The following is a 72,089-nucleotide window of genomic DNA, read 5'->3' on the forward strand; positions in this document are numbered from 1 at the left end:
ACATGCCTTCAGAAGTAGTGAAGTTGAGTTTTCTGACTCAGAGTATGAGAAAAACCCATTTCGAGACAACGGCCTTCAAAGATATAGATTACAAAATCCCACACATTTTGCAAGAGATTACATGTAGATACAGTGTTGTTTTAATGGTGAAGTGTTTACTAATGTAAATGTTACAAGCTGATCTGGGTGTCTCCGTGGCTTGCAGTGAGTGCACACTCGCCAGACAACGGATGATATTTCATAACCACAACAGATAATGTTTGCATGCTGTCTGTCGGGACCAGAATTAATGCTCAGCAACTCGTTTCTATCGTCAAGTTTTAACAAGACACCGACAAATGATTTGAAGTGTAAACTCTATATTTTCATGTATGTGAGTATATACTGTGTGTGTTTCTAGTGGGGTAAAGTCTAAGTCTGTAAAATAAAATGTTATAATTCAGATTACAAAGACAAACTTAAAAAGACTTATAAAGCCGTACACGTGGTGTCTGACGGTCTCAGTAACCCTGATGCTCCTAAAGGTCCGAGGGCCTGTCCAACGCTGCTCGCAGCTTTAATTATGTCTAATTTCCTTAATAACTCGACTTCACTTAAAAAGAGAATTCTTAAGAAGTTCAAGGCACATTTTGTTGCTTTTTTCTGACAGATATTTTTTTTTGTTTTTCTTCTTCTTACTTTACATATTTTTGTATTAATATAAACTCTAATCATTGTAGATTCTCACTGAAGGCATCAAAACTATGAATGAACACATATGGAATTATGTACTTAACAAAAAAGTGTGAAATAACTGAAAACATGTCTTATATTTTAGATTCTTCAAAGTAGCCACCCTTTGCTTTTGTTGATAACTCTGCAAACCCTTGGTGTTCTCTCAATGAGCTTCATGAGGTAGTCACCTGAAATGGTTTTACCTTCACAGGTGTGCTTTGTCAGGGTTAATTAGTGGAAGTTTTTTCCCTTATTAATAAAAAGCAAAGGGTGGCTACTTTAAAGAATCTAAAATATAAGACATGTTTTCAGTTATTCCACACTATTAATTACATAATCCATATATGTTCATTCATAGTCTTGATGCCTTCAGTGAGAATCTACAATGTAAATAGTCATGAAAATAAAAAGGAAACGCATTGAATGAGAAGGTGTGTCCAAACCTTTGGCCTGTACTGTAGGTAAAGTAAGATTATGTTTAAAAGTAAGATTAGATTAAAAAAAGATTGTTTCTAAAACAATGGATTGTACAAATTATATTGTAGTGCAGTATGAGCATAAATAAAGCAGTAAATAAATAACAGATATTCTACATGCTACTTATATTCACACTGTACTTGTTTGTACTGTATTTATGTTGACACTGTACTACAATATAATTTGTACAATCCATTAGATCTTTTTAACCTAATCTTACTTTTACTTAATGTTTTTATTTATTTCTTACTGTAGCTATGTTACTTTTGTACTTTTAATAAATAATACATTTATTGATTTTTCTGATTCTAACTTTACTTTATATCTGGTATTACCTCCCACAACTGGTCACGATTTTTACAGAAACAGTTTGACTTCAAATCTTCCGTAAACAGGAAGAGACAGAGGACTCTCTGTGGTCACGATTTCACAGAAACTGTCTCAGAGACGGAGTACCTTCATAGACTTCTGTTTGTTGAAGATTTTCATGTCACGCGATTTCACAGAAACAGTTTGACTTCAAATCCTCAGTAAAACCAGAGGGGCAGTGATGGAGGAGTTCTCTTTAGGAGCCTTTTATTGATCACCTGAGACGAAGTTCAGGTGTTGCAGCAGCAAATAAAATTAAAATAATTAATAATTCTAAGTGTTGTAGAAATAATAGCATTAAATTCTGACAGTTAATGCTATTACTTCTTAAACTTAAAGCTGCAGATGTCAGATAGTAATGTCAGTTTAAGGGTGTTGTGCTGTGTTTAAAACAAAACTTGTGTCAGGTGATTAGAGAGTCTGTTAGTTTTATAGTTAGTGCGGATTAGTGTTCCTTTTGTCACCTATTTTTAATTTAGTCTTAGTCTTGTGCCAAATGTCCTTGTTAGTTTTAGTCATATTTAGTCATTCACATATCTTTTTTTGTTAGTCAAGTTTTAGTCGGCTAAAAGTCTCGTCATTTTAGTCTAGTCAAAAGAGAACTCAATATATCTTAGTCAAGTCTTAGTCAAAAATTTTAGTCTTTTTTAAATAAATTATTTCTGAGATTATTTCTTATAACCATTTCAGTCAAATAGTTACATAAAAATAAATTATATAAAGTTATATACATATCGAGCCTCCTGTTCAACGACAAAAACAACCACTGAATAGAAAAAGGGTATTTTACATTTTAACATTGAATGCAGCACGAGGCTGGCGAGGCGAGTTTGAAGTGAATGCAACATCTGTGTTGTTTTTCAGTAATTATGTCTAATTTCCTTAATAACTCGACTTCACTTAAAAAGAGAATTCTTAAGAAGTTCAAGGTACATTTTGTTGCTTTTTTCTGACAGTTTTTTTTTTTTTTCTTATTCTTACTTTACATATTTTTGTATTAATATAAACTCCTTTGCAATACTTAAAATGACTCAGAATGCTTTATTAATCCTCTCATGGAAATTGTTCAGTTACTCACAGTGCAGTATGAGCATAAATAAAGCAGTAAATAAATAACAGATATTCTACATGCTACTTATATTCACACTGTACTTGTTTGTACTGTATTTATCTGCTAGATTCCCCCAGTCCACCTCCTCCCTCCTCCCTCCTCCCTCCTCCCTCCTACCAACCCACTTTGTCAACTACTTTGTAAAAAAGATAGATGACATACGCTCTTCATTCTCCACCACACCTCCTAAAATCACCTTACCATCCATCATATCCAGTACTCTTTTATCCCTCTATCTCCAAATCAAATTCTTACTTTGATTACCTCTGACCGTCCAACCACCTGCCCCCTGGATCCTATCCCTTCTCACCTTCTCCAGTCCATTGCTCCTGACCTGCTTCCTTTCCTCACTCATCTCATTAACATCTCCTTGTCAACTGGCTGTTTCCCCGATGCCCTCAAAGAGGCAAGAGTGACCCCACTACTCAAAAAACCAACACTCAACTCCTCTGAGTTAAATAACTATAGACCCGTCTCCCTCCTTCCATTTCTATCTAAAACTCTTGAGCGTGCCATTTATAATCAACTCTCTACCTATCTCCACCAGAACAACCTTCTCGATCCCCACCAGTCTGGCTTCAAGGCTGGTCACTCAACAGAAACTGCCCTCCTTGCTGTCACTGAGCAGCTTCACTTTGCTAGAACAACCTCTCTCTCTTCCATCATCATCTTTCTGGACCTTTCTGCTGCCTTCGACACAGTGAACCACCAGATCCTCATTTCGACACTCCAGAATCTGGGTGTCTCAGGCTCTGCGCTCTCTTTGCTCACATCTTACCTGTCAGACCGAACCTACCGGGTAACTTGGAGAGGATCTAGCTCAGAGCCTTGCCCACTCAAAACTGGGGTTCCTCTGGGATCAGTTCTGGGTCCCCTCCTCTTTTCTCTGTACACCAACTCTCTCGGGTCTTTCAGTCGCACGGCTTTTCTTATCACAGCTACGCGGATGACACCCAACTAATTCTTTCCTTTCCTGAGTCTGAAACTCAAATAGCGGCACGTATCTCGGCCTGTCTGACTGACATTTCTTCGTGGATGTCCGCACACCATCTGAAACTCAACCTTGACAAGACTGAGCTCATTTTCCTTCCAGGGAAGGGCTCGCCTACCCAAGACCTGACTATAACAATTGACAACTCTGTGGTAGTCCCACCCAGACTGCTAAAATCCTGGGTGTGAAACTTGACGATCAACTCTCCTTCACTGCTAACAATGCTGCAACCACCCGATCGTGTAGATACATGCTGCACAATATCAGAAGGATACGTCCCCTTCTAATACAGAAGGCAGCTCAGGTTCTGGTTCAGGCTCTAGTCATCTCACGTCTAGACTACTGCAACTCCCTCCTGATTGGCCTTCCTGCATGTGCCATCCGACCTCTGCAGCTCATTCAGAACGCAGCAGCTCGACTTGTCTTCAACCTCCCCAAGTTCTCTCACACTACACCGCTCCTCCGCTCTTTTCACTGGCTACCAATTGCGGCCCACATCCGCTTCAAGACACTAGTACTTACATACAGGGCCATGAACGGATCAGCCCCAGCTTACATCCAGGACATGGTCAAACCATATACCCCAACCCGCCCACTCTGCTCTGCATCAGCCAAACTGCTTGCTGCCCTCTCACAGCGAGGGAGAACTAATCACTCAACCAGATCCCGACTGTTCACTGTCCTGGCTCCCAAATGGTGGAACGAGCTCCCTATATACATCAGGATGGCTGAAAGCCTACACATCTTCCACCGCAGGCTAAAACACATCTCTTCAAACTACACCTCGGATAAACATCTATGTTCATTCTTTCTATTGTATGACATGTGTTCTGATGTTAAGCACTTTGGATACCTGCTGGTTTTGTAAAGTGCTATATAAATAAATTTTGATTGATTGATTGATTGATTGAAACAAAAAAACTAAAACAATTCTTGAACCTGCACTTTCATGTCTCTTTGTAGCTTTGCTTATTTAAAGCTTGCACTTACTTGCACTTACTACTTATTGTCTCGAGTTTGAACCTTCGCAATTGAAAGCACTTAATTGTCAGTCGCTTTGGATAAAAGCGTCAGCTAAATGACATGTAATGTAATGTAATGTAATTTATGTTGACACTGTACTACAATAGAATTTGTACAATCCATTAGATCTTTTTAACCTAATCTTACTTTTACTTAACGTTTTTATTTATTTATTACTGTAGCTATGTTACTTTTGTACTTTTAATAAATAATAAATGTATTGATTTTTGTTATTCTTACTTTACTTTATATCTGGTATTTCCTCCCACGACTGGTCACGATTTTCACAGAAACAGTTTGACTGCCAGCCAAAAAGCAGACTTCCTGTCCTGAACACGGCCCTCCAGCTCGTCATTTAAAATCAACCACAGTGAGTTTCGTAGCGTGACTTTATACCTGCTAACTAATAACATAACATGAAAGATCTGAGTTTATATTAAAAAACAACTTCACCTTTTACAAATGGAGACGGCAACAAAATATTTTAGATTTAAAATTATTTACAGGATCTGCTGCAGTAACTAATGAAATATTATCTGTCTGTGATAAAAAACACAAATCTAAGAAGATGATTTTAATTTTTTAAATGGATATATAGTCAATTTGCTTTTTTAAATTACAAAAGAAAATTAAAAATGAAAAATCTGAGAAAAATGTTCAGTTTCTCTCATGTTTCAGATTTATTGGATTCTGAGTGAAAATGTAATTGAACAAAACAATTATTATCCTTATTATTATTTTCTTATCAAACCATAAGGGCAGAAAGAATCTCTGTTTATTTATTCACTGTAAACCCCAATGCTCAAATTAACTAATTGGAGTAATACTGACACCTTCAATTTGTTTAGAAATTCTACTTATTTAATAAAAGTATTGGGTGCCAGTAGCATTTACTGTCTTTTGAGTTTATTAAAGTCATATTTTTCTATTAATATAAACTCCTTTGCAATACTTAAAAGAGTCAGAATACTTTATTAATCCTCTCAGGGAAATTGTTCAGTTGCTCACGGTCAGATTCAAGGTAAGATAAGAGTAAGAAAAGAGAGAGTCAATATGTGGATAAAGTAACATAAAGTAACATAAAGTAACATAAAGTAACATAAAGTAACAAAGCTACAGGGCAAGAATAAAAAGGTAAGATACAGTACAGGCCAAAAGTTTGGACAAACTTCTCATTCAATGTGTTTCTTTATTTTCATGACTATTTACATTGTAGATTCTCACTGAAGACATCAAAACTATGAATGAACACATATGGAATTATGTACTTATGTATACTGAAAACATGTCTTATATTTTAGATTATTTAAAGTAGCCACCCTTTGCTTTTTTTGATAACTCTGCAAACCCTTGGTGTTCTCTCAATGAGCTTCATGAGGTAGTCACCTGAAATGGTTTTACCTTCACAGGTGTGCTTTGTCAGGGTTCATTAGTGGAAGTTTTTCCCTTATTAATAAAAAAAGCAAAGGGTGGCTACTTTAAAGAATCTAAAATATAAGACATGTTTTCAGTTATTTCACACTTTTTTGTTAAGTACATAATTCCACATGTGTTCATTCATAGTTTTGATGCCTTCAGTGAGAATCTACAATGTAAATAGTCATGAAAATTAAAAGGAAACGCATTGAATGAGAAGGTGTGTCCAAACCTTTGGCCTGTACTGTAGGTAAAGTAAGATTATGTTTAAAAGTAAGATTAGATTAAAAAAGATTGTTTCTAAAACAATGGATTGTACAAATTCTATTGTAGTGCAGTATGAGCATAAATAAAGCAGTAAATAAATAACAGATATTCTGCATGCTACTTATATTCACACTGTACTTGTTTGTACTTTATTTATGTTGACAGTGTACTACAATAGAATTTGTACAATCCATTAGATCTTTTTAAACTAATCTTACTTTTACTTAATGTTTTTATTTATTTCTTACTGTAGCTATGTTACTTTTGTACTTTTAATAAATAATACATTTATTGATTTTTCTGATTCCAACTTTACTTTATATCTGGTATTACCTCCCACAACTGGTCACGATTTTTACAGAAACAGTTTGACTTCAAATCTTCCGTAAACAGGAAGAGACAGAGGACTCTCTGTGGTCACGATTTCACAGAAACTGTCTCAGAGACGGAGTACCTTCATAGACTTCTGTTTGTTGAAGATTTTCATGTCACGCGATTTCACAGAAACAGTTTGACTTCAAATTCTCAGTAAAACCAGAGGGGCAGTGATGGAGGAGTTCTCTTTAGGAGCCTTTTATTGATCACCTGGGCGACGAAGTTCAGGTGTTGCGGCAGCAAATAAAAATTAAAATAATTAATAATTCTAGTTGTGTAGAAATAATAGCATTAAATTCTGACAGTTAATGCTATTACTTCTTAAACTTAAAGCTGCAGATGTCAGATAGTAATGTCAGTTTAAGGGTGTTGTGCTGTGTTTAAAACAAAACTTGTGTCAGGTGATTAGAGAGTCTGTTAGGTTTATAGTTAGTGCGGATTAGTGTTCCTTTTGTCACCTATTTTTAATTTAGTCTTAGTCTTGTGCCAAATGTCCTTGTTAGTTTTAGTCATATTTAGTCATTCACATATCTTTTTTTGTTAGTCAAGTTTTAGTCGGCTAAAAGTCTCGTCATTTTAGTCTAGTCAAAAGAGAACTCAATATATCTTAGTCAAGTCTTAGTCAAAACATTTTAGTCTTTTTTAAATAAATTATTTCTGAGATTATTTCTTATAACCATTTCAGTCAAATAGTTACATAAAAATAAATTATATAAAGCTATATACATATCGAGCCTCCTGTTCAACGACAAAACAACCACTGAATAGAAAAAGGGTATTTTACATTTTAACATTGAATGCAGCACGAGGCGGGGCAGGCGGAAGTTTGAAGTGAATGCAACATCTGTGTTGTTTTTCAGTAATTATGTCTAATTTCCTTAATAACTTCGACTTCACTTAAAAAGAGAATTCTTAAGAAGTTCAAGGTACATTTTGTTGCTTTTTTCTGACAGTTTTTTTTTTTTTTTTTCTTATTCTTACTTTACATATTTTTGTATTAATATAAACTCCTTTGCAATACTTAAAATGACTCAGAATGCTTTATTAATCCTCTCATGGAAATTGTTCAGTTACTCACAGTGCAGTATGAGCATAAATAAAGCAGTAAATAAATAACAGATATTCTACATGCTACTTATATTCACACTGTACTTGTTTGTACTGTATTTATCTGCTAGATTCCCCCAGTCCACCTCCTCCCTCCTCCCTCCTCCCTCCTCCCTCCTACCAACCCACTTTGTCAACTACTTTGTAAAAAAGATAGATGACATACGCTCTTCATTCTCCACCACACCTCCTAAAATCACCTTACCATCCATCATATCCAGTACTCTTTTATCCCTCTATCTCCAAATCAAATTCTTACTTTGATTACCTCTGACCATCCAACCACCTGCCCCCTGGATCCTATCCCTTCTCACCTTCTCCAGTCCATTGCTCCTGACCTGCTTCCTTTCCTCACTCATCTCATTAACATCTCCTTGTCAACTGGCTGTTTCCCCGATGCCCTCAAAGAGGCAAGAGTGACCCCACTACTCAAAAAACCAACACTCAACTCCTCTGAGTTAAATAACTATAGACCCGTCTCCCTCCTTCCATTTCTATCTAAAACTCTTGAGCGTGCCATTTATAATCAACTCTCTACCTATCTCCACCAGAACAACCTTCTCGATCCCCACCAGTCTGGCTTCAAGGCTGGTCACTCAACAGAAACTGCCCTCCCTGCTGTCACTGAGCAGCTTCACTTTGCTAGAACAACCTCTCTCTCTTCCATCATCATCTTTCTGGACCTTTCTGGGTGTCTCAGGCTCTGCGCTCTCTTTGCTCACATCTTACCTGTCAGACCGAACCTACCGGGTAACTTGGAGAGGATCTAGCTCAGAGCCTTGCCCACTCAAAACTGGGGTTCCTCTGGGATCAGTTCTGGGTCCCCTCCTCTTTTCTCTGTACACCAACTCTCTCGGGTCTTTCAGTCGCACGGCTTTTCTTATCACAGCTACGCGGATGACACCCAACTAATTCTTTCCTTTCCTGAGTCTGAAACTCAAATAGCGGCACGTATCTCGGCCTGTCTGACTGACATTTCTTCGTGGATGTCCGCACACCATCTGAAACTCAACCTTGACAAGACTGAGCTCATTTTCCTTCCAGGGAAGGGCTCGCCTACCCAAGACCTGACTATAACAATTGACAACTCTGTGGTAGTCCCACCCAGACTGCTAAAATCCTGGGTGTGAAACTTGACGATCAACTCTCCTTCACTGCTAACAATGCTGCAACCACCCGATCGTGTAGATACATGCTGCACAATATCAGAAGGATACGTCCCCTTCTAATACAGAAGGCAGCTCAGGTTCTGGTTCAGGCTCTAGTCATCTCACGTCTAGACTACTGCAACTCCCTCCTGATTGGCCTGCCTGCATGTGCCATCCGACCTCTGCAGCTCATTCAGAACGCAGCAGCTCGACTTGTCTTCAACCTCCCCAAGTTCTCTCACACTACACCGCTCCTCCGCTCTTTTCACTGGCTACCAATTGCGGCCCACATCCGCTTCAAGACACTAGTACTTACATACAGGGCCATGAACGGATCAGCCCCAGCTTACATCCAGGACATGGTCAAACCATATACCCCAACCCGCCCACTCTGCTCTGCATCAGCCAAACTGCTTGCTGCCCTCTCACAGCGAGGGAGAACTAATCACTCAACCAGATCCCGACTGTTCACTGTCCTGGCTCCCAAATGGTGGAACGAGCTCCCTATATACATCAGGATGGCTGAAAGCCTACACATCTTCCACCGCAGGCTAAAAACACATCTCTTCAAACTACACCTCGGATAAACATCTATGTTCATTCTTTCTATTGTATGACATGTGTTCTGATGTTAAGCACTTTGGATACCTGCTGGTTTTGTAAAGTGCTATATAAATAAATTTTGATTGATTGATTGATTGATTGAAACAAAAAAACTAAAAAAATTCTTGAACCTGCACTTTCATGTCTCTTTGTAGCTTTGCTTATTTAAAGCTTGCACTTACTTGCACTTACTACTTATTGTCTCGAGTTTGAACCTTCGCAATTGAAAGCACTTAATTGTCAGTCGCTTTGGATAAAAGCGTCAGCTAAATAGTGTAATGTAATGTAATGTAATTTATGTTGACACTGTACTACAATAGAATTTGTACAATCCATTAGATCTTTTTAACCTAATCTTACTTTTACTTAACGTTTTTATTTATTTATTACTGTAGCTATGTTACTTTTGTACTTTTAATAAATAATAAATGTATTGATTTTTGTTATTCTTACTTTACTTTATATCTGGTATTTCCTCCCACGACTGGTCACGATTTTCACAGAAACAGTTTGACTGCCAGCCAAAAAGCAGACTTCCTGTCCTGAACACGGCCCTCCAGCTCGTCATTTAAAATCAACCACAGTGAGTTTCGTAGCGTGACTTTATACCTGCTAACTAATAACATAACATGAAAGATCTGAGTTTATATTAAAAAACAACTTCACCTTTTACAAATGGAGACGGCAACAAAATATTTTAGATTTAAAATTATTTACAGGATCTGCTGCAGTAACTAATGAAATATTATCTGTCTGTGATAAAAAACACAAATCTAAGAAGATGATTTTAATTTTTTAAATGGATATATAGTCAATTTGCTTTTTTAAATTACAAAAGAAAATTAAAAATGAAAAATCTGAGAAAAATGTTCAGTTTCTCTCATGTTTCAGATTTATTGGATTCTCAGTGAAAATGTAATTGAACAAAACAATTATTATCCTTATTATTATTTTCTTATCAAACCATAAGGGCAGAAAGAATCTCTGTTTATTTATTCACTGTAAACCCCAATGCTCAAATTAACTAATTGGAGTAATACTGACACCTTCAATTTGTTTAGAAATTCTACTTATTTAATAAAAGTATTGGGTGCCAGTAGCATTTACTGTCTTTTGAGTTTATTAAAGTCATATTTTTCTATTAATATAAACTCCTTTGCAATACTTAAAAGAGTCAGAATACTTTATTAATCCTCTCAGGGAAATTGTTCAGTTGCTCACGGTCAGATTCAAGGTAAGATAAGAGTAAGAAAAGAGAGAGTCAATATGTGGATAAAGTAACATAAAGTAACATAAAGTAACATAAAGTAACATAAAGTAACAAAGCTACAGGGCAAGAATAAAAAGGTAAGATACAGTACAGGCCAAAAGTTTGGACAAACTTCTCATTCAATGTGTTTCTTTATTTTCATGACTATTTACATTGTAGATTCTCACTGAAGACATCAAAACTATGCATGAACACATATGGAATTATGTACTTATGTATACTGAAAACATGTCTTATATTTTAGATTATTTAAAGTAGCCACCCTTTGCTTTTTTTGATAACTCTGCAAACCCTTGGTGTTCTCTCAATGAGCTTCATGAGGTAGTCACCTGAAATAGTTTTACCTTCACAGGTGTGCTTTGTCAGGGTTAATTAGTGGAATTATTTCCCTTATTAATAAAAAAAGCAAAGGGTGGCTACTTTAAAGAATCTAAAATATAAGACATGTTTTCAGTTATTTCACACTTTTTTGTTAAGTACATAATTCCATATGTGTTCATTCATAGTTTTGATGCCTTCAGTGAGAATCTACAATGTAAATAGTCATGAAAATTAAAAGGAAACGCATTGAATGAGAAGGTGTGTCCAAACCTTTGGCCTGTACTGTAGGTAAAGTAAGATTATGTTTAAAAGTAAGATTAGATTAAAAAAAGATTGTTTCTAAAACAATGGATTGTACAAATTATATTGTAGTGCAGTATGAGCATAAACAAAGCAGTAAATAAATAACAGATATTCTGCATGCTACTTATATTCACACTGTACTTGTTTGTACTTTATTTATGTTGACAGTGTACTACAATAGAATTTGTACAATCCATTAGATCTTTTTAACCTAATCTTACTTTTACTTAATGTTTTTATTTATTTCTTACTGTAGCTGTTACTTTTGTACTTTTAATAAATAATACATTCATTGATTTTTCTGATTCTAACTTTACTTTATATCTGGTATTACCTCCCACGACTGGTCACGATTTTTACAGAAACAGTTTGACTTCAAATCTTCCGTAAACAGGAAGAGACAGAGGACTCTCTGTGGTCACGATTTCACACAAACTGTCTCAGAGACGGAGTACCTTCATAGACTTCTGTTTGTTGAAGATTTTCATGTCACGCGATTTCACAGAAACAGTTTGACTGCAAATCCTCAGTAAAACCAGAGGGGCAGTGATGGAGGAGTTCTCTTTAGGAGCCTTTTATTGATCACCTGAGACGAAGTTCAGGTGTTGCAGCAGCAAATAAAAGTCTTAATGCCAAATGTCCTTGTTAGTTTTAGTCATATTTAGTTATTCACATATCTTTTTTTGTTAGTCAAGTTTTAGTCGACTAAAAGTCTCGTCATTTTAGTCTAGTCAAAAGAGAACTCAATATATCTTAGTCAAGTCTTAGTCAAAACATTTTAGTCTTTTTTTAAATAAATTATTTCTGTGATTATTTCTTATAACCATTTCAGTCAAATAGTTACATAAAAATAAACTATATAAATGTATATACATATCGAGCCTCCTGTTCAACAACAACAACAACCACTGAATAGAAAAAGGACATTTTACATTTTAACATTGAACGCAGCATGAGGCTGGCGAGGCGAGTTTGAAGTGAATGCAATATCTGTGTTGTTTTTCAGACAACGGCAGCAGACTATCGTACGTCCCCCTGTTGGAATCCTACACAGTGAAATACAGACAAACTTTAACACCGTTTAGCTGTCATTATTTTAACCGTGTTTACTTCAGCTGCTAGCTAACGGTAGGCTAACGTTACCTGCTGTCAAGTGTAGTGTTAACTAGCTAACGGTAGGCTAACGTTACCTGCTGTCAGGTGTAGTGTTAACTAGCTAACGGTAGACTAACGTTACCTGTTGCCAAGTATAGTGTTGTTAACTAGCGTCCCGTGCAGCGATGTTTCGGTTGCCTCTAAAGTCTGTTTAGGAGCATCAGAGAGAAGCGTAGGCATTTAAGTGTCCGGTAGATATACGGTCATTAAGGCACCGGTCAGTGCTGTATTAGCACCGGGTCTCGGTACCCAACCCTAGTAACAGCTGAATATTCTTTCTCATGATGGAAAAGTAGAGACGATTGTAGACGAAAATGAAGAGATTTTATCTTAGTTTTTATTTTATGCAAAACATTTTAGTCTCGTCTTTTTTCGTCAACAATAATGCATGTTAATTTAGTCTTGGTCAGCGTTTTTGGACATCCGGTCTTAGTCATGGAAAAAAAGGTCGTTGACGAACATATTTAGTCTCGTCTCGTCTGACAAAATTAACACTAGTGTGGATTATGAGTCCACTAGTTTAGTTAATATGACCAACAAGGGAAACCTTCACAGAACACAGTAATAATCAACATATTACTCAAATATGGAGAATCTCAAACATACTGTCCCCAAAACCAGAGGTGTATAGTCCAGGTGCCAGAAAGTATTGCCATGTTTTTGGATCTGCCTCTACATCTAGAACAGGTGTTTTCACTAACGAGCTCATCTACCTGGTAGAGGAGCTGGTTAGTGATGGTTGGGACAGCTGCTGGACAGGATTTCTACTTTCTGGCACCTGGACTATACACCTCTGCCCAAAACCAAACCTCAAAGGTAATCACAATTGTATCCCCATGCCGTCGTCCAAAGGACATCAATATTTTCTAGTACTAATATAAAGTATCTGGTTCCTATTATTATGTCATCTGTAGATCTACAGTCGACCATGACATATTACTAGACCGATTGGAAAACTGGGTTGGTCTTTCTGGCTCAGTACTAAACTGGTTTGAATCCTATTTAAAGAATAGGGACTACTTTGTGTCTATAGGTAATTATACATCTGAGCATACAAATATGATGTGTGGAGTTCCCCAAGGCTCAGTTCTGGGGCCTCTTCTGTTCAACATCTAGGCTACATGCTTCCACTGGCTCAGATTATGGAAAACAACAAAATAAGTTACCATAGTTATGCGGATGACACACAAATTTACATAACCTTATCGCCAGGGAACTATAGCCCAATACAACAACTGAATATGTGCATTGAACAAATTAATGACTGGATGTCCCAGAACTTTCTTAAATTAAATGAAGAAAAAACTGAGGTGGTTGTTTTTAGACAACCACCTCAGCTTCAGCTTCAAACGACAATGTTAAAAACAACAGACAAAGCCAGAAAGCTTGGTGTAGTCATGGACTCAGACCTGAATTTTAACAGCCACATTAAAACAATAATAAAGTCAGCCTATTATCACCTTAAAATATATATCAAGGGTTAAAAGGACTTATGTCTCAGCAGGATTTGGAAAAACTTGTCCATGCTTTTATGTTCAGTAGACTTGACTACTGTAACGGTGTCTTTACAGGTCTCCCTAAAAAATCAATCAGACAACTGCAGCTGATTCAGAACGCTGCTGCTCGAGTCCTCACTAAAACCAGGAAAGTGGATCACATCACTCCAGTACTGAAGTCTCTACACTGGCTTCCTGTGCCTCAAAGAATTGATTTCAAAATACTTTTAGTAGTTTATAAATCACTAAACGGTTTATGTCCAAAATACATTTCTGATCTGCTACTACACTATGACCCACCCAGACCTCTCAGGTGGTCTGGGACAGGTCTGCTACACTATGACCCACCCAGACCTCTCAGGTGGTCTGGGACAGGTCTACTACACTATGACCCACCCAGACCTCTCAGGTGGTCTGGGACAGGTCTACTACACTATGACCCACCCAGACCTCTCAGGTGGTCTGGGACAGGTCTGCTACACTACGACCCACCAAGACCTCTCAGGTGGTCTGGGACAGGTCTGCTACACTACGACCCACCCAGGTGGTCTGGGACAGGTCTGCTACACTACGACCCACCCAGACCTCTCAGGTCGTCTGGGACAGGTCTACTTGTTGTCCCCAGAGTCAGAACTAAACAGGGGGAAGCAGCGTTCAGTTTTTATGCTCCACATATCTGGAACAAACTTCCAGATAACTGCAGATCCGCTGCAACTCTCAGTTTATTTAAATCAAGGCTGAAGACTTTTCTTTTTGATGTTGCCTTTCTTGAAATAATTATTCATTTCTATTAAGTTGCATTGTTGATATAAGCATATAAATTGATATAAGCATAAAAAGAGAAGACCGGTGGAACCAGCCCGTTCTGGGAATGGCAAGGATTCTTGTATTTTATCTGCTTTTATATGTTTAACTGTTTTTAACTGCTCTTTGATGTCTCATTTCTTGTACTGCACTGTAACTTTTATTCTTGTATTTTAATCGTTTTTATGTAAAGCACTTTGAATTGCCCTGTTGCTGAAATGTGCTATACAAATAAAGCTGCCTTGCCTTACAGCAGAGCTGCAAAGATGAATTGATTAATGGATTAGTTGTCAAGTAATTCATTTCCAACTATTCTGATAATCAGTGAAACCGCTTGAGTCATTATTTATGATAAAACGGTGAAACTTGTGTGATGTCAGCTTGTTAGAAATGAATATTTTCTAGTTTCTTCTATCCTCTGGGACAGGAAACTGAAGACCTTTGTCTTATAGGAAACAAACCACAAAACAATCGTATCGTTTTATAACAGTATAAAGAGAAAGGACGGATTTGAAGATTTAACATTTTTCATCACATAAACATATTCAGAACTTAAATTCTATTTCAAGTGTAAACTCTATCTTTTTATGTATGTGAGTATATACGTATGTGTGTTTCTAGTGAGGTAAAGTCTAAGTCTGTAAAATAAAATGGTATAATTCACATTACAAAGACAAACAGACGTTTATGAAGGAAGTTCAGCAGACTCAAAAAGCTGTACACGTGGTGCTTGCGGCTTTAATTATATCTAATTTCTAGTATTCTTAAGAAGTTCAAGGCACATTTCTGGCGCTTTTATCTGACAGATTTTAATATCCAGCTGGCAGCCAAAAAGCAGACTTCCTGTCCTGAACACGGCCCTCCAGCTCGTCATTTGAAATCAACCACAGTGAGTTTCATAGCGTGACTTTATACCTGCTAACTAAAAACATAACATGAAAGATCTGAGTTTTTATTAAAAAACATCTTCACCTTTTACAAATGGAGACGTCAACAAAATGTTTTAGATATAAAATTATTTACAGGATCTGCTGCAGCAACTGCTGAAATATTATCTGTCTGTGATAAAAAACACAAATCTAAAAACTAAAAAGATGAATTTTTTTCAAATGGATTTATAGTCAATGTGCTTTTTTAAATTACAAAGAAAACAAATATGGTCCTTAAAAAATGGAATTTCTCTCATGTTCAGAATTATTGGATTCTGAGTGAAAATGTAATTGAACAAAACAATTACTATCCTTATTATTATTTTCTTATTAAACCATAAGGGATGAAAGAATCTCTGTTTATTCACTGTAAACCCCAATGCTCAAATTAACTAATTGGAGTAATACTGACACCTTCAATTTGTTTAGAAACTCTACTTATTTACTAAAAGTATCGGGTGCCAGTAGCATTTACTGTCTTTGAGTTTATTAAAGTCATATTTTTGTATTAATTTAAACTCCTTAGCAATATAAAATGAGTCAGAATACTTTATTAATGCTCTCAGGGAAATTGTTCAGTTGCTCACAGTGCAGTATGAGCATAAATATAGCAGTAAATAAATAACAGATATTCTACATGCTACTTAAATTCACACTGTACTTTTTTGTACTGTATTTATGTTGACACTGTACTACAATAGAATTTGTACAATCCATTAGATCTTTTTAACCTAATCTTACTTTTACTTAACGTTTTTATTTATTTCTTACTTTAGCTATGTTACTTTTGTACTTTTAATAAATAATAAATGTATTGATTTTTGTTATTCTTACTTTACTTTATATCTGGTATTACCTCCCATTTTTACAGAAACAGTTTGACTTCAAATCTTCCGTAAACAGGAAGAGACAGAGGACACTCTGTGGTCACGATTTCACACAAACTGTCTCAGAGACGGAGTAACTTCATAAACTTCTGTTTTTTGAAGATTTTCATGTCACGCGATTTCACAGAAACAGTTTGACTTCAAATCCTCAGTAAAACCAGAGGGGCAGTGATGGAGGAGTTCTCTTTAGAAGACTTTTATTGATCACCTGAGACAAAGTTCAGGTGTTGCAGCAAATAAAAGTAAAATAATTAATAATTATAAGTGTTGTAGAAATAATAGCATTAAATTCTGACAGTTAATGCTTTTATTTCTTAAACTTAAAGCTGCAGATGTCAGATAGTAATGTCAGTTTAAGGGTGTTGTGCTGTGTATAAAACAGAACTTGTCACAGGTGATTAGAGAGCCCATTAGGTTTACACACACACACACACACACACACACACACACACACACACACACACACACACACACACACAGACTCAGCCTTAGTTTGTGCCTCTCATGCAGAAGTTGTAGTTCATTTTCGGCTTCCTCTCTGAGAGTGAGATGTTCAGATGGATAAGAGAGTCATGTCTGTGTGTTGGTACAGAGCAGGATGTGGTTAGCCTAGCTTAGCTTTAGTACTAGAAGCGGGTTTGTTCAGTGTCACTGTGTGTGTGTGCGCGTGTCTGTGTGCGCGTCTGTGTGTGTGTGTGTGTGTGTGTCTCTGTGTCCGTGTGTCCGTGTGTGAGTGTGTCTGGTGTGTGTGTGTGTGTGTGTGTGTGTGTGTGTGTGTGTGTGTCTCTGTGTCCGTGTGTGAGTGTGTCTGTGTCTGTGTGTCTGTCTCTGTCCCCAAACCCTGTGTGTGTCTGTGTGTGAGTGTGTAATGTAATATAGAGAAATTATGCTGATTTCTTGTAGTTTTCCTCACAGTTATAGTTGACATAATGTTGAAAATCAGAAGGCAGAAAACAGCAACTTTTTATTTCTATCAAAAGCCAACTTTGACAGGCAACACAAAGGTGAGATTTATGTTTTATCAGAAATGTTTTTTAAACTGTTTCTTCCAGTTTTCTAAGAGAAAAGATTTCAGTGATGAAGACTATGATGATAGTTTAGTTAAATGAACGTCTGGTATCTTCCTCACCTCCAATAAAGAGCTTTTCTGTGTCAACATTCAGGACTGTCTACCATGCCCTGAATGAGACTCAACCAAACATTTCCCCAAATTTACATTTACATTTCAGAAGAAGAAGACACACACACACACACACACACACACACACACACACACACACACACACAAACACACACACACACATAAAATACACACACACATATAACCACTCACATACACACACACACACACAACACACACACACATACAGACATACGCACATACGCGCCACACACACCAATACAACACACACACGCGGGGCACACACACATCACACGCCACACACATACAGACACACACGTGCAACACAAAACACACACACAACCACAGCTGACACAAAACACAAACACAAAACTCACACACTTACACACAAAAACACACACAACACACAAACACACACACACACACACACACACACAACACAACAACACACAACACACACACACCAATCAACAAACCTTTGTCATTGTTGCCAGGCGACCACGGTGATGCTGTCCCGGTCCGTCTGGCGAGCAGCAGCTGTCGATCACAGAGAGAAACGATTAAATCACCATGACAACTGAAGACAACGCTTTCAAAATGAAATGGCGTTAAAGCAACAACAAAAAAATTAGTTAAAAGTGTCAAAAAACTAAAAATGATTAGTTATATAATAGAGGATCTTCCCTTGGTTTTTTAAACAGAGTTTGGTTAAACTGACCGTGACCCAAGTTCTTGTTGAAGTGCTCGTAGATGGTGGAGAAGATTAACATCTGATCACCATGGAAACAAGCCAGGAATACAACTACAGACTACTCTCACTGTGGATTAATAGGTGGATGATAGCAGAGATGATGTAAAGAGAAGAAAGTACAGGAAGAATAAATAAAGACGGACGTAAAAAAGAACAAAATCTTTGCAGCTCTATGCGTTATGTAAGTTTTTAAGTATTTAAGTCCACAGCCTGTTTTGTTGTTACTATTTTGAGTATAGTTATATTTTGTTGACATCTTTTAAAAGGCCCAGATATTAAGTTCTTGGTTTATATTGTTTAGCATTTTTTTTATGTTAAAAAAAAATACCTTTTTCAATGAAAACTGCTGTTCTCCTCATTGCTTTGTCCCTGACATAAAGATATAAATATAACTATATATATTAAACAACATCAACAATGGACTTGTTAAGAGTAAGACAATAGTGCCGAGTGCAAACGCTGCTGGAATAAATCTGGGATGATTAATGTCAGTGGTTTCTTTATGAGGTAGATGATATGACAGTTTATTAACAGCGTGCTTAGATTGATGTTTGACAGTGATTATATGTTATTAAACTATGTAAATTATAAAGGATGTATAATTTCCAGCTCCAGAGGGTGTTTCAGCTTCAGTTAGTTTCTTTCACCACCTGCTGGTCAAAAGGAAACATCACTGCTGCTTTATCTTCTCCCTTCAAATCAAAACTTTATTGACTTTAGGAAACTTTTTAATGACAACCCAGTTTAAAACTATGAAACATAATCAGCATAACAACCAAGAAAATACTAAAGGTTGATGGCGCAGTGGCTAGTGACGCATACTTTTGGTGTGAGACACCCCAGGTTCAATTCCCAATGTGTCCTTGAGCAAGGCACTTAACCCATAGTTGCTCCAGAGGCGTGTTACCTCTAATATATACAGTATATTAATTGTAAGTCGCTTTGACATGTGATGTAAATAGAAACAGAGAAACGCACTGAGACAAAAGGAGTGTCCGAATAAAAAATATTTCAAATCCTCTTTCTGATTGGATAATAATCTTTGTTTCATATCGTCAGTTATCAGACTCTCAAACTGATTATCTTCTGTATGTATATAATAATAATAGGAGTGTTTTCTGATTGGCTGATCATGTCTCGAGGTACAACTGAAACATGAAAGGAAACATTACCAAAAGGTGGAGAGTTTCTGTCTCTACATCCTCCAATTATTTTTTATCCAACAATGTTTGACATCAAAAACTAAACATCACAAGTTATATTGTGTTTGACCTGAACTTTATTAGACTGATTCATATTCAACATGTTTCAACACATATTTAAAACTTTAATTCTATTTCAAAGGTAAACTATCTTTTGATGAATGTATGTGAATATATATGAGTGTTTCTAGTGAGGCAAGGTCTAAGTCTATGAAATCAAATGGTATAAGAAAGACAAATTGTCATTTATTGAAGAAAGTTGAGCAGAAAGTTCAACAGACTCAAACAGCTGCTGATGATCCAGTGAAGACACTCTGAGCAAACTCATTTCAAGCAGAAACTGTATTAATATTTGACAGAAAACTGCATCAGACAGGATGATTTCATGATGAACAACAGAATATAATGAGGAAGTTATAAGTCCTTTTTTTTTTTTACATTGTTGTTATTTTGCTTCATTTCCACACAAAAAGAAACATATAGACATGCATTGATATGGATTAACATGAACAGCACAGCGATCAGTTAGGTAGTTTCCAGGAGGGTGACTGGTACCTCTCCAGCTACCAGTCACCACTCACACTACCCTCTGGTCCCAATATATACTGTAAATACATTGAATCACTCAAAATAAAAAAAAATTAAAGTACAACATAAAATGATCAACATGTTTCCACATGGCCAGAGTCTTCTGAAATATTATAACTAGTCATGAGGTATGACTACACATGAAGACACAAGGGTATATAATATATGATCACATATATTGATTATATTTCATGGCTGAAGTGTGAAGTGCCTCACTGCATTTAAAACCAGAGTTGTTGTCTAATCTGTTCAGTGAAGTAACCTTTGCTGATTAAACATGAAACTATAAAAACAAACAGAAAAAGTCATTACACAATAAAGAGCGCTGTTTCCAGGAATTACACATTTAACATATAAAAGGTGATTACATTTTTATTTTGTTATAAACATCACACTAAATACTTAATAAAGCTGTAATGAAACACATTTGATCATCAGTGTAGACCTTGTTTTCTCACAGTGATTCTAGTTCATCACTACTTCTTTGCTTTACCAGCTGCTTAGTTTACCAAACCCGTAGCGCACAGCTGCCATGATTCCTTTATCTTTATCCATTCGACTTTTTATCTCTTCCAGTTTCCTCTTCCTCTCTGTGTCTCCTTTCTCCTTCATCTTCTCAATCACGAAGTCCAAGTTGTCATAAATAGACACTGAATTAACATTCAGGGCGATCTTCTCCAGTTTGACAACATGCTGAAAGGACTCTTCCAACAACTGATCTTTGTCTTTCTGAAGTTCTGCTATCTCCTTCTCAAGAGTTTCCAGAAGGTTCTCACTTCCTGCCTTTTTCCTTTCATACTTCTCCTTCACATCTTGCAGGGTCTTTTTAACTTTTCTTGTCTTGTTCACATACTTCCACTCTTCTTTGACATGATCTGACACAGAACAACCACATACAGTGCAGCGGCCACCACTCATGACCACGCAGTCTCTTGGATACCAGGCCACTGTGCACTCGGGATAGTGACAGTTCCTCTGACACGTTTTGCAGCAGACAGCTCCTTCATAGAACCATAACCCCCACGTCCCACCCCTGATAGGTTCTGTATCTGTGTAGACCTCATCAACTTCTATAGTGAAGTTCTCATCGTTCTTCATCTCTTCTTCATGGTTCTTCAGAGCTTCCTGGGTCTGTTGGATTTCTTTCTGTTTTTCATCAATAAACTTAATTCTGTTTTGTGCATCTTGGATGCAGGCTGTCAGTCTGATGCGTGAATTCAACACTTCAACAGTTGTCTCCAGTTTTTGAGGAGAATTTTCTGTCAGGAAATCAGCGAATTGACCAATTTGGTCCTTTGTTACTTCCCATGCACCTTTTAGAGCAATCTTATTTTTCTTTGTTTTCTGAGTGCTCTGGCAGTTATCAAACAGGAAGTGAACAGTCTCATCATCTTCATCTTTGGCACATTTAATCTTCGCAGCCTCAAGAGCATTCAGAACATTTTCAGGTGTTACACCATTTGAGTGTGTTATGAGAGCGACAATGTTCTTCTCCATGTCTTTTCCAAACAGAGACACCACTGAATCAAAGATGTACCTCAGTCGGTCACTCAGTCGATTCTCGCTCGCTTTCAGCACCAGACCCACTGCATCAATCTCATGAACTCCATCCTCTGAGTGGAACAGGTCTAATAATCTTTGATTGACAATGTCATCTTTTTTGATCCCTCTGGTGTCTCCATATCCAGGAGTATCAATGATGGTCAGAGAGTAGGGCAGAGGTTTACCTTCAAAACCAAAGATCTGGTACACGATCACATCTGATGTCTGACTTTCTGATTGACTTCTCTTCTCGTCTTCTACGATCTGAAACCAGACATCATCCTCCCACTGCACTCCCATGGCGTAGTTGACCAGAGCGTTGATCAGAGTAGATTTTCCTGTTCCTGTTTCACCAACAAGTAAGATGGTTTTGTTTATCTTGTTTGGATTTCTTTCACCAAGAGTCATTCTTGTCAGAGATCCAATCTTCTCTTTCTCTGTTGTCAGATGTTGAAGGTCCATGTTTTTTGCTCTCAGAGGTAGGATGTTCTCTTTCCTTGGTATCAGCCGATACACAGCAGGAGATCCTGATCGGATCAGAACTTTCTTGATGTTGTCATATTTGGATGTGTTCCTGTAGAAAAGACATGAAGATAGAATAAAATGAATAAAATCCCTCTACTTTTTAAAGTCGTTCAATAAAAGCTTTTTAACCGTGCAAAACCGTACAAGGTTAAACCTTTGTTTATTCTATCCTTGCCACCTGTGCTTTTACTTGTTTTACAACATTTGCAGTTTCTTCTAAATAACTGAAAATGCTCTGGGAAACAATGAGAGAAATTGACAAAAGAGCAGAGTTCTTCCATCTCAGTTCAAGGCATACATGTGGAAAAGCCCATTGGTATTCATCTGAAGCATCTATGGGCGGGTTTAAATTCTTGGCCCTCGTATGTTTTTTTTCTCGCAGTTTCATCACTACTAATGCAACTGTAGCAAGTATCTCACTATCCTCATTCATATTTCAAGAAGGTACAAATGATATCCAGCTACAAAAAAAAACGGAAAAGCATAATGAAGTACAAAGAGTCGTTGCTTTGCAGACAATACACCTCTTTTGTTGTATTTGTTAAAACTGGAAGGTTTCAGAACGGTGCAGACCAACACATTGCAGGTAGTTTCAACCTGTCTCACCACAAATGTTTGGTCTGAACCAAGCAGCAATTTCCTGGTCTAAAAAGTGAAGCCAAAGCAGAAGCTCCTTAAATCTCCACTGGCTGATAATAAAAGTCTGTTTATATAGAAGTTTATGAGAAAAAGAGTGAGGAGATTTCCATGACTCAACTCCATTCATCAACTTACAGCGACTCGGAAAACAATTCAAATCTTTGTCTTTTGCCGCTGAAAGAGACTATAATACCACCAAAGAAACAACAGCACAATGAGGACTCGATGGAGGAGATAAGAAAATCTCTTAATCTCTGTCAGAGGAAATAAGCACAGTGGCAAACCAACAAACAAAACTACTTGGGCTAATGGAGGAAGTATGGGAGCTCAAATTCATAATAAAGGAGAATGATAAAAAATAATTGACGTGAAGTTGATGACATGGTACAATATTCTTGAATGGATGACTTGATGATAAGTGGCCTTGTGACACAACATAAAACCTATGCTCGAGTGACAGATGAGGAAAAGAGGGGGCGGCCTCTAGCCCACTAAGAGTGTTTGCCCTGTTTTGAGTCCTGCAGCCATGCGGGTTTGAGTCCAGCCTCCCTTTGCTGTGTGTCGTCCCTCATCTCTCTCCTACTTTCATGTCTATCCACTGTCGCTTTCAAATAAAGGGAAAATAGTCCACAAAAAATAATCTTAAAAACATATATAAGGAAAAAGGTGAAGAAGCTAAACCGAGTGAGTTAGAGTCCTTGGAAAAACAAGTGATTCAGTTCCTTGCATAGGCGCCGATACCATGGTGCTCCGGAGCTTGAGCACCCACGGAAAATACTGAGCACCCACTTGGGAAAAAGTAAATTGGCGCCAATGCTTGTCAGTTAAACTTTTCATCTCCAATCCTATCTGTATCTGTGAGAAGTGGAGCTGTCCTGAGTTGAAAGCCTACTTTACGGCTTTATTATCCAGTTAATAGGCATGTGTGTTTGCATCGGATGCTGTCCATTTCCTAAAGTTCTGAAATGCAAACATTTTTGGACTAATGGAGCGGTTTCAGACTCACATTCTGACTAGAATCTGCGTATGACCACGTCAGGCTAGGTCTTAGCATCAGTATTTTCCCATAACATGGTGAATACAAAATGTTTTTCTTAAAACCAGGTTGATTTCATACAGATTTGGGCTATGTTCACACTTGGCATCTTTTTGGACAAGAACAAGTTGACTAGAGCACTTTTGTATTAAGAAAAACAGCAGGCAGCGTTTTGGTTCCAAAAAGCAGCCGAGAGCGTCTTTTGTTGCTATAACAACAGCTACTGCTACAGTATCCTAGAGCACTATGTGTAGCGGTGCTAATGCTAAGGTTAGATAAAACAAAGTGAGTTCCCTGTACAGGGAGCACCCGGTCATATCATATAACTCGCTGGGCTCTGACTCAATTTTTTCTTGTTGTTATGGAAACGACAGGTCTGGCTACTCCAACTTGTTATTGTTGGGCAAAAAAACACTTGACGTTTTTCTTTTAGAAAAGTTTCACTTTTTTCAACTTCACTAAGACGCTCCCAGCTGCAGAAGAAAAGTCAGTGGTGACGTTTTAAAAAGTGCTCACGATTATTTTGAAAACACGGTTTACTCCGTACAGCATTATAATGTAAAAAACACAATTATACCAAAAGTCTCACGATAATTATGCGATATTTTGTTTGCGTTGCATCCCTCCCGACATGTACCCAAAGAGTATTGAAGCAACAAGACGAGAAACTCAATAGAACATTGTGTTGCATTCAGTCCAAGATGGCGGAGCTGCACTCAATCATTGACACATATATATAAGCTGCAGCACAACGTTCTGTTGAGTTTCGCCTCTTGTTGCTACGTTGTTACGTCTATACTCTTTGATGCACCTCTCGAAAAATACACATCACTTAGTGTTGCATTTCCCCGCCCCGACTCATGTCCTGGTTCTCCTTCTCCATAAACAACATGAGATCAAGGAGAGGGTTAACTTCTCCTGCTCCAGATTTCTCACCGTGTTCAGAAAGAACAGGGGAGACACTTTGGTTCTCTCACTATAACGTTAGAGTTGCTACTCACTCCGAAGAAAAACGCGTCACTCTCTCACTTCTTCCTCGCTCTACCACACACACACACACACACACACACACACACACACACACACACGGCTCGACACAGCCACCAGCGGAGAAGTATAAACGTCAGCTGCGTGGAGCTGGAGTGCCTTATTTAGGTGGCACTTAAATGCCTGCGCTTCTCTCTGATGCTCCGAAAACGGACGTTGGAGGGAACTGACACATCGCCGCACGGGACGCTAGTTAACAAACGCTTGGCAGCAGGTAACGTTAGCCTACCGTTGCGGTGTGGGCGGCTGTGGCTAAGTGGTAGAGAGGTTGCCTGCCAATCGGAAGGTTGGTGGTTTGATCCCTTGCCCTGCAGTCCCATGTCGAATTGTCCTTGGGCAAGACACTGAACCCCGAGTTGCCCCCGATGCTGCTCCATCAGAGTGTAAATGTGTGTGAGTGTTTATCTGATGAGCAGGTGGCACCTTGTACGGCCGCCTCGGCCATAGAGTATGAATGTGTGTGAATGGTGAATGGTTACTGTACTATGTTAAAGCGCTTTGAGTAGTCGTTAAGACTACAAAAGCGCTATATAAAAACAGTCCATTTACCGTTAGCTAGTTAGCGCTACACCTGACAGCAGGTAACATTAGCCTACCATTAGCTAGTTAGCGCTACACCTGACAGCAGGTAACATTAGCCTACCGTTAGCTAGTTAGCGCTACACCTGACAGCAGGTAACAATAGCCAACCGTTAGCTAGCAGATAACCGAGCATTTTAACCGAGTAAACGCGGTTAAAATGCTGACAGCTAAACGGGGAAGAGTGTGTCTGTAACTGTAAAAGCAGACTGTAGCGGCCTTTGTCTGAAAAACAGCACAGAATGAGCCTCGCCAGCCTCGTGCTGCATTCAAAGTAATTGTAAAATACCCTTTTCCCATCCAGCGTTTTTTTTTTGTCGTTAACAGGAATTTACTGGTGACATAAGATATTGTTATAAGTTATTGTTATTAAATTTTTAATAAATCTAAAAAATTTAAATATATATACACACACATACAGTAGGCCCTATATATATATTTATATATATATAGTATATATATAATTCTTTCAGTTCAGGCAACGTTTTAAATGTATTGTTTTAGCACCGGGAAATATGAAAACTATTTTTTATGCATTTTCCCATAACTTCGGTAATTTTACATATGTTTAAAAATATCGAAATTAGTATCGATATCGAAATATCAATTATTTTCAATATCGTGCACCCCTAGATGATAGTTAACATTTATAAGTATTGTATTGTGATCCAGCAGTGTTTAACACTAAAACTGTGATGTTTTAGCAAGTAATACTCACGTTGCCATGGTAACGGCTTCCCAGGAGTTGAAGATGGAGCACCTTGTAAGTTTTCTGGAAGAACAAGTCAGAGATCAACCAGAGTGAGTTTGATATGTGGGGGGGGTCAGGGGGCTCTAAGATACATCAGTTACAGTCCTGCTTCATGACATCACTTTAATCAGAGTTAATAACTTCTTAAACCATAACATACAGTTCATCTCTATATTGATGTTTTCACAGAAAAAATATACACTTAAAACCAGCTGTTCTTCATCCTTTAGAAAGATAATTTTTCAAAATTATAAATGATGTTAATCTAAAATGAAGTCATCTATCAAGTTGTATCAAGTTCAAACACTAACCAGAGGTAAAATCAGAGGTGTCTGTATGTGGAAACCTCTCTCTAGACTCCATCTTTAGAAACTTAAGTCCTTTTAAATACTCGTCCAACAACAACAACAACACTGGACCGACTGGAGGGTCCAGCACAGTTAGAGCTGTTAAACATTTCACATTATGGCCTTTTATCAAACACTTTACTACTTTTTCTTTTCTAGGAAAACCTTTGAAAGGTCAGGACTGACTGATTCAGAAACCTTCAACATGTGATACATACCTGAGTTTTTAAAGTCCTGGTCAAACCAGAAAGAGGTCCAGAGAAATGGATCTGAAGTTCCTGAAGCTTGGAGACTGTCTGGAAAAAAGAAAATAATCATATGAATCTAAAGCAGTATGCGCAGGCATTAGTTATGGCAAATACATTTTCCTCATTCATTTATACCTGTTGAATCTCCTGATAGTATCATTTTAAGTATTTCCAGATCTAAAGTGTTAGATCTTCAAACCATCAGTAAAACCAGAGGGGAAGTGAGGAAAGAGTTTTCTTTAGAAGACTTTTGTTGATCAGCTGAAACAAAGTTCAGGTGTTGCAGCAAATAAAAGTAAAATAATTAATAATTATAAGTGTATGAAACAAAACTTGTCCCAGGTGATTAGAGAGCCTGTTAGGTTTCTAGTTAGTGTTGATTAAGATTCCACTAGTTTAGTTAATATGACCAATAAGGGAAACCTTCACAGAACAAACTATTGGACTAATAATCAACATATAACTCAAATATGTTAGTTTAGTATACAAGATTCTTCATAATTTGGCCCCACAGTCCCTGAGAAAGTTTGTGAAACCTTGTGAAGAGGCAGGTATTAGAACTACGCGAGCCTCTTCTAGAGGAGATTGTTATGTTAACTTTAGGTCCTCTACTTTTGGGCAGAACTGCTTTTCTGTGAAAGCCGCAGGGATGTGGAATTTGTTGATTGAATTAATAAGTGTATAAAACAAAACTTGTCCCAGGTGATTAGAGAGCCCGTTAGGTTTTTCTAGTTAGTGTTGATTAAGAGTCCACTAGTTTAGTTAATATGACCAACAAGGGAAACCTTCACAGAACAAACTATCAGACTAATAATCAACATATTACTCAAATATGGAGAATCTCAAACATACTGTCCCCAAAACAAAACCTCAAAGGTAATCACAATTACACCAATATGTTCTAGTACTAATATAAAGTATCTGGTTCCTATTATTACATCATCTGTAGATCTACAGTAGAGCTGCAAAGATGAATCGATTAATGGATTAGTTGTCAAGTAAATAATTTCCAACTATTCTGATAATCCATTCATCAGTTTGAGTAATTTTTTTTATGATAACAGTCCCTCTGGGACAGGAAACTGAATATCTTTATCTTGTAGGATACAAACTACAAAACAATCGTATGGTTTTATAACCAGTATAAAGAGAAAGGACGCATTTGAAGATTTATCATGTTTCATCACATCAACATATTCAGAACTTTAATTCTATTTCAAGTGTAAACTATCTTTTTATGTATATATGTGAGTATTTGTGTGTACTTCACATTACAAAGAAAAAGACGTTTATGAAGAAAGTTCAGCAGACTCAGAAAGCTGTGCACATTCCAAAGGAATGAGGACAGAGTTAAGGAGCTACGGTACCAGTATGTACAGGTAACACATATATCTATGTAACTACTTTACAGCAACATTTCATAGTGATACATAGCACAGTAAGCATAAACTGCACATATTTCAATTGCTGTGGAAGGAACATGCAATATACATTTTATGTCACAAACTGTGTGTTCTGGGATATAGCGTATAATGGAGTTGGAATCAAGTGAACCCTCTCACAACTTTGTATACGTGGATGAGGCTGGCTTCAACCTGACTAAATGCAGAAGGCGGGGTCGGAATATCATCGGTCACAGAGCTACTGTGGATTTGCCAGGCCAACGGGGAGGAAATATCTCCATGTGTGCTGCTATTTCGGAGCATGGTGTCCTAACCTATATCCCCCTTATAGGGCCATACAACACCCAGCATCTACTCAACTTTTTAGAGACTCTCTACAGGGCTCTCATCCCTGATGACGAGAGGGGTCTGTTTAGAGTGGATTTGCCAAAGTATGTGGTCATTTGTGATAATGTGAGTTTCCATCGATCAGACATCATTAGGCAATGGTTGGTCACCCACCCGAGGATGCTCATAGAATCCCTCCCACCTTATTCACCATTCCTTAACCCAATTGAGGAGTTCTTTTCAGCTTGGAGGTGGAAGGTGTACGATTGTCAACCACACACACAGATGACCATGCTGGCTGCAATGGATGCAGCATGTGAGGACATCCCAGTAGACGCCTCCAGAGGATGGATAAGGCATTCCAAAAGATTCTTTCCACGTTGCATTGCAAGGGAAAATATCCGGTGTGATGTGGATGAGAACATGTGGGCCGACAGACAGGAACGTCTGGATGTGTAGAGACCGCACTAGAACAGTGCTGCAGGCAAAGTTGTGCCTTAGTGGTGTTTCCTGTGTTTCTTTCTAATTTAGTTTTTTTTCCTTTGGGCCCCTTGTCTTTTTCTTACTGTAAATTATTTTGTTGTTTTCTTTCATAAAGTAGCACTAGTAAAAGCTGTCCTGTCCAGTCTCTTTCAGTCAATAACCCAAATACAGTAATATGTAAATAGTACTGTTCAAATTGATATATGCCATAGAAGTGCAGACTTGTGCATTTTCAATACAGTAACTTCCATACTGTAGCCTAAGTTTACATCAGGTAATACTGTCAAAGTACACAGTTACATTGACAACATGCCTAAACATTTTGACAACCTTGTTCGTGAACAATGACTCAATGACTTATCATTCTGATGACACTGACATGATCATTGGCATGAATATTTACTGTTGAGAGATGTACTAAGGATTTTTAGTGACTGACTAGCTTTAGAAACATATATATTGTATATTGCAGTTTGTACAAATTGTTCTGAGAAATGCACGTATTATTTTGGACGTTAGGGATGATGTGAAAAATGCACCAAAGCGACTGAGAAAATCTGTAATTGTCATCAAAACATCAGCCATAGTTTACATCAGAACATCCCTCCAGAGCACACTGTTATATTGACTAAGCTATTTGACTGTCTTATCCGTACACAATGACGCAAGGATTTTGAGCAAGAGACTGGCTTTGGCAGGTAATCCATGGTGTTTTACTGTTTGTACGAATTGTTTTGGGAAATGCACTTACTGTTTTGCAAATGTCGAGGATGATTCGAGAAATGAACCAAAGTGACTGAGAAAAACTGTAAAAGGGTATTCTTAAAAAGTTCAAGGCACATTTTGGGCACTTTTTTAAGACATTATTTTTGACGGTTTCTATGTTCTTTTCCTTTAATCCAGCTGCCGTAGTGTTTGGTGGCCAAAAAAGCAGCCTTCTTGTCCTGAACACGGCCCTCCAGCTCGTCAAATAAAATCAACCCCAGTGAGTTTCATAGCGTGACTTTATACCTGCTAACTAATAACATAACATGAAAGATCTGAGTTTTTATTAAAAAACAACTTCACCTTTTACAAATGGAGACATCAACAAAATGTTTTAGATTTAAAATTATTTACAGGATCTGCTGCAGAAACTGCTGAAATATTGTCTGTGATAAAAAAAACACAAATCTAAAAACAAAAAAGATGATTTTTTTTCAAATGGATTTATAGTCAGCGTGCTTTTGTAAATTACTAAAAAAAAAACAAATATGGTCCTTAAAAAATGAAAAATCTGAGAAAAATGTTCAGTTTCTCTCATGTTTCAGAATTATTAGATTCTGAGTGAAAATGTAATCAAACAAAACAATTATTATTATCCTTATTATTATAATTACCTTATTAAACTTCGACTTACTTTACTAAAAGTGTTGGGTGCCAGTAGCATTTACTGTCTTTTGAGTTTATTAAAGTCATATTTTTGTATTCATATGAAGTCCTTTGCAGTACTTAAAAGAGTCAGAATACTTTATTAATCCTCTCAGGGAAATTGTTCAGTGGATAAAGTATAATATAAAGTAACATAACTACTGTGCAACAAAGAAAGGTAAGTTAAGTAAAGTAAGATTATGTTAAAAAGTAAGATTAGATTAAAAAAGATTGTTTCTAAAATAATGGATTGTACAATTGTGTGACTATACGTAGCAGCAGTAAATAAATAACGGGTATTATATTCACACTGTACTTATCTATGTTTGTACTGTATTTATGTTGACGCTGTACTACAATAGAATGTGTACAACCCATTAGATCTTTTTAGCCTAATCTTACTTTTACTCATTGTTTTTATTTATTTCTTACTGTAGCTATTTTACTTTTGATATTTTATACATGTATTGATTTTTCTTATTCGTACTTTACTTTATGTCTGGTATTACCTCCAGATAGTATCATTGTAAAGTATTTCCAGTTGTAAAGTGTTCTTACCTGTGTTGTTGGTCTGTGATGCTGAGGAGGTATAGAGAGAAGAGAAGAGTTTATACAGTATATCAGTATATCAGAGAGGGAGGAGGCTCTGGGGTCACATGATTTAAGAGCAACAGTTGACTTCAAATCAAGTGGAAGAGGAAGGAAGAGACAGAGGATGCTCTGTGGTCACGATTTCACACAAGAGACAGAGTACCTTCATAGACTTCTTCTTTTGAAGATTTTAATCTCACGCAATTTCACAGAAACAGTTTGACTTCACTGTTCTTGACTTCAAACCATCAGTAAAACCAGAGGGGAAGTGAGGGAAGAGTTCTCTTTAGAAGACTTTTATTGATCAGCTGAGACAAAGTTCAGATGTAGCAGCAAATAAAAGTAAAATAATTAATAATTATAAGTGTATGAAACAAAACTTGTCCCAGGTGATTAGAGAGCCTGTTAGGTTTCTAGTTAGTGTTGATTAAGATTCCACTAGTTTAGTTAATATGACCAATAAGGGAAACCTTCACAGAACAAACTATTGGACTAATAATCAACATATAACTCAAATATGTTAGTTTAGTATACAAGATTCTTCATAATTTGGCCCCACAGTCCCTGAGAAAGTTTGTGAAACCTTGTTAAGAGGCAGGTATTAGAACTACGCGAGCCTCTTCTAGAGGAGATTGTTATGTTAACTTTAGGTCCTCTACTTTTGGGCAGAACTGCTTTTCTGTGAAAGCCGCATTGTGATTGACATTGTATGTCTGTTGAGGTGATCTGTGTGTAGGTGCTGTATTTGTATTTTATCTGTATTTTATATTGAATGAACTTATTAGCAGGAATGCTCATTATCCACTGTATATACAGTGCCTTGCGAAAGTATTCGGCCCCCTTGAACTTTTCGACCTTTTGCCACATTTCAGGCCTCAAACATAAAGATATAAAACTGTAATTTTTTGTGAAGAATCAACAAAAAGTGGGACACAATCATGAAGTGGAACGAAATTTATTGGATATTTCAAACCTTTTAAACAAATAAAAAACTGAAATATTGGGCGTGCAAAATTATTCAGCCCCCTTAAGTTAATACTTTGTAGCGCCACCTTTTGCTCGCAATCACAGCTGTAAGTCGCTTGGGGTATGTCTCTATCAGTTTTGCACATCGAGAGACTGACATTTTTGCCCATTCCTCCTTGCAAAACAGCTCGAGCTCAGTGAGGTTGGATGGAGAGCGTTTGTGAACAGCAGTTTTCAGTTCTTTCCACAGATTCTCGATTGGATTCAGGTCTGGACTTTGACTTGGCCCTTCTAACACCTGGATATGTTTATTTGTGAACCATTCCATTGTAGATTTTGCTTTATGTTTTGGATCATTGTCTTGTTGGAAGACAAATCTCCGTCCCAGTCTCAGGTCTTTTGCAGACTCCATCAGGTTTTCTTCCAGAATGGTCCTGTATTTGGCTCCATCCATCTTCCCATCAATTTTAACCATCTTCCCTGTCCCTGCTGAAGAAAAGCAGGCCCAAACCATGATGCTGCCACCACCATGTTTGACAGTGGGGATGGTGTGTTCAGGGTGATGAGCGGTGTTGCTTTTACGCCAAACATAACGTTTTGCATTGTTGCCAAAAATTTCGATTTTGGTTTCATCTGACCACAGCACCTTCTTCCACATGTTTGGTGTGTCTCCCAGGTGGCTTTTGGCAAACTTTAAACAACACTTTTTATGGATATCTTTAAGAAATGGCTTTCTTCTTGCCACTCTTCCATAAAGGCCAGATTTGTGCAGTATACGACTGATTGTTGTCCTATGGACAGAGTCTCCCTCCTCAGCTGTAGATCTCTGCAGTTCATCCAGAGTGATCATGGGCCTCTTAGCTGCATCTCTGATCAGTCTTCTCCTTGTATGAGCTGAAAGTTTCGAGGGACGGCCGGGTCTTCGTAGATTTGTAGTGGTCTGATACTCCTTCCATTTCAATATTATCGCTTGCACAGTGCTCCTTGGGATGTTTAAAGCTTGGGAAATCTTTTTGTATCCAAATCCGGCTTTAAACTTCTCCACAACAGTATCTCGGACCTGCCTGGTGTGTTCCTTGTTCTTCATGATGCTCTCTGCGCTTTACACGGACCTCTGAGACTATCACAGAGCAGGTGCATTTATACGGAGACTTGATTACACACAGCTGGATTCTATTTATCATCATTAGTCATTTAGGTCAACATTGGATCATTCAGAGATCCTCACTGAACTTCTGGAGAGAGTTTGCTGCACTGAAAGTAAAGGGGCTGAATAATTTTGCACGCCCACTTTTTCAGTTTTTTATTTGTTAAAAAAGTTTGAAATAGCCAATGAATTTCGTTCCACTTCATAATTGGGACCCACTTGTTGTTGATTCTTCACAAAAAATTACAGTTTTATATCTTTATGTTTGAGGCCTGAAATGTGGCAAAAGGTCGAAACGTTCAAGGGGGCCGAATACTTTCGCAAGGCACTGTAACTGCTGTCAATTTGCCTCTGCCCAGGGACTACAGAGGAAAATTAGATTGTAGCTATCTCTGGTCTGTGCAACATATTTGTTGTGCAATGTCCCTGTCAAATAAATAAAAAATAAAAAATAAAAATAAAATAAATATGGAGAATCTATAACATACTGTCCCCAAAAAAAACCTCAAAGGTAATCACAATAACACCAATATGTTGTAGCACTAATATAAGGTATCTTGTTCCTATTAATAAATCATCAACTGTAGAGCTACAGTAGAGCTGCAAAGATTAAGCGATTAATGTATTAGTTAACAAGTATTTAATTAATCTCCAACTATTTTGATAATCCATTAATCAATTTGAGTCATGTTTTATGATAAAACAGGTCAACTTGTGTGATGTCAGCTTGTTAAATGTGAATATTGTTCTAGTGTCTTCTCTCCTCTGGGACAGGAAACTGAAGATCTTTGAGTTGTGGACAAAAACAAGACATATGAGGACGTTATCTTGGGCTTTTTGGGAAACATTGATCTACATTTTAGAGACCAAACAACTCATCCATTCATCCAGACAATAATCCAACAGGGGGTATTACTAGACATTATACAACAAGTACATCCGACCAGACAATCTGATTGGTCAACTAGACATTTAGAACATGCTCAAATCAGCATGACCGAAAAAACACATAATATTCGAACTATTCGAACATCTGGTTGTGCATGTATCCAAGGTGACGTCAAAATGATGTATATCCGACCGGCGCGTCCGAGCCGAGGTCGCGCACGGCTCTTTTTTTCAGCGGCTGTCAGTACCTAATCCGTACCGCCTGACAGATCCGTTCTGCGCATGTACAAGATGCGTAGATGTTTACGACCTGCCTCATCTGTTCCACGCTAACCTACACAGGAAAGCTAACGATAGTTTAGCTAACAGCTAATTTGGCTAACCGCTAGCTGACAGCTAGATTAAAAAATAACATAGATTCAGTCTAAAATAATTAAGTCAATCTTAATGGGAGACGCAGGCTACAGCTGAATTAAGACTTTACAGTAATAACAATAAAGACAAGTATTGACTGATTGTATTTAAATGAGCACAAGTAAAGTAGAACTGACGTAACAGCTGTTAAATATGTTAACGTTTATTTTTTAAGTTTTATTTTGAAGGTCTTTTAAAGTTATTACATGTTGTCTCAGCTAGCGGTTAGCCAAATTAGCTGTTAGCTAAGCTAACGTTAGCTTTCCTGTGGAGGCTGTCCACCGGAAGCGTGGAACAGATCGGACAGTGTCGTAAATTCTCGTACAACAGCTGTAGGATTTTATTCTAAAATGTGACCGATGGCCGGTCTGACCCTAAAAAGGCCAGACTTAATCTGACTCTAATTCTATGGTGACTGAAGAGTGTTCGTTTACTGGTAGATCAGAGGAAAAGACTCAAATTAAGACTCAAGATTCGTCCAGTTAAAGTTAATAACAAGCTTTAGTTAATGATATTGCAAAATACAAAAGCGTATGCATACGGATCAGATTACTTTAAGATAAAACAGCCTATCGCTAAAACCTAGCAGACAGAGTTTCCCCCAGCATCTGATGCTGGCTAACCCAGAACCCTCACTTTTTCTTCACTTTCTCTGCTTCATCGTGGTGCTGTTATCAGTTGGATATAGTCCCGATCTTCTGGCTCCAGGCGGCTAACGATATATAACACACTGTATGAAAACATGACCCTGAGTTCTCTCATTCCCAGCTCAACAGAGACAAGTCACTATTGTTGGGTCCGAACACCTGTATGTTTTTAATCTCCTACAAACTAAGGAGTTTCCTGAGAGCCAGGTGATTTTCATACTCTGTGTCACAAATCACGCGCTTGCAAAACATGGACCATTGTTACCTCGTTCCCCCTTGATCAGAGATGACCTTTTTTTTCTCAGGCAATAATCTCAGAATCCCTTTATAATGTTAAATCACTGTAAAACCAGATAGCCTCTCATAACCCTGGGAAACAAGGCCACAAGGTCAGCATCATGAACTCTACAAACCTATTACTCTTACTCTCACAAATATATTCTAACACTTCGCATGTGCGAACATCTTGCGAATGCGCAGAATGTATCTGTCAGGCGGTACGGATTAGGTACTGACAGCGGCGCACGACAAAGCAGAAACAGGAGGCCTGAATGAGTTCACCGACAAACAGATGTCAGGACTCTCAGAGTGACTGCAAGTCTATCTGGTAAACTCACTGCAGGTCTCTCTGGTAAACTCACTGCAGGTCTCTCTGGTAAACTTACTGCAGGTCTCTCTGCAGGTCTTTCTGGTAAACTTACTGCAGGTCTCTCTGCAGGTCTTTCTGGTAAACTTACTGCAGGTCTCTGGTAAACGTACTGCAGGTCTCTGGTAAACTTACTGCAGGTCTCTGGTAAACTTACTGCAGGTCTCTCTGCAGGTCTTTCTGGTAAACTTACTGCAGGTCTCTCTGGTAAACTTACTGCAGGTCTCTGGTAAACTTACTGCAGGTCTCTCTGGTAAACTTACTGCAGGTCTCTCTGGTAAACTTACTGCAGGTCTCTCTGGTAAACTTACTGCAGGTCTCTCTGGTAAACCTACTGCAGGTCTCTCTGGTAAACTTACTGCAGGTCTCTCTCTGGTAAACGTACTGCAGGTCTCTCTGGTAAACTTACTGCAGGTCTCTCTGGTAAACTTACTGCATGTCTCTCTGGTAAACTTACTGCAGGTCTCTCTGGTAAACTTACTGCAGGTCTCTGGTAAACTTACTGCAGGTCTCTGGTAAACTTACTGCGGTGTTGGACAGCGGGTTGCAGGTCTCTGGTAAACTTACTGCAGGTCTCTCTGGTAAACTTACTGCAGGTCTCTCTGGTAAACTTACTGCAGGTCTCTGTAAACTTATCTGCAGGTCTCTGGTAAACTTACTGCAGGTCTCTGGTAAACTTACTGCAGGTCTCTCTGGTAAACTTACTGCAGGTCTCTGGTAAACTTACTGCAGGTCTCTCTGGTAAACTTACTGCAGGTCTCTCTGGTAAACTTACTGCAGGTCTCTCTGCAGGTCTCTCTGGTAAACTTACTGCAGGTCTCTCTCTGGTAAACTTACTGCAGGTCTCTCTGGTAAACTTACTGCAGGTCTCTGGTAAAATTACTGCAGGTCTCTCTGGTAAACTTACTGCAGGTCTCTGGTAAACTTACTGCAGGTCTCTCTGGTAAACTTACTGCAGGTCTCTCTGGTAAACTTACTGCAGGTCTCTGGTAAACTTACTGCAGGTCTCTCTGGTAAACTTACTGCAGGTCTCTCTGGTAAACTTACTGCAGGTCTCTCTCTGGTAAACTTACTGCAGGTCTCTCTCTGGTAAACTTACTGCAGGTCTCTGGTAAACTTACTGCAGGTCTCTGGTAAACTTACTGCAGGTCTCTCTGGTAAACTTACTGCAGGTCTCTCTGGTAAACTTACTGCAGGTCTCTGGTAAACTTACTGCAGGTCTCTCTGGTAAACTTACTGCAGGTCTCTCTGGTAAACTTACTGCAGGTCTCTCTGGTAAACTTACTGCAGGTCTCTCTGGTAAACTTACTGCAGGTCTCTCTGGTAAACTTACTGCAGGTCTCTCTCTGGTAAACTTACTGCAGGTCTCTCTGGTAAACTTACTGCAGGTCTCTCTGGTAAACTTACTGCAGGTCTCTCTGGTAAACTTACTGCAGGTCTCTCTGGTAAACTTACTGCAGGTCTCTCTGGTAAACTTACTGCAGGTCTCTCTCTGGTAAACTTACTGCAGGTCTCTCTCTGGTAAACTTACTGCAGGTCTCTCTGGTAAACTTACAGCAGGTCTCTCTGGTAAACTTACTGCAGGTCTCTCTGGTAAACTTACTGCAGGTCTCTCTGGTAAACTTACTGCAGGTCTCTCTGGTAAACTTACTGCAGGTCTCTCTCTGGTAAACTTACAGCAGGTCTCTCTGGTAAACTTACTGCAGGTCTCTCTGCAGGTCTCTCTGGTAAACTTACTGCAGGTCTCTCTGGTAAACTTACTGAAGGTCTCTCTGGTAAACTTACTGCAGGTCTCTCCGGTATGCTTACTGGGTTAAGATGAGTTCTTTAATGGTGAATGAAAGGCTCGATCCGACGAAGTAGGTCATTGAATCAAATCGAAGCATTAACGGAAAATATTTTTTTTCAGCAGCTATCTTAGATTCAACAAGACAGAGCTAGAAAAGCAGTTTGTTGGTGTTTATATGTGCGGTAGTTATTCAGTTTGGGAAATTCCACGATCTCTACAAAGCTAACATTAGCTTAAGTTGACTGGCTGAGTAAAGGCCTTTTTATAGTTGTGCGTCGAATTGATGGCGTAGGGTCCGGCGTAGACGCAGACCCCTCTGCGTCTACGCCGGACCCTACGCCGTAGCCTGACGCGCACCTCTCGAAAAATTTAACTACACGTCGCGCCGACGCACGTCGCTTGGCCGTGGCTTAGTAGCGTTGCATTTCCCCCGACCCATTTCCTGGTTCTCTTTGTGAGGGATTGTCATCTTGGAAGATGGAGTTTGGTCCCAGACTGTTGAGATATGGGATGGCCACTGGTTGCAGAATCAGGCACCTGATTGTCAGCACCTGGGGGTACCAGAAGCTCAAAACAAGAGTCAATAGCAACAGCAAAGAAAAGCTGTTTGGCATTGTCAGAAACGATTTGGCAAATATTTCATGGGTGCAACCCACATACTGAGCTCTGCTTGTCATCCCACAAATGCATGTTCCTTACAAATGGGGCACCATTTGAAAGGGAACTAAACAGGCTTTCCAATGGTATAAGATTTATTGCCAAAAAGCATAGTTACCACAGAGAAATAATCCACCAAAAACAAATTTCCTTACTTTTTCTTTTAAGTTTATGTACTGATCTGATTACAGCAAAGACAACATCGACAGTATTGACGGCAAAATAGGCTTCAGAATATTTCCTTCTGGATTGACGGATGCAATATTTGAAAATCAATAATTATACATTTTTTATTTTTTTTAAATTACATTTATATCTGCATTTGTATCAAAACCTCGAGACTTTCAAACATCAACATGTCATTTATTAATATGTATTTGCGTCTAAATGACATAAAAACATATTTTCCTATTCTATTTTGTCTGGAAACGCTTCCAACACGCTGAAAAATAGGCGTCGGTTCTATTTCTAGCATGCATGCGTTTTCGGCGTGGCTCGATCCGTGTGCACGCTCTAACCTGTTACCATGGGACCCAAAATAAAAAAGGACACGCCACGCAGCTGACACGCTCACGCCACGCAGCCAGTGCGCAGGAGGCCTAACGTTTTACAGGGACAGGAAATCGTCTCTGTTGTTTGAAGTTCGCGGATGTTTAGTATCTAAATCTTTTCATTTTTCATTTCATTTTTTATTTATTAAACAGGAAAAGATTAAAGACAATCGGGCCTGACTCAGTGTAAAACTGATTTTCAGCAGGTTCCTACTCTGCAGAACATAAACACCCCATACACAACAAAAACTCCTAGACAAAAACAGTCACAAACACACAGAACAGGAGAATGAGCAACAGGGCAAAGCCATAAAGCTGACTTCCTGCCGTACACACCTGCCAGTGTGCCACACTCCATCCAGTCCCTCCCTCACGGTTTCCTGCACTAGCCTGCCTCAGCTCTCGCCTCCACCCGCTTCAGTGCTTCCCCTGCTCTGCGTTTGGGTCCGTTCTGTCCTAAAAGTAACAGAAAATTTATTACAGACGGATTACTCCACACACTTTGCCGGCTATGGAGACCAGCGGTGTTGCTCAATGCCTCTGGCCGGTAAAGGGACCTCATCAGCGGGGAACATTGAACGAGTGTGCCATTGGAAAGCCAACGCTAGCCGGCCACCTGTTCCATCAGTCCTGCTTGCAAGTGTCCGCTCATTAGACAACAAACTGGATTACATCCAACTTCAACCAAACTCCCAACGCAAGTTCAGAGACTGTTGTGTTTTTGTTGTTGTGGAAATATTGTTGTACCGGACTATCCGGTGACTATATGTCACCGGGTAAGATTCGTGGAGGTGGGCTGTGTTAACACGGACTGCCTGTTGCAGAAATGGGGTGCTTGTATCCAGCTAACTGCTAACTGCTGGTGGAGTTTGTGACTTTTAGATGTCGACCATTCTACATCCCACGCAAATTTATTTAATTTATTAAATTGTGTTTATACTCAATGTTTATACCACAGCCCACCAACAGCAAATAATAGTAGCTAGCTATGTGTTAGCTGAACTTTACGGAGCATATAATGTGTGTGCACTAAATGTAGCTAGCCTGTTTCGTATGTGGTTTTTATATATTTTAAATGTGTAACACCACTTGAGCCACAGTGAAAAAAAATTTCGTGTATATGGTTGAAATGACAAAACACACTTATTGAGTTGATCGTCACACTGTCTGTCTGTAAAGGGTAGGTGTGGCTTGGGAGTAGACGCTAAAGCAGCAAAGCAAGTGCATTCTGGGATTTGGTGTCTTTCATCCACATGAGCCAAAAACACATTGTCTGTCTGACTTTTCTTGGCCTAATATCCAAATCGCTAGTAAATGAGAGTTTCACAGTCATGTCCAAATGTGATGAATGAGTAGTAATGTGTAGTGTAGACTACCATAGTGATGAGAATGATGCACGTCTGTAGAATTGGAGAACACAATTGGTTGCACATGAATGGGTGGACAAGATGGCAGCTTAGGATATTTGCTCCTGCCCGACTCTCCCTTCTTGACTAATTTATCCCATTAAGTTGGACTTCCTCAGACGACTCAACAGTGTTCAGCTTTTAGGAGTGAGAATGGCCGACTCTGTGAGGAGAAAAGATGCAAGTGGAGCCTCTGCGAAGACAAATAAAGGGCAACATGGTGGCGAGCTCAGGGCCATTACAGACGCACTGATGGAGAACATTTTTTGAATCTCGCTTCACGCAGCTGAATGAGTTGGCCAAGGGCACAGACAGTAAGCTGGATGTCATCCGAACTGAATTGGCAGCGCTCTCAGGGAGTATTGGCTTAATTAAAGTTGAAATGTTGACCATAAAAGTTGCCGTTGAAGACAACTCAAAGGCCGTAGTGGACCACGCGGCAGCCTTGAACTTAAAATGGCGGACATGGAAGACAGGAGCCGGCGTTGCAACTTCTGCATCATCGGTTTGAAAGAGGGGACCGAGGGCTCGAACACTGTACGGTTTCTGACACGATCTCTGCCTGAGTGGTTGCAGACTACAGTAACCATACAATCAAACACCGACAAGCTTTTGGCCCAGCGATGGACACAGCACGCTGGGCCATGGATTTTTTTCTACTGTACCCGGCGAGCCTGAAGATTAAACACGGATGGACTACCGTGTGTTTAACCATCCCTGTGAAGCTGAGGACTTCCTTAACTCCCGGCCCATGTCGACGCGAGAGCAACCGGCCGGCTCCAGAGACAGGCTCAGCCGGAGTCCACAGCCACAGCTCCTCGGAAGCAGAGGGTTGACCTCCACCAATTGCTGGTTTAATGTGGAGCTCTGTCTACGATTTGTCTAGACATAGTTTATATGGAACTTTCAACAGCTCGCATCAATGGTGCTAGACAGGTATATGTAGATATGTGGCTTTTAATGGCAGAGACATTAAAAGGCCGACTGTGATTACAGGTGCCAGCCCACGGGGTCCTGGGGAGGGTGGGTTGATATTGTTTTAAGTGTACAGTTCTTATTTCATTTTAATTTATTAATGTAATTTTTATTTTATTTCATTTATGTATTTATTTTTATTTGTGTGTGTGTGTGTGTGTGTGTGTGTGTGTGTGGGGGGGGGGTGTTACATGTATGTTCTGTTACCTGTAACATACTGCTGGTTGTGTCTATGATGTGTGTTGAATAAAAACATTTCATCACAAAATATAAAACACAATCAACGGGATAGAAGTTGAGTCACAAATTAATCTGGCAACAGTCAGGCTACATAGATGTGTTATGTTAAAAGCTACCGCTCAAGCTGACCTCCACCAATTGCTGGTTTAATGTGGAGATCTGTCTACGATTTGTCTAGCTAAACTTAAAGGGTTTTTGCACTCTACGAGCGGTCCGTTATCAGGCTAATATAGCAGATTTTTTTTGTTTTTTTTATGGCTATCTCAGCTTTACCGAGGATTATGTGCCTGTCTTCGCCTTTTGATTTTGGCCACAGTCCCCGCAGACTCTGTTCTTTTTACGGCTGGTCATGCTGGACGATTTCTAGATTTTTAGAATTATTAGTTTATTTTTACTTCTTTATAATGAGCCCTTAAATGTGCTGTATGTTGGGCTTTTGCCATGTTCGTTGAAAGGACTAGATGTTGCAATCCCTAGCATTTGCACCGCTGCATATTCAGTTCAGTTTATTCTTTGTCCCAGAAGGGCAATTTGTGTGCAGCAGGAAGACATGGAAGACATGGAAATATACACCACAACCACACAACAATTAACTTACTAAAAACAGCAACACATACATCAATAAACAGCAATAGCAGAAATTATGTTGGGGACATAATAAAAGTAATAATCAATAATAATAATACATTTAAAAAGAAATACAGGGGTAATTAAGATAAACAAAAGCTATCACCTCCTCTTAGCTAAATTGAGTGCCTGAATGGAACGAGGAATAAAAGAGTTTTTATATCTCTGTTTAAGAGCTAAGGGAGTGCTAAAACGTAAGCCAGAAGGTAATAGCAAGTATTCTCCATACAGAGGGTGAGTGGAGTCCTTGCAAATAGACATGGCTTTTTTTTATTCAGGAGTTTTTGAAGGATCGCTGCTATAGGGCTTAACCAGCGGGACACATCGTCAGTTGTGTGGTATTAAGATAAAGGCTTTTAGTTTGGCACTTGTGATAGCCTAAATTCTAAGTCGTCATACTTAACTTTATCATTTCTCAGCTGACTTGTACAACGCTACCACTAAATAGTTTAGATTTTTTTTATGTTATCCTGAATGTGGCTCATTGCAGCCTTTACTAGTTTGATATAACCTACAGTCCCTGTTGTTATTGTTATGAGTAATGGGATAATATTTTACTGATTCTATTTTACAAAGACCATGGGTGTAGCTATATTAGCCAGAAGAAATCTTAAATTCAGACTGCAGGACACGTGGTCTGTAACTCTTCCTGCAGATGGCATCTTTATTCCCCCATTTTTAATAACAATTAAACGTTTTTGATCTAAACGGACTGTGCACCTTTCTAGACCTTAAGAAAGATTTTAACCTACCAGGCACGTCCTTCCTTTTTACCTCCAGCTTAGAGCAGCTCTTAAGGCACATGGCGTACCGTGGCAGCATCCCTTGGCTGTACATCCGCTTCACGAGCTGTTCATTGCTGAAAGTGATTGACGGGGCATGGTATCCACTCTATATCAGGATATAAGGGAAGCCTCACACCAGACACTTCCACTAGACAGAGTATGGAGGAGGGATTTCCCAGGGCTAGAGCTGGATTTCGACTGGACCAGTGTATGGAATAATGTCAAATTGGCTTCTAGAAATCCCGACCACCAGCAGATCCACTATAATTTGTTCCATAGGACTTATTTGACCCCTCGTAGGCTGTGCCTGATGAAAATGATTGGTGACGCTTCATGCTGAAGACCATGGGCATATTTCTTCATATGTTTTGGGAGTGTCCCCCTGTTGCACCGTTCTGGCAAAATGTTGCCTCAGAACTGTCGACATTCGTCTCTGGGACAGTTTCCGCGACAATACCAGTTCTGCTGCTGAATGACACTTCTTCACTCCAGATTTGTAAATGTCAGAAAAGGATAGTCCTTACCGGGCTCACGGCTGCAAAGAAAATGGTGGCGGTGCGCTGGAAGACCCCACACACTCTGACCATTAAGCAATGGCTTCTGACCTTTCTAGACATAGTTTATATGGAACTTTCAACAGCTCGCATCAATGGTGCTAGACAGGTATATGTAGATATGTGGCTTTTAAAGAGACATTAAAAGGCCGACTGGGATTACAGCTGCCAGCCCACGGGGCCCTGGGGAGGGTGGGTTGATATTGTTTTAAGTGTACAGGTCTTATTTCATTTTAATTTATTAATGTCATTTTTATTTTATTTCATTAATGTATTTATTTTATTTGTGTGTGTGTGTGTGTGTGTGTGTGTGTGTGTGTGTGTGTGTGTGTGTGTGTGTGTGTGTGTGTGTGTGTGTGGTGGGGGGTGTTACATGTATGTTCTGTTACCTGTAACATACTGCTGGTTGTGTCTATGATGTGTGTTGAATAAAAACATTTCATCACAAAATATAAAACACAATCAACGGGATAGAAGTTGTGTCACAAATTAATCTGGCAACAGTCAGGCTACATAGATGTGTTATGTTAAAAGCTACCGCTCATCACAACCACATTATTTAATATTCATTATGCATTCATCCAGATAAGACATCATCTCTATCATATTGCAACAAGTGCATATAGCATATTGTACCGTGGGTTGGAGAGAAACGTATTTTCAATTGCTCTGTATGTCTGGCACATATTGCAGAATTGACAAATAATATTGACTTGACTTGAAGTAGCAGTAGTCCGATCCCGTGTGGGATCAATAAAGTATATCTTATGTTATTGAATGTCTGAATATCTGCAATATAAGTATTAGGAAACTACAATTACAGATATCTACAATCCAATTCTTAATAGTTATCTTGATTTTAGATATGCATAATGAAAAAAAAACATTCCAGATATAGTGTAATTTGAAATTTGAAATGCCGAGTAACAATATTCATAAAGTAGAAGCCAGCTTCCAAATTATTCTTTCATTTTGTTGACATATTACAGAGCAGATCTTATTTTAGATATATCCTTTTATCACTGCATTTATCAGAATACGGTGTCAACAGCCATAAAAAAATCAATTTTCACCACATTTTTAGGTATTACATGTTAGTTAAATTAGGCTATGAATGATATGAACAAAGCCCTCTGTACATGCCTTCAGAAGTAGTTAAGTTGAGTTTTCTGACTCAGAGTATGAGAAAAACCCATTTCGAGACAACGGCCTTCAAAGATATAGATTACAAAATCCCACACATTTTGCAAGACATTACATGTAGATACAGTGTTGTTTTAACGGTGAAGTGTTTACTAATGTAAATGTTACAAGTTGATCTGGGTGTCTCCGTGGCTTGCAGTGAGTGCACACTCGCCAGACAACGGATGATATTTCGTAACCACAACGCATAATGTTTGCATGCTGTCTGTCGGGACCAGAATTAATGCTCAGCAACTCGTTTCTATCGTTAAGTTTTAACAAGACACCGACAAATGATTTCAAATGTAAACTCTATATTTTCATGTATGTGAGTATATACTGTGTGTGTTTCTAGTGGGGTAAAGTATAAGTCTGTAAAATAAAATGGTATAATTCACATTACAAAGACAAACAGACGTTTATGAAGAAAGTTCAGCAGACTCAAAAAGCCGTACACGTGGTGTCTGACGGTCTCAGTAACCCTGATGCTCGTAAAGGTCCGAGGGCCTGTCCAACGCTGCTCGCAGCTTTAATTATGTCTAATTTCCTTAATAACTCGACTTCACTTACAAAGAGAATTCTTAAGAAGTTCAAGGCACATTTTGGTGCTTTTTTCTGACAGATATATATATTTTTTTTTCTTATTCTTGCTTTACATATTTTTGTATTAATATAAACTCCTTTGCAATACTTAAAATGAGTCAGAATACTTTATTAATCCTCTCAGGGAAATTGTTCAGTTAATCACAGTGCAGTATGAGCATAAATAAAGCAGTAAATAAATAACAGATATTCTACATGTTACTTATATTCACACTGTACTTGTTTGTACTGTATTTACCTGCTAGATTCCCCCAGTCCACCTCCTCCCTCCTCCCTCCTACCAACCCACTTTGTCAACTACTTTGTAAAAAGATAGATGACAGACCCGTCTCCCTCCTTCCATTTCTATCTAAGACTCTTGAGCGTGCCATTCATATTCAACTCTCTACCTATCTCCACCAGAACAACCTTCTTGATCTCCACCAGTGTGGCTTCAAGGCTGGTCACTCAACAGAAACTGCCCTCCTTACTGTCACTGAGCAGCTTCACATCGCTAAAACAACCTCTCTCTCTTCCATCATCATCCTTCTGGACCTTTCCGCTGCCTTCGACACAGTGAACCACCAGATCCTCATTTCGACACTCCAGCATCTGGGTGTCACAGGCTCTGCGCTCTCATTGCTCACATCTTACCTGTCAGACCGAACCTACCGGGTAACTTGGAGAGAATCTAGCTCAGAGCCTTGCCCACTCAAAACTGGGGTTCCTCTGGGATCAGTTCTGGGTCCCCTCCTCTTCTCTCTGTACACCAACTCTCTCGGGTCTGTCATTCAGTCGCACAGCTTTTCTTATCACAGCTACGCGGATGACACCCAACTAATTCTTTCCTTTCCTGAGTCTGAAACTCAAGTAGCGGCACGTATCTCGGCCTGTCTGACTGACATTTCTTCGTGGATGTCCGCACACCATCTGAAACTCAACCTTGACAAGACTGAGCTCCTTTTCCTTCCAGGGAAGGGCTCGCCTACCCAGGACCTGACTATAACAATTGACAACTCTGTGGTAGTCCCACCCAGACTGCTAGAAACCTGGGTGTGACACTTGACGATCAACTCTCCTTCACTGCTAACATTGCTGCAACCACCAGATCGTGTAGATACATGCTGCATAACATCAGAAGGATACGTCCACTTCAAACGCAGAAGGCGGCTCAGGTTCTGGTTCAGGCTCTAGTCATCTCACGTCTAGACTACTGCAACTCCCTCCTGATTGGCCTGCCTGCATGTGCCATCCGACCTCTGCAGCTCATTCAGAACGCAGCAGCTCGACTTGTCTTCAACCTCCCCAAGTTCTCTCACACTACACCGCTCCTCCGCTCTTTTCACTGGCTACCAATTGCTGCCCGCATCCGCTTCAAGACACTAGTACTTACATACAGGGCCACGAAGGGATCAGCCCCAGCTTACATCCAGGACATGGTCAAACCATATACCGCAACCCACCCACTTCGCTCTGCATCAGCCAAACTGCTTGCTGCCCTCTCACAGCGAGGGAGAACTAATCACTCAATGAAATCCTGACCGTTCACTGTCCTGGCTCCCAAATGGTGGAATGAGCTCCCCATCGACATCAGGATGGCTGACAGCCTCCACATCTTCCGCCGAAGGCTAAAAACACATCTCTTACGACTACACCTCGGATAAACAAAAAAACAAAAATAATTCTTGAACCTGCACTTTCATGTCTCTTTGTAGCTTAGCTTATTTAAAGCTAATGTTCTTGCACTTACTACTTGTTGTCTCGAGTTTGAACCTTCGCAATTGAAAGCACTTAATTGTAAGTCGCTTTGGATAAAAGCGTCAGCTAAATGACATGTAATGTAATGTAATGTAATTTATGTTGACACTGTACTACAATAGAATTTGTACAATCCATTAGATCTTTTTAACCTAATCTTACTTTTACTTAACGTTTTTATTGATTTCTTACTATAGCTATGTTACTTTTGTACTTTTAATAAATAATAAATGTATTGATTTTTGTTATTCTTACTTTACTTTATATCTGGTATTACCTCCCACGACTGGTCACGATTTTTACAGAAACAGTTTGACTTCAAATCTTCCGTAAACAGGAAGAGACAGAGGACGCTCTGTGGTCACGATTTCACAGAAACTGTCTCAGAGACGGAGTACCTTCATAGACTTCTGTTTGTTGAAGATTTGAATATCCAGCTGCCAGCCAAAAAGCAGACTTCCTGTCCTGAACACGGCCCTCCAGCTCGTCATTTAAAATCAACCCCAGTGAGTTTCATAGCGTGACTTTTTACCCGCTAACTAATAACATAACATGAAAGATCTGAGTTTTTATTAAAAAACAACTTCACCTTTTACAAATGGAGACGGCAACAAAATATTTTAGATTTAAAATTATTTACAAGATCGGCTGCAGTAACTGATGAAAAATTATCTGTCTGTGATAAAAAAAACACAAATCTAAGAAGATGTTTTTTTTTTTTAAATGGATATATAGTCAATTTCCTTTTTTACATTACAAAAAAAAAATCTGAGAAAAATTTTCAGTTTCTCTCATGTTTCAGATTTATTGGATTCTGAGTGAAAATGTAATTGAACAAAACAATTATTATCCTTATTATTATTTTCTTATTAAACCATAAGGGAAGAAAGAATCTCTGTTTATTTATTCACTGTAAACCCCAATGCTCAAATTAACTAATTGGAGTAATACTGACACCTTCAATTTGTTTAGAAATTCGACTTATTTAATAAAAGTATTGGGTGCCAGTAGCATTTACTGTCTTTTCAGTTTATTAAAGTCATATTTTTCTATTAATATAAACTCCTTTGCAATACTTAAAATGAGTCAGAATACTTTATTAATCCTCTCAGGGAAATTGTTCAGTTGCTCACGGTCAGATTCAAGGTAAGATAAGAGTAAGAAAAGAGAGAGTCAATATGTGGATAAAGTAACATAAAGTAACATAAAGTAACAAAGCTACAGGGCAAGAATAAAAAGGTAAGATACAGTACAGGCCAAAAGTTTGGACAAACTTCTCATTCAATGTGTTTCCTTTTTATTTTCATGACTATTTACATTGTAGATTCTCACTGAAGGCATCAAAACTATGAATGAACATATATGGAATTATGTACTTAACAAAAAAGTGTGAAATAACTGAAAACATGTCTTATATTTTAGATTCTTCAAAGTAGCCCCCCTTTGCTTTTTTAGATAACTCTGCAAACCCTTGGTGTTCTCTCAATGAGCTTCATGAGGTAGTCACCTGAAATGGTTTTACCTTCACAGGTGTGCTTTGTCAGGGTTCATTAGTGGAAGTTTTTCCTTTATTAATAAAAAGCAAAGGGTGGCTACTTTGAAGAATCTAAAATATAAGACATGTTTTCAGTTATTTCACACTTTTTTGTTAAGTACATAATTCCATATGTGTTCATTCATAGTTTTGATGCCTTCAGTGAGAATCTACAATGTAAATAGTCATGAAAATAAAAAGGAAACGCATTGAATGAGAAGGTGTGTCCAAACTTTTGGCCTGTACTGTAGGTAAAGTAAGATTATGTTTAAAAGTAAGATTAGATTAAAAAAGATTGTTTCTAAAACAATGGATTGTACAAATTATATTATATAGTAGTGCAGTATGAGCATAAATGAAGCAGTAAATAAATAACAGATATTCTGCATGCTACTTATATTCACACTGTACTAGTTTGTTCTGTATTTATGTTGACACTGTACTACAATAGAATTTGTACAATCCATTAGATCTTTTTAACCTAATCTTACTTTTACTTAATGTTTTTATTTATTTCTTACTGTAGCTATGTTACTTATGTACTTTTAATAAATAATACATTTATTGACTTTTTTTTATTCTTACTTTACTTTATATCTGGTATTACCTCCCACGATTTTCACAGAAACAGTTTGACTTCAAATCCTCAGTAAACAGGAAGAGACAGAGGACACTCTGTGGTCACGATTTCACAGAAACTGTCTCAGAGACGGAGTACCTTCATAGATTTCTTTTTTTGAAGATTTTAATATCCAGCTGCCAGCCAAAAAGCAGACTTCCTGTCCTGAACACGGCTCTCCAGCTCGTCATTTAAAATCAACCACAGTGAGTTTCATAGTGTGACTTTATACCCACTAACTAATAACATAACATGAACGAGTTTTTATTAAAAAACAACTTGTGGTCACGATTTCACACAAACTGTCTCAGAGACGGAGTACCTTCATAAACTTCTGTTTTTTGAAGATTTTCATGTCACGCGATTTCACAGAAACAGATTGACTTCAAATCATCAGTAAAACCAGAGGGGCAGTGAGGGAGGAGTTCTCTTTAGAAGACTTTAACTGATCACCTGAGACAAAGTTCAGCTGTTGCAGCAAATAAAAGTAAAATAATTAATAATTATGAGTGATGTAGAAATAATAGCATTAAATACTAACAGGTAATGCTTTTATTTCTTAAACTTAAAGCTGCAGATGTCAGATAGAAATGTCAGTTTAAGGGTGTTGTGCTGTGTTTAAAACAAAACTTGTCACAGGTGATTAGAGAGCCCATTAGGTTTAATTCTCACACTCACACACACACACACACACAGACACACACACACACACACACAGATACACGCACACACACACACACACACACACACACACACATTGACTCAGCCTTAGTTTGTGCCTCTCATGCAGAAGTTGTAGTTCATTTTCGACTTCCTAAAGGCCTAAAGTGATGAGGAACGCATCTTTTCTGCGCTCAGATGCGAATAAGAAATTATGCAAATCTTTTGTAATTTTCCTGACAGGTATAGATTAAATTATGTTGAAAATGCAGAAAACACCAACTTTTTATTTGTATCAAAAAACAACTTTGACAGACAACACAAAGGTGAGATTTATGTTTTATCAGAAATGTTTTCAAACTGTTTCTTCCAGTTTTATAAGAGAGAAGATTTCAGTGATGAAGACTATGATGATAGTTTAGTTAAATGAACGTCTGGTATCTTCCTCACCTCCAATAAAGAGCTTTTCTGTCAACATTCAGGACTGTCTACCATGCCCTGAATGAGACTGAACCAAACATTTCCCAAAATTTAAATTTACATTTCAAAAGCTTTTCTTACTGACATTCTCAATGTTGTTCAATATTTAAACATTTAACGTTTCCAGATAATTTAAGGATCATATAAGTTCTGAATATCTTTATAGGATGTGAACAAATACAAGAACTCTGACTCTGGTTTTTGGTTGCTGTCGATGTAACCTCCATCCAGAACCAGACCCACAGCTAAGATGAACAAAGACAGACCAACATGTAACTACTTTTTACAGTGTGATGACCAACAGCTCCACATGGTAACAACAGCCAGCAATGGTAATACTGTACACAATGTCCCCCTATTGTGTTTAGTACACAGGTTAACTTTACAGTCAGCCACACCCCAAACTATTCATGATCACTAAAGTAGTCTAAACACTGGTCATTTGATTTGTAATCTACATATTTATTTACTTTGAGCCTTACAGTGTTTAAATGGAGTGCTCAGGTTTTAAATTGTAGGGTTAAATAATCATTATTGTGTTATATTAATCATCATGTTTTGTTCTTTGTTACGATGCTGGAGGGCCGGTGTTTCGGTTTAACTGGTTTTTGAGTTAACTGGTGATAGGTGTTGCAGGCGGGGCTGAACCGCTGCAGTAAACAATTCTGATCAATTCGCCTCTTTTTCACATTCATTTGTCGGGTCTTGTGAAACATTACGGTAGGAACAGTTTTGGACCCGACAGACATACATGAACAAAAGAGCCGTTTGCATTTCAAAAATATCACTCATTGTCTGGTGAGTGTAACATTGTGTGTTTCTACCACGGTCTCTGACTGTAAACCACGGACACACCGATTTTTATTAGATTATCTAGTGACATTCACTCTTTAGTTAGTTATAAAACTGTGTCCAACCCATAGGTAGGCCTATTATACATAGCAAACAAGCTAACAACAAAGACACGAGCACAAACTTGATATCTCACCTTTCCACACCTGCGCCTAACTAATATCCAAATCGCTAGTAAATGGGAGTTTGACAGTCATGTCCAAATGTGATGAATGAGTAGTAATGTGTAGTGTAGACTACCATAGTGATGAGAATGATGCACGTCTGTAGAATTCAATATAAAACACAATTGGCAGCTTAGGATATTTGCTCCTGCCCGACTCTCCCTTCTTGACTAATTTATCCCATTAAGTTTGACTTCCTCAGACGACTCAACAGTGTTCAGCTTTTAGGAGTGAGAATGGCCGACTCTGTGAGGAGAAATAAAGGGCAATGCGGTGGCGAGCTCGGCGCCATTAAAGACGCACTGATCGAGAAACAGATGGAATTTTTTTGAATCTCGCTTCACGCAGCTGAATGAGTTGGCCAAGGGCACAGACAGTAAGCTGGATGTCATCTGAACTGAATTGGCAGCGCTCTCAGGGAGTATTGGCTTAATTAAAGTTGAAATGTGGACCATAAAAGTTGCCGTTGAAGACAACTCAAAGGCCGTAGTGGACCACGCGGCAGCCTTGAACTTAAAATGGCGGACATGGAAGACAGGAGCCGGCGTTGCAACTTCTGCATCATCGGTTTGAAAGAGGGGACCGAGGGCTCGAACACTGTACGGTTTCTGACACGATCTCTGCCTGAGTGGTTGCAGACTACAGTAACCATACAATCAAACACCGACAAGCTTTTGGCCCAGCGATGGACACAGCACGCTGGGCCATGGATTTTTTTCTACTGTACCCGGCGAGCCTGAAGATTAAACACGGATGGACTACCGTGTGTTTAACCATCCCTGTGAAGCTGAGGACTTCCTTAACTCCCGGCCGACGTCGACGCGGGAGAGCAACCGGCCGGCTCCAGAGACAGGCTCAGCCGGAGCCCACAGCCACAGCTCCTCGGAAGCAGAGGGTTGACCTCCACCAATTGCTGGTTTAATGTGGAGCTCTGTCTACGATTTGTCTAGCTAGACTTAAAGGTTTTTTGCACTCTACGAGCGGTCCATTGTCAGGCTAATATAGTGTAACAGACATAGTCAGGGCGTGAAGAGAATGACAACCACAGCTGATGATTTTCCGAGATTTATTCTGCAGAAGACAATAAAACATTGATTGTTTGTGGTCTACCGTTTCCTCTCCTTCTGCACCTCTGCTCCTAAACATTTAACAACAGAATTTACATACTCAAACTGGACCGCTGAGCCTCCGTTATTTAACTAAACAGCTTAATTAATATCGGATTAGCTTAGAGGCACTAAGTAGCGAAGGGTCACAACACAATTCTCAAAGAAAACCACAAAATAGCGCAGCAGCATTTCACACACAACCTACCTCAGCAATACAGGACGGGATTGTGAGGAGAAGACGGAAGCTACGGCAACTTCGGAGGTACAAAAGAGGCGCAATGAGGAACAACATCTCCGCCGGGAAACGATAGCATTTTATAAATAAATTAAACTCAATAAAATAAAATTCACAAATACCCAACAAATCATTAAATAATGACTAAAATGATTACAATTAAATTAAACATAAATTGGAAATTAGAATTAATGAAGTGCATTTTTAACTCCGTTACAATAGCAGATTTTTTTTTTTTTATGGCTATCTCAGCTTTACCGAGGATTATGTGCCTGTCTTTGCCTTTTGATTTTGGCCACAGTCCCTGCGGACTCAGTTCTTTTTCACGGCTGGTCATTCTGGACGATTTCTTCCTCTTCCACCTGACTTTTTATTATTTATATTTTCCTGATGGTGATGTTCTCTGGTACAAGGTAACATACAAGACGTTCATTCATTTTATTTGGGTTAATCTGCCTTATTCGCTCATAGATTTTTTTTATGTTATCCTGAATGTGGCTCATTGCAGCCTTTACTAGTTTGATATAGCCTACAGTCCCTGTTGTTATTGTTATGAGTAATGGGATAATATTTTACTGATTCTATTTTACAAAGACCATGGGTGTAGCTATATTAGCCAGAAGCTACCAGTTCTGCTGCTGAATGACACTTCTTCACTCCAGATTTGTAAATGTCAGAAAAGGATAGTCCTTGCCGGGCTCATGGCTGCAAAGAAAATGGTGGCGGTGCGCTGGAAGACCCCACACACTCTGACCATTAAGCAATGGCTTCTGACCTTTCTAGACATAGTTTATATGGAACTTTCAACAGCTCGCATCAATGGTGCTAGACAGGTATATGTAGATATGTGGCTTTTAAAGAGACATTAAAAGGCCGACTGGGATTACAGCTGCCAGCCCACGGGGCCCTGGGGAGGGTGGGTTGATATTGTTTGAAGTGTACAGTTCTTATTACATTTTAATTTATTAATGTAATTTTTATTTTATTTCATTTATGTATTTATTTTATTTGTGGGGGGGGGAGGTGTTACATGTATGTTTTGTTACCTGTAACATACTGCTGGTTGTGTCTATGATGTGTGTTGAATAAAAACATTTCATCACAAAATATAAAACACAATCAACGGGATAGAAGTTGTGTCACAAATTAATCTGGCATCAGTCGTTGCTATCTCCACAAACATTACATGCAAACACCTCAAAAAGTATGTTTCACTTATCTCTGTATGAAAGCATCTCATATCGACTTGAAGTCAGATTAATAATGGAATGATAGGCTACAAATATTACATTGATAACTGCAGTAGCCAATTATGAACAGGCATCGACATGCACCGTTGTCAGTCTTCGTTCTTGCAATGGCATCACAAGATAATTCAATAACAGTACAACATGGATTACGTGTATTGAGATCTGTTAATATTTCAATACAGCCTGTAAGTAAAACATAAACTACATATGAGGTTTTTACACCCAGCTGAACGCAGCGTGGAGACAGCTGTCAGCTGTGGCAAAATGTGATCCGCTCAGATTAACTTGTATACATAGGCATTTAAAATAGAAATGTAATTATATTTCTGTAGGCTACATAGATCTGTTATATTAAAAGCTACCGCTCATCACAGCCACATTAGTATTTAATATTCATTACGGAGTGTCTATTTGCACCCCTGGTACGAATAGCCTCGGCCACACAGCTGAGCTATTTACACCCTGTGACGTAACAACAAAAACACGTTGCTCGCGTGCACCAAAATCATGGCGGACGTTCATCTTCCATGACCGCAGAAACTGGCATATTAGGGAAGTTTTGTCTCTAAAGTTTATAACAATTGAATTTCTAGCGGAAAATGGATACTACAGTTGCGCTTTCTGTCTTCAATGAAAGCATACAACCGTTAGTTTGTTAGTTAGTACCTATTTTTTTGTATACAGTATGGTTACCTAGCAACCGAGGCTTGAACAAACCAAGTTGTAAACAGTTGTTCATTTTCCTGAAAGAACTGCTAGGTGAGTGGTTAGTACGCTTGCCTTTGTTATGGGCGTTTGGCGTTTGATTCTCCTGTGTGGCGATCTTATTTTTTTAAATTTGGATTGAATAATTTGCATGCAATTGCGCAAGTCAGGACCCGCGAACGCAGGGTGGTAGGGGAAGACTCATGTGTCATGAATATGCCTGCTCTGGTTGGGATGGTTAGGTTTAGGCAAGAGGAGTGGGATGGTTAGTGTTAGGGTAAGAATGTCAGCGCGATAATATTCCAAAAAGGTGTAATACATGAGTAGTATGGATAACTGTGTGTAAATATATGCCAAGGTACTGTAAATGCACAGGGGTGCAAATAGCATACACTGCTAATTGTACCAGGGGTGCAAATAGTCTCACCCTATTCATTATGCATTCATCCAGATAAGACAGCATCTCTATCATATTGCAAGTGCATATTACATATTGCACCGTGGGTTGGAGAGAAACGTATTTTCAATTGCTCTGTATGTCTGGCACATATTGCAGAATTGAAAAATAATATTGACTTGATTTGAAGTTGCAGGAGTCCGATCCAATGTGGGTTCAATAAAGTATATCTTATGTTATTGAATGTCTGAATATCTGCAATAAAATTATTAGGAAACACTACAATTACAGATATCTACAATCCAATTTTTAATAGTTATCTATAATGAAAAAAAAACATTCCAGATATAGTGTAATTTGAAACATTCAAAACTTCACTCTGCCTAGTAAAAATATTCACAAAGTAGAAGCCAGCTTCCAAATTATTCTTTTATTTTGTTGACATATTACAGAGCGGATTTTATTTTAGATATATCCTTTTATCACTGCATTTATCAGAATATCCATCCAATCCAATCCAAATTTATTTATATAGCGCATTTCACAGATAAACAAATCAATAAAGCGCTTCACAAGGTACATAAAAACAAATATGGGGTAAAGAAAATACAGCATGACATGAGGAGAGACGAGGAGAAAAAGGCAACTCCCAGACTATGCTCCCAGTAGGAGTACAGTGTGGGAACAGGAAAAAAACACTTCAGCAACATAATATAAGAACAGAACCAATACAAGGGCAAACAAGACACGCAATGGGGGAGGGGGGTGTTGGGTGCATGGGGATGGGGGTGTTGGGGTTGAGGTAGTCCAGCACAGGCAAGCAGACATCTGGTCCTGCAGCCAAAGAAGAATATGGTGTCAACAGCCATAAAAAAATCATTTTCACCACATTTTTAGGTATTACATGTTAGTTAAATTAGGCTATGAATGATATGAACAAAGCCCTCTGTACATGCCTTCAGAAGTAGTGAAGTTGAGTTTTCTGACTCAGAGTATGAGAAAAACCCATTTCGAGACAACGGCCTTCAAAGATATAGATTACAAAATCCCACACATTTTGCAAGACATTACATGTAGATACAGTGTTGTTTTAATGGTGAAGTGTTTACTAATGTAAATGTTACAAGCTGATCTGGGTGTCTCCGTGGCTTGCAGTGAGCACCAGACAACGGATGTCAACGGCCTGTCCAACGCTGCTCGCAGCTTTAATTATGTCTAATATCCTTAATGACTCGACAGCACTAAAAAAGAGTATTCTTTCTGACAGATTTTAATATCCAGCTGCCAGCCAAAAAGCAGACTTCCTGTCCTGAACACGGCCCTCCAGCTCGTCATTTAAAATCAACCCCAGTGAGTTTCATAGCGTGACTTTATACCTGCTAACTAATAACATAACATGAAAGATCTGAGTTTTTATTAAAAAACAACTTCACCTTTTACAAATGGAGACGTCAACAAAATGTTTTAGATTTAAAATTATATACAGGATCTGCTGCAGTAACTGATGAAAAATGATCTGTCTGTCTTAAAAAAACACAAATCTAAAAACTAAAAAGATGATTTCTTTCCAAATGGATTTATAGTCAATGTGCTTTTTTAAATTACAAAAAAAAAAGAAAAATCAGAGAAAAATGTTCAGTTTCTCTCATCTTTCAGAATTATTGGATTCTGAGTTAAAATGTAATTGAACAAAACAATTATTATTATCCTTATTATTAGTCAACGATAAGGGATGAAATAATCTCTGTTTAATTATTCACTGTAAACCCCAATGCTCAAATTAACTAATTGGAATAATACTGACACCTTCAATTTGTTTAGAAATTCTACTTATATAATAAAAGTGTTGGGTGCCAGTAGCATTTACTGTCTTTTGAGTTTATTAAAGTCATATTTTTGTATTAATATAAACTCCTTTGCACTACTTAAAAAGAGTCAGAATACTTTTATTATCTCAGGGAAATTGTTCAGTTGCTCAAAGTCAGATTCAAGGTAACAGAAGAGTAAGAAAAGAGAGAGTCAATATGTGGATAAAGTAACATAAAGTAACATAAAGTAACATAAAGTAACAAAGCTACAGGGCAAGAATAAAAAGGTAAGACAGGTAAAGTAAGATTATGTTTAAAAGTAAGATTAGATTAAAAAAGATTGTTTCTAAAATAATGGATTGTTCAAATGATATTGTAGTGCAGTATGAGCATAAATAAAACAGTAAATAAATAACAGATATTCTACATGCTACTTATATTTACACTGTACTAGTTTGTTCTGTATTTATGTTGACACTGTACTACAATAGAATTTGTACCATCCATTAGATCTTTTTAACCTAATCTTACTTTTACTTAACGTTTTTATTTATTTCTTACTATAGCTATGTGACTTTTGTACTTTTAATAAATAATACATTTATTGATTTTTCTTATTCTTCCTTTACTTTATATCTGGTATTGACTTCAAATCTTCCGTAAACAGGAAGAGACAGAGGACACTCTGTGGTCACGATTTCACAGAAACTGTCTCAGAGACGGAGTAACTTCATAAACTTCTTATTTTTGAAGATTTTCATGTCACGCGATTTCACAAAAACAGTTTGACTTCAAATCATCAGTAAAACCAGAGGGGCAGTGATGGAGGAGTTCTCTTTAGAAGACTTTAACTGATCACCTGAGACAAAGTTCAGCTGTTGCAGCAAATAACAGTAAAAATAATTAATAATTACAAGTGTTGTAGAAATAATAGCATTAAATACTAACAGTTAATGCTATTATTTCTTAAACTTAAAGCTGCAGATGTCAGATAGAAATGTCAGTTTAAGGGTGTTGTGCTGTAGAGAGCCCATTAGGTTTACTTCTCCCACACACACACACACACACACACACACACACACACACACACACACACACACACACACACGCACACACACACACACACACACACACACACACAGGCAACACACACACAGACTCAGCCTTAGTTTGTGCCTCTCATGCAGAAGTTGTAGTTCATTTTCAGCTTCCTCTCTGAGAGTGAGATGTTCAGATGGATAAGAGAGTCATGTCTGTGTGTTGGTACAGAGCAGGATGTGGTTAGCCTAGCTTAGCTTTAGTAGTAGAAGCAGTTTGGTTCAGTCTCACTGTGTGTGTGTGTGTGTGTGTGTGTGTGTGTGTGTGTGTGTGTGTGTGTGTGTGTTTGATGAGGAATGCATCTTTTCTGCGCTCAGATGCAAAGAAGAAATTATGCTAATTTCTTTTTATTTTCCTGACAGTTATAGTTGAAATTATGTTGAAAATCAGAAGGCAGAAAACAGCAACTTTTTATGTCTATCAAAAAACAATTTTGACAGGCAACACAAAGGTGAGATTTATGTTTAATCAGAAATGTTTTCAAACTGTTTCTTCCAGTTTTATAAGAGAGAAGATTTGAGTGATGAAGACTATGATGATAGTTTAGTTAAATGAACGTCTGGTATCTTCCTCACCTCCAATAAAGAGCTTTTCTGTGTCAACATTCAGGACTGTCTACCATGCCCTGAATGAGACTCAACCAAACATTTCCCCAAATTTACATTTACATTTCAAAAGTTGTTCTTACTGACATTCTCAATGTTGTTGTTCAATATATAAAAATTTAAATCTTCCAGATAATTTAAGGATCATATAAGTTCTGAATATCTTTATAGGATGTGAACATATACCAGAAATCTGACTCTGGTTTTTGGTTGCTGTCGATGTAACCTCCATCCAGAACCAGACCCACAGCTAAGATGAACAAAGACAGACCAACATGTAACTACTTTTTACAGTGTGATGGCCAACAGCTCCACATGGTAACAACAGCCAGCAATGGTAACACTGTACACAATGTCCCCCTATTGTGTTTAGTACACAGATTAACTTTACAGTCAGCCACACCCCAAACTATTCATCATCACTAAAGTAGTCTAAACACTGTTCATTTGATTTATAATCTACATATTTATTTACTTTGAGCCTTACACTGTTTAAATGGAGGGCACACATTTTAAATTGTAGGGTTAAATAATCATTATCGTGTTATATTAATCATCATGTTTTGTTCTTTGTTACCATGCTGGAGGGCCGGTGTTTCGGTTTAACTGGTTTTTGAGTTAACTGGTGATAGAGGCAGATGTGGTGTAGGCGAGGCCTTTCAGGACCATTCCTGACTAACCAGGAAATAAACATGCTGATCGCTTAGCCTCTATTTCACATTCATTTGTCGGTGTCTTGTTAAAACTTGACGATAGAAACAAGTTGCTGAGCATTCATTCTGGTCCCGACAGACATTAGCCGGTGTCGTTACGAAATATCATCCGTTGTCTGGTGCTCACTGCAAGCCACGGAGACACCCAGATCAGCTTGTAACATTTACATTAGTAAACACTTCACCGTTAAAACAACACTGTATCTACATGTAATGTCTTGCAAAATGTGTGGGATTTTGTAATCTATATCTTTGAAGGCCGTTGTCTCAAAATGGGTTTTTCTCATACTCTGAGTCAGAAAACTCAACTTCAGCAGCACTTACACCAAGCTTTCCCGTTTCACTCCTATGTACTTCTGAAGGCGTGTACACAGGGGTTTGTTCACATATCATTCATAGCCTAATTTATGTAACATTTTATACCTAAAACCGTGGTTAAAATTGATGTTTTATGGCTGTTGACACCATATTCTGATTTATGCAGTGATAAATGGATATATCTAAAATAAAAGTCCCTCTGTAAAACCCTTTGACTCAAATATGTCAACAAAATAAAAGAATAATTTGGAAGCTGGCTTCTACTTTGTGAATATTTTTACTAGGCAGAGGGCAGTTTTGAATATTTCAAATTACACTATATCTGGAATGTTTTTTTTTCATTATGGATAACTAAAATTAAGATAACTATTAAAAATTGGATTGTAGATATCTGTAATTGTAGTGTTTCCTAATAATTTTATTGCAGATATTCAGACATTCAATAACATAAGATATACTTTATTGAACCCACATCGGATCGGACTCCTGCTACTTCAAGTCAAGTCAATATTATTTTTCAATTCTGCAATATGTGCCAGACATACAGAGCAATTGAAAATACGTTTCTCTCCAACCCAGGGTGCAATATGTAATATGCACTTGCAATATGATAGAGATGCTGTCTTATCTGGATGAATGCATAATGAATATTAAATAATGTAGCTGTGATGAGCGGTAGCTTTTAATATAACACATCTACGTACCCTACAGAAATATAATTACATTTCTATTTTAAATGCCTAGATGTATCACAAGTTAATCTGAGTGGATCACATTTTGCCACAGCTGACAGCTGTCTCCACGCTGCGTTCAGCTGGGTGTAAAAACCTCATATGTAGTTTATGTTTTGCTTACAGGCTGTATTGAAATATTAACATATCTCAGTACACTTAATCCATGTTGTACTGTTATTGAATTATCTTGTGACGCCGCTGCAAGAACGAAGACTGACAACGTAGGTGGCCGTGTCGATGCCTGTTCACAGTTGGCTACTGCAAACATCAGTGTTATGTTTGTAGCCTATCATTACGTTATTAATCTGACTTCAAGTCGATATGAGATGCTTTCATACAGAGATAAGTGAAACATACTTTCTGAGGTATTTGCATGTAATGTTTGTGGAGATAGCAACGACTGATGCCAGATTAATTTGTGACACAACTTCTATCCCGTTGATTGTGTTTACGGACGTGCATCATTCTCATCACTATGGTAGTCTACACTACCATTCATTTTTCACATTTGTTAGTTATGTTTGGTTCATGTCCGTCTCAGTGTCCCCTTCTGTGTCCTTTGGTTTGTCCCAACCAGTATCTCTGTCCCCTTGTGTCTGATTCAGTCAGGTCAGTTTGTTTAGTTCACTTCCTGTTTTGTTGTTGCTATTTTGAGTATAGTTATATTTTGTTGACATCTTTTAAAAGGCCTAGATAGTATGGTTTTTATTGTTTAGCATTTTTTAAAGTTTAAATTGAAGTTTCTATATGAGGTAGATGATATGACAGTTTATTAACAGCGTGCTTAGATTTATATTTGACAGTGATGATATTTCCATGTTATTAAACTATGTAAACTATAAAGGATGTATAATTTCCAGCTCCAGTTAGTTTCTTTCACCACCTGCTGGTCAAAAGGAAACATCACTGCTGGTTTATCTTCTTCCTTCAAATGAAGAAAACTTTATTGACTTTAGGAGACTTTTTAATAACAACCCAGTTTAAAACAATGAAACATAATCAGCTTAACAACCAATAAAATACTAAATAGAAACAGAGAAGCTCACTGAGACAAAAGGAATGAAGGAAACATTACCAAAAGGTGGTGAGTTTGTCTCAATGTCCTCCAATTATTTTATATCAACAATGTTTCATATCAAATACTAAACATCACAAGTTTGATTGTGTTTGACTTGAACTTTATTAGACTGATTCATATTCAACATGATCTGACTTCAGCTTGTGAACTAGAGGGAGGGAGCTGCTCTACTCAACATTAAACAGCAGGGGGGGTCCTCACTGCAGGCAGTGTGGTTGCACTGGGGCTGGTGGTCTGGGGTGGGGTAGGGGTCTGTAGAGAGAGTGGATCCTCCAACATTGTGTTGGGTGAAGAACAGACCTCAGGTTGTCTCCATGGAAACATGCCTGTGTTGAAAGAACTTAATTTAAAAACAGTGCCATCTGCTTTAGAAAAGGCAAATCTTTGTCATGGTTTTCATTTTCTTTGGTAAAGTAGTCATTAGTAATCTATATCAAAATTATTGCCTATTCTACATATTCTTTTAAAACAAAGAAACTCGTTACCAGGTAGCTGTTCCTTTTGCTCCGAAATGTTAGTATTTCAAGTCTACATTAAACAGTCAACATTACAAACATGTTTGGTATAAACTTATATATACATACTTAAATGCAGCAGATTTGTGTGATCACTCAGTTTGATATGTTAGTCCTCCTCCATCTTACCTTGTGCTCCTGGGCTGGTGCTTTAACATTTCTCCACCAGATCATTCCTATCGACATGCTTTAAAACCTTCTTCACCACTTCCACAGACTGACGGCTGAAGTGATGTAGGATCTTATCGACTGTGTCTATCCTGTCTGCGTGTTCCAGTTGGTTCTTTGGGATGGCCTGGAATCCTACCAGGAAGTCAGGATCCTGCAGGAACCACTGGAACGTCTTGAATTCCTTATCTGACAATTCTTCCAGTATTTTCAAAAGCACCTCTTTATCAGACATTCTCTCCATCTTTGACAAGTTTTCACTGCAAAACAGAAAGACTGTACATTATCTTGACCTTATCATGGGGGGAGAGTTGAGTTTGTTTTCACAGATAATTTAAAATGTTTTAGAAGCTTCTTAAATAAAATAACAAATATGATCAAATATCCTCAAACAAAGAATTAAATCAGTCTATAATATGAGCCAGTCTCAGAGTTTTCTCCAGTGGAGGCATAGAAACGCCCTGCGTATTATTGGAGTATAATAAAGTTTATGATTGGTGATGCAGACTTCTCTGTTGGTGGGACGTGCATGCACACATCCCTGCAAACATGATGGGAGTGAGCACTCTCCTCCACCACAGTATCAGATGCTCAGTAGAACTGCCTGTGGAACATTACATCAGCAATGTTTATCGGTTGCTGGCTATTCACTATGACTCTGAATCTTGATCACTAGATATCTTTGAATACTGTCGATAGGGTAAAAAACGACTGAATCGGTGCTAGCAAACTGGAGTTGCTGCAGCTAATGGCCAGAGCTGCCAGTTAGCTAAAATGCCCGTTGTGGGGGCATGTTCTAAAGAGTGCCTTTGTGCTTAACAGACACAAAATGCAATTAAAATTTCTGTGCAACATGAACATGACCCTTACGTGACAACAAGATGCGTTTTCAACTCAGACATTGTGAAGAAACTTCAAACTTTAAATTCAAAGTTTGTACTGTCACCTACCTGTCACCTACAGCTCATGTAAATAAGATATTAGAATTATTGAATCCATATATGTTGCTACACAGAATAGGCAGAACCAATACAGTACAGTTATGTAAAAAACATTTTCCTCATGCATGTAAATCTGGTGCATCTCCTGACCTCTGGTGTTATCAAATCAGAGGTGTCTGTATGTGGAAACTTCTCCCTAGACTCCATCTTTAGAAAGGTAAGTCCTTTTAAATGGCCATCTATCAAGAAGACTAAACACTTTACTACTTCTTCTTTAGTTTTTTAGGGACACTTTGAGAGGCCTGTTGGTCTCAGGAGCAGAGCAGCAGCTGATGTAACAAACAGGAAGACAGAAAAACATCCAACCTGTGATCCATACCTGTTGGTGACGTGGTGACTATGGACACTGTCTGGAAGAAAGAAAATAAATCATATGAATCTAAGGCAGTATGTTCGGTTATTAGTTATTGCAAATACATTTTCCTCATGCATTTAAATGTATCTTGTATTACCTCCTGATAGTATCATTGTAAAGTATTTCCAGTTGTAAAGTGTTCTTACCTGTGTTGTAGGTCTGTGATGCTGAGGAGGCAGAGAGAGCAGTTTATATATCAGTAGAGAGGGAGGGTGCTCTGTGGTCCCGATTTCACACAAACAGTTTGACTTCAAATCACCAGTAAACAGGAAGGGACAGAGGACACTCTGTGGTCACGATTTCACACAAACTGTCTCAGAGACGGAGTACCTTCATAGACTTCTTATTTTTGAAGATTTTAATGTCACGCGATTTCAAAGTAACGGTTGGACTTCAACGCATCATTTTAAAGTTTAAAGGGAAGTGAGGGAGGAGTTCTCTTTAGAAGACGTTTATTGATCACCTGAGACAAAGTTCAGATGATGCAGCAAATAAAAGTAAAAATAATTATTAATTATAATTAAAAACAAAAGTAGTCCCAGGTGATTAGAGAGCCTGTTAGGTTTCTAGTTAGTGTGGATATAGAGTCCACTAGTTTAGTTGTTCAAATTTGTTTATTAGGATAAACCCCTTGAGATGTATCATCTCATTTTCAGGTCCCAACATGTAACATAATAATTACATAACAACAGAGAAGTGAAACATTTAACCAAAACAAAAAACAAAACAAAAAAAAGAATCACCAACACCTGGATATATTCATCAATCCATTACAACCACCAAAATATACCGCCAATAGTAAGTAAATAAGTAAACAGTAGAGTAGGAGTAAATATCAAACTACAGTCAAATATAAACATTAGGTATAAACAGTAGATATAAAAATAACATGCATCTTTAATAACAGAGGCAGTTTATCTTAAAGTGAGCAGACAGGGCATGTTTAAACAAACCAAGTAAAGAAATGGATCTTATTTCCACAGATAGATTATTCCAATCTACTGGAGCCTTAAACTTAAAAGCTCTTTTTTAACTCGCGGGACAGAGAAGTAGAGTTGAGTAGAGTGCCGAACTTCATAGATACTGTTCTAAATAAGGAGGATAATTGAAATAAATACATTTAAATATAAGTTGGAGCCAGTGGGTGTGTCTTCTCTTACTTAAATATAGTTAATATGTCCAACAAGGGAAACCTTCACAGAACAAATTATCAGACTAATAATCAACATATTACTCAAATATGGAGAATCTCAAACATACTGTCCCCAAAACCAAACCTCAAAGGTATCCCCACGCCCTCGTCCAAAGGACACCAATATTTTCTATTACTAATATAAAGTATCTGGTTCCTATTACAGCATCTGTGGATCTGCAGCAGAGCTGCACAGATGAATTGATTAATGGATTAGTTGTCAAGTAATTCATTTCCAACTATTTTAATAACAAATGAATCAGTTTGAGTCATTTGTTAAGATAAAACGGTGAAACTTGTGTGATGTCAGCGTGTTAAATAAGAATATTTTCTAGTTTCTTCTCTCTTCTGGGACAGGAAACTGAATATCTTTGTCTTATAGGAAACAAACCACAAAACAGTTGTATGGTTTTATAACCAGTATAAAGAGAAAGGACGCATTTGAAGATTTAACATCTTTCATCACATCAACTTATATACTTACTTACTTTAATTATATTTCAAGTGTAAACTCTATCTTTTTATGAGTGTATAGTGTGTGTGTTTCTAGTGAAGTAAAGTATAAGTCTGTAAAATAAAATGTTATAATTCACATTACAAAGAGAAAGACATTTCTGAAGAAAGTTCAGCAGACTCAAAAAGCCGTACACGTGGTGTCTGACGGTCGCAGCTTTAATTATGTCTAATTTCCTTAATAACTCAACAGCACTTACAAAGAGTATTCTTGAGAAGTTCAACACACATTTTGGCGCTTTTATCTGACAGATTTTAATATCCAGCTGCCAGCCAAAAAGCAGACTTCCTGTCCTGAACACGGCTCTCCAGCTCGTCATTTAAAATCAACCCCAGTGAGTTTCATAGCGTGACTTTTACCTGCTAACTAATAACATAACATGAAAGATCTGAGTTTTTATTAAAAAACAACTTCACCTTTTACAAATGGAGACGTCAACAAAATGTTTTAGATTTAAAATTATATACAGGATCTGCTGCAGTAACTGATGAAAAATTATCTGTCTGTGATAAAAAACACACAAATCTAAAAACTAAAAAGATGATTCTTTTTTTCAAATGGATTTATAGTCAGTCCCTCCAGAAAAACAAGATTATGCAATCGCATAATTTGATGCATAATACACCAGAGTCCGCATATTTATGCGGGGCCACATTTTTTCAAATATGCCGCACTTTCGCCACATAAATTGTTGATTTCCGCGCAAAATATGCAGGGCTTGTATGATTTCATAATCCCCACATTTTCGTTGCAAAAAAGTCCTATAATATATCTTAGGAGAAAGTTGAAAAATGTTGCGTTTACTTCACACAAGAGCAGCCATTTTCCCCTGTTGCCATGGGAACTTTATGAAGTAACGTAATGCGCAACGTGAACATCATCGAAAAGCAGGGTGTTGAGGGGGGGAATCACTTTTTTTCTCTTTTTCATCAAACCGCAGTTTTTGCAAGTTCCCGCAATTTCATCGCATAAAATTGCATAAATATCCTGCATATTCCATCACATTTTTTAAGAAAACATGCAGCATAATCAAGGATTTATGCCAGCAAGAATCACAAAAAAACTTCTGGAAAGACTGTATAGTCAATGTGCTTTTTTAAATAACAAAAATAAAATGAAAAATCAGAGAACAATGTTCAGTTTCCGTCATGTTTCTGAATTATTGGATTCTGAGTGAAAATTTAATTGAACAAAACAATTATTATTATCCTTATTATTATTAAACCATAAGGGATGAAATAATCTCTGTTTATTTATTCACTGTAAACCCCAATGCTCAAATTAACTAACTGGAATAATACTGACACCTTCAATTTGTTTAGAAATTCTACTTATTTAATAAATGTGTTGGGTGCCAGTAGCATTTACTGTCTTTTGAGTTTATTAAAGTCATATTTTTGTATTAATATAAACTCCTTTGCACTACTTAAAATGAGTCAGAATACTTTATTAATCCTCTCAGGGAAATTGTTCAGTTGCTCACGGTCAGATTCAAGGTAACAGAAGAGTAAGAAAAGAGAGAGTCAATATGTGGATAAAGTAACATAAAGTAACATAAAGTAACATAAAGTAACAAAGCTACAGGGCAAGAATAAAAAGGTAAGACAGGTAAAGTAAGATTTTTCACAGAATTTTCACATAAACAGTTTGACTTCAAATCTTCCGTAAACAGGAAGAGACAGAGGACACTCTGTGGTCACGATTTCACAGAAACTGTCTCAGAGACGGAGTACCTTCATAAACTTCTTATTTTTGAAGATTTTCATGTCACGCGATTTCACAAAAACAGTTTGACTTCAAATCATCAGTTTAACCAGAGGGGCAGTGAGGGAGGAGTTCTCTTTAGAAGACTTTAACTGATCACCTGAGACAAAGTTCAGCTGTTGCAGAAAATAAAAGTATAAATAATTAAAAATTATAAGTGTTGTAGAAATAATAGCATTAAATACTAACAGTTAATGCTATTATTTCTTAAACTTAAAGCTGCAGATGTCAGATAGTAATGTCAGTTTAAGGGTGTTGTGCTGTGTTTAAAACAAAACTTGTCACAGGTGATTAGAGAGCCCATTAGGTTTACTTCTCACACACACACACACACACACACACACACACACACACACACACAAACACACACACACAGACACACACAGGAACACACACACACACACACACACACACACACAAAAAAAAAAAAAAACACACACACACACACACACACACACACACACACACACACACACACACACACTCAGCCTTAGTTTGTGCCTCTCATGCAGAAGTTGTAGTTCAACCAAGCTCCAGTGTCCCTTACATTTTAAGACAGGTGTAGGCCTACAAGAAAGCTAAAATCACCACTTGATGCAGAATGCTGAAAACAACATTGCTTGTCTTTATATTTACATTTTCTTTTCATTCCACACATTCTTTTCATTTCATATTGCTTTTCTTTTACAGTTTTTCTTTTCATTTCACATAACTTTTCTTTACTCTTTTAGTGAGTTATTGTACAAATGTGTTGCAGACTTTGCATTCTTTAAGACTGTTTTAGGAAGGAGTGTATTAGTGGGCTGGGCCAGAGTGGTTCATGTTACATGAGAGTAGAGCGCAGACACTTCTTAATGTCATCCTATTCTCTGGAACAATCTTTCGTACCATGCTAAACACCCTTTCTCAACTCTCGTTGCTATGGGGAATGCATAGTAAAGCCTTCAGAAGTTTTGGCAGCGCACCGTCTCTGTCGTAGCGTCCATCATCCATCTCTGTTTTTTTTCTTCTTTTTCCCCCGCGTTGTCACCATCTATACTGTCTATGGTTGTCACTCATCATCTGACCTCACACACTATAACCTCGCGACAACTGCCACCTACAGCACCTGTAGTAGGCTGCTGCAGGTGGCAGTTATCGGCTAGTAACAGAGCTCAGATTGGGAATGTTTTTTTTTTTACTCTGCTCGGGCCGGGTGTTATTATTTTTTAATGCAGGGGTTAAAATAACGGGGAGATTCACGGAAGAAAATACTAATACGGGAGGACGGCGGGAAAGAAGGGTAAAATACGGGACTTTCCCGGCAGAAACGGGATACTTACAGGTATGGTTCAGTCTCACTGTGTGTGTGTGTGTGTTTCGTGTGTGTGTGTGTGTGTGTGTCTGTGTGTGTGTCTCTGTGTGCATATCTGTGTGTGTGTTTGTGTGTGTGTGTATTCCTTTTTATTTTATGTTTTATCAGAAATGTTTTAAAACTGTTTCTTCCAGTTTAATAAGAGAAAAGATTTCAGTGATGAAGACTATGATGGTAGTTTAGTTAAATGAACGTCTGGTATCTTCCTCATCTCCAATAAAGGGCTTAGGTTTAGTTTGGTTTTCTTTGTTGTAGTTCATGTCCATCTCAGTGTCCCCTTCTGTGTCCTTTGGTTTGTCCCAACCAGTATCTATGTCCCCTTGTGTCTGATTCTGTTAGGTCAGTTTGTTTAGTTCACTTCCTGTTTTGTTGTTGCTATTTTGAGTATAGTTATATTTTGTTGACATCTTTTAAAAGGCCCAGATATTAAGTTCTTGCTTTATATTGTTTAGCATTTTTTAAGGTTAATAAAAAAAACTCTTTCAATGAAAACTCCTGTTTTTTTTTTTTTTTTTTTTTCCGTCCCTGACACAAAGATATACATATACTGTATGTAAGAGTTAATGCCTGACGAGGTGTCCGTTGTCAGGTATTAATAGATGACGGCGATGATAGCTGGGTACTGGCCATGATGGCACTTGATGCAGACAGTACGTTTGCTCCAGTCTCGTCTCTCCCGGACTGCTCTCGCCTCGATGGCCTGCTCTCCAGGCCGGCATCAGAGAGTCGACCTACAGCAGTGCTTCGGAGGCTGTGGTTAGTGTAGACCTTCGAAAGATCCACCTGAAAGGTAAATTGATGATAATAATTATAATAACAGTAGGCCTAATAGGCCTAATAATACATTTACATTTTTGGATGGTGGAAGAAAGTCTTTGCGATGGACATTTGGACACATAGGACTTGAAACTTTTTACCGGACACAGGGGATCCCCAGGCCTGGCAAACATCAAACCTCTGAAGTTTTCCTTGTCTGCGTCATTCGGGTCTTTGTGGTTTTTGGTGTGCGGATTGTTAGCCAGGCTGACAAACTCAACCCTGTCCTTGTCTTTCCAGAGGACGAAAAATTGCATGCAGAGGTCCCGGTTGCCCTCCCTAACACGCCAAGCCAAACACACACACACAATTCTCCCGGTATTATCTCCTTGTGCATTAAAGTTGTCAAATTCTCCAAAAAGGTTTAAAGAAATAATGAAGTGGCTGATTGTTGTAGTAGTAAAATGTTACGCTAACTAGATGAAAGTTTGTTACAATAAATTGCAAACGGATACTTTGACTGCCTGTTTCTATGGTTACTCACAGCTGATGTAGCCAGCGCATTTATTTATTAATTTAGAACAGTAAACAGTCAGATTCACCGAACTCCTGTAGTAGGTGTCCTACATGACTTTTTTATGGACACCCTGCTGCCAAACAGAATCGAGTATTCACCCAGACCATGGTATAACTATACATATTAAACAACAACAACAATGGACTTTGTTAAAGGAACACGCCGACTTATTGGGACTTTATCTTATTCACTGTAACCCCCAGAGTTAGACTAGTCCATACATACCCTTCTTATCTCTTATTGGGACTTTATCTTATTCACTGTAACCCCCAGAGTTAGACTAGTCCATACATACCCTTCTCATCTCTTATTGGGACTTTATCTTATTCACCGTAACCCCCAGAGTTAGACTAGTCCATACATACCCTTCTCATCTCTTATTGGGACTTTATCTTATTCACTGTACCCCCAGAGTTAGACTAGTCCATACATACCCTTCTCATCTCTTATTGGGACTTTATCTTATTCACTGTAACCCCCAGAGTTAGACTAGTCCATACATACCCTTCTCATCTCTTATTGGGACTTTATCTTATTCACTGTACCCCCAGAGTTAGACTAGTCCATACAGACCCTTCTCATCTCTTATTGGGACTTTATCTTATTCACTGTAACCCCCAGAGTTAGACTAGTCCATACATACCCTTCTCATCTCTTATTGGGACTTTATCTTATTCACTGTACCCCCAGAGTTAGACTAGTCCATACATACCCTTCTCATCTCTTATTGGGACTTTATCTTATTCACTGTACCCCCAGAGTTAGACTAGTCCATACATACCCTTCTCATCTCTTATTGGGACTTTATCTTATTCACCGTAACCCCCAGAGTTAGACTAGTCCATACATACCCTTCTCATCTCTTATTGGGACTTTATCTTATTCACTGTACCCCCAGAGAGTTAGACTAGTCCATACATACCCTTCTCATCTCTTATTGGGACTTTATCTTATTCACTGTAACCCCCAGAGTTAGACTAGTCCATACATACCCTTCTCATCTCTTATTGGGACTTTATCTTATTCACTGTACCCCCAGAGTTAGACTAGTCCATACAGACCCTTCTCATCTCTTATTGGGACTTTATCTTATTCACTGTACCCCCAGAGTTAGACTAGTCCATACATACCCTTCTCATCTCTTATTGGGACTTTATCTTATTCACTGTAACTCCCAGAGTTAGACTAGTCCATACAGACCCTTCTCATCTCTTATTGGGACTTTATCTTATTCACTGTACCCCCAGAGTTAGACTAGTCCATACATACCCTTCTCATCTCTTATTGGGACTTTATCTTATTCACTGTAACCCCCAGAGTTAGACTAGTCCATACAGACCCTTCTCATCTCTTATTGGGACTTTATCTTATTCACAGTAACCCCAGAGTTAGACTAGTCCATACATACCCTTCTCATCTCTTATTGGGACTTTATCTTATTCACTGTAACTCCCAGAGTTAGACTAGTCCATACATACCCTTCTCATCTCCGTGTGTACAGTAACTCTGTCTGATGGCTATAGCGGCATCAGGCCAGCACAGATCCTGCAGGTGAATGGTTCCAGTAATCCTACTGCTCAATTCGGAGCAGTAGGATTACTGGAACCTGATGCCGCTGGAGCCGTCAGACAGCGTTACAGCACGCACAGAGATGAGAAGGGTATGTGGACTAGTCTAACTCTGGGGGGTACAGTGAATAAGATAAAGTCCCAATAAGAGATGAGAAGGGTATGTATGGACTAGTCTAACTCTGGGGGTTACAGTGAATAAGATAAAGTCCCAATAAGAGATGAGAAGGGTATGTATGGACTAGTCTAACTCTGGGGGTTACAGTGAATAAGATAAAGTCCCAATAAGTCTGCGTGTTCCTTTAAGAGTAAGACAATAGTGCTGAGTGCAAAGGGTGCTGCAATAAATATGGGACAATTAATGTAAGCGGTTTCTTTATGAGGTAGATGATATGACAGTTTATTAACAGCGTGCTTGGATTTATATTTGACAGTGATGATATTTCCATGTTATTAAACTATGTAAACTATAAAGGATGTATAATTTCCAGCTCCAGTGGGTGTTTCAGCTTCAGTTAGTTTCTTTCACCACCTGCTGGTCAAAAGGAAACATCACTGCTGCTTTATCTTCTCCCTTCAAATCAAAACTTTATTGAGTTTAGGAGACTTTTTAATAACAACCCAGTTTAAAACAATGAAACATAATCAGCATAACAACCAATAAATACTAAATAGAAACAGAGAAACTCACTGAGACAAAAGGAGTCACCAAATAAAACATGTTCTAATCCTCTTTCTGATTGGATCATAAACTTTGTTTCACATCGTCAGTTATC

The 72,089-nt window shown here is 38.2% G+C and overlaps 2 protein-coding genes and 1 long non-coding RNA gene across 3 annotated transcripts in view; all 3 read right to left on the minus strand.

Moving 5' to 3' along the window:
• Window positions 1-20,086: 20,086 nt before the first annotated feature.
• Window positions 20,087-31,369, minus strand: LOC120545278. The gene is made up of 4 exons (XM_039779477.1): window positions 31,344-31,369; window positions 27,133-27,210; window positions 26,535-26,588; window positions 20,087-22,564 (listed from the first exon to the last, which is right to left on the minus strand). Exons 3-4 carry the CDS (start codon window positions 26,540-26,542, stop codon window positions 20,938-20,940), a joined length of 1,635 nt encoding a protein of 544 aa, XP_039635411.1. The 5' UTR covers window positions 26,543-26,588; window positions 27,133-27,210; window positions 31,344-31,369; the 3' UTR covers window positions 20,087-20,937.
• A 30,148-nt stretch (window positions 31,370-61,517) lies between these two features.
• LOC120545343 lies at window positions 61,518-63,782 on the minus strand. Its single transcript, XR_005636667.1, has 4 exons — window positions 63,735-63,782; window positions 63,553-63,583; window positions 62,194-62,492; window positions 61,518-61,875 (listed from the first exon to the last, which is right to left on the minus strand). It is a non-coding gene; the product is annotated as an uncharacterized LOC120545343 (long non-coding RNA).
• A 7,831-nt stretch (window positions 63,783-71,613) lies between these two features.
• LOC120545269 overlaps window positions 71,614-72,089 on the minus strand; it is a 6,062-nt gene continuing 5,586 nt past the window's right edge. Inside the window, exon 3 of the mRNA XM_039779464.1 lies at window positions 71,614-72,089. This exon is cut by the window's right edge and continues 2,476 nt beyond it. The gene's annotated coding sequence lies outside the window, so the exon portion shown is untranslated.

Source organism: Perca fluviatilis, chromosome 17 (genome assembly GCF_010015445.1).
Source record: "Perca fluviatilis chromosome 17, GENO_Pfluv_1.0, whole genome shotgun sequence".
NCBI classification, from domain to species: domain Eukaryota; kingdom Metazoa; phylum Chordata; class Actinopteri; order Perciformes; family Percidae; genus Perca; species Perca fluviatilis.